At 40.6% G+C, this 72,089-nt stretch overlaps 1 long non-coding RNA gene across 2 annotated transcripts; it reads right to left on the reverse strand.

Annotated features, from left to right (window-relative positions):
* Window positions 1–19,918: 19,918 nt before the first annotated feature.
* Window positions 19,919–41,204, reverse strand: LOC148000259 (uncharacterized). 2 transcript variants are annotated; one of them, XR_015641326.1, is made up of 4 exons: window positions 41,075–41,204; window positions 35,020–35,070; window positions 21,897–21,981; window positions 19,919–21,355 (listed from the first exon to the last, which is right to left on the reverse strand). It is a non-coding gene; the product is annotated as an uncharacterized LOC148000259 (long non-coding RNA). The 2 variants fall into 2 exon arrangements; XR_015641327.1 differs by lacking the exons at window positions 35,020–35,070; window positions 41,075–41,204 and adding an exon at window positions 26,768–26,899 and having other exon boundaries at window positions 20,179–21,355.
* Window positions 41,205–72,089: the final 30,885 nt, after the last annotated feature.

Consider the following 72,089-nt stretch of genomic DNA (forward strand, 5'->3'; position numbering starts at 1 on the left):
TTAGGGCGCCCTGGACCATGACAGGGAAAAAGGAACCACCTTTCTATCCTTGTTTTCTCCAGAAAACAAAAACCATTACTGCCATTGTCACCGTGAACTGTTTTCTTTAAGTTATTGCTTGGATTCTATGGTTCATAATGAGATGGTAAAATGCTTTTTCCTTATTATCATAATTGGAATGAGACAAAATGATCTGCCTAATAAAAATAATAGCACTGTGGCCAAACTATATTTTTCTTATAAATTATAGACCCAAAAGAGGTAAATGGGCTCACAAGTTCCTTGTTAACAAGGTCACCAATATAATTTGAATATTTTCCGCCGCTCTTGCTCTCACACCTACAGAGGGAAAGGGCTCCTGCTATGTAGGACAAGCAAACAGGAATGCTAATGAGTCTAACAGATTGGTTCAAAATAGAAGCACAAGCCTCCAGTTCATGAGGACAGGACGGTTATGAAAGCAAAGCCCAAGAGATGGGCCGTGTTCAGGAATTCAGCACTGTGACATTGTTTGAATGTTTGACATAGTTCTTGACCTAAGCTGGGCAAAATTTGTAGACTATAAATAGAATCACCAGGGAAAAGGTTACAAGAAACCATATAACTCTCTAAGCAGGAAATTTGCTTCTGAGAGGATCCATAAAGAATACATTGAAAGCATGCTTCATATCCTGTGTTTCATAGAAAGATGATATTTTGCAGCAATATACTATTTTATGTGGGTTCTATATGCATAGAAAGGTAAAATATTGAATCTACAGTAATAACATGGCATTACCCAATTAAGGCAACAACATTTACTCTGAAGAGAAGAATTAATTGTGACTCGCCATTTTGTTTGATGAAGTGAAGATGAGGGAAACATCAATAAATGGTCTACCTTAAATCATTCCGTTGCTCCTTTTCAGTCCACAAGTTCTGGGGAAATTCCTAATAGGAACTGCCTGTAGGGGCCAAGGGTAAAAAATGACGTGTTTCTGAGGAATGGAGAGATGGGTTTGTCACAAGGAAGGTTTCCAAGTGTAGATCATGGCATGGTGTGAAAGATCACAGAAGTGTCAGTGCCAATTGCTGACTGGCACAAGAAGGCGGGATGGGATGGAGGAACTGCCATGCTCTCTCCCTCACATATCACATGGATGGCTCTGCTCATCCACCTCATGCCATGGGACCCAGTGAGGAGACATCCAGCAGATAGGAGCTTCTTGACTGTGGGTTTCCCAGCCTCCCAGTCTGTAAGATGTAAATATCTGATCACCATCAAAGAAACAAACAAGTACCTTGGCCAAGCTCAAAGCTGCGTAAGTCGATCTGCCTAAAGTAGACAGGGCAAGGGCTGCCCGAGTTCTTGAAATCTGTAAAAGTTCAGCTCGAGGGAAGATCCCCTTGGGAAATGAACTGAGAGACTAATTCTCAAACCAGCTCTCTGGCCATCCAGGGAGAAGCCATTTAAATGAATCACAGAAGAATCTAAACATTGCATGTAGCGATCAGAGAAGTTATATTTTCTTGAAGTCAAACTCGGTAGTCCTCTGAGTGGTTCAGTATTACTTGGTACTTGACTCATCTATAAGTTTCTACTAATTGTTTTAAGCTCACTGGGAAAAGAAAGTCATATTGAAACATCTTGGTTTAATAATACTAATACTCTTGGTGTGGGGCTCTCAATTGTACGGAGACCGGGAAGGTTCGTGGTCAGTCTGTGCTACACAGTGAAACTCTATCTTAAAAGAAAAGAAGGGAAGGAAGGAAGGAAGGAAGGAAGGAAGGAAGGAAGGGAGGGAGGGAGGGAGGGAGGGAGGGAGGGAGGGAGGGAGGGAGGGAGGGAGAGAGACTGGGACACTGGATCTAGAAGGACTATTCAGAGGTTTCAGTTAAGAATGAATACTGTTCTTGAAAAGGCTCTTAGTTTTTTTTCTCAGCACCCCTGTCAGGTGGCTTCCGATCTACCTTTCTGTAAGCCTAGCTCCAGAGCAATCTGATGCCTTCATCTGTGTCCCTTGGTCACAGCATTTGCATGTGCCTACCACCCCACTTACACATATAATTTAAAAATATATAATGAAAGGCTAGATTATAAAATAGGCTTGTGAAAAGAGTATTATGGGAACAAATGGAGATCCTCACTTAGGGTAGAATAAAGAGCTAAATTAATAAAAAAAATGTTGGCTTATCTCATTTGACTTTGGCAGCTTGAAATGTATAGTTAAGGAAGGTAACAGAAATCTGTGCTTGTGAAATGCTAGATTCATGAAGTGTAACTGTAAAAAAAAAAAAACATCCAGTTACATTAGGTAATTTCTGCTGAGCAATCTGAATTTGTCAGTATTTCGGGACTTTTCCAATTTTCTTAGCACTGAAATTTATCCTTTATTTCCCAGAAAAGCTACTCTGACTTTTACACCATGCACCTTGCTCACAGAGGCTTTTAAAATAATAATGATGCCAAGGCTCCAGTGTCCCCCGATTTTAGTGGCATGGGCGAAGAGGCTCAATGAACGTAGAGAAATTTGCTAACAATTTATTTTTATTTAACATTCAACAGGGGAGAGATTTGTTTCCTCTGCAGATTTTAAGAGATTTAAATAGGGCCGTTTATGTTCAGCTCAATTAAGCTACTGATCATTCTATTTTCTTAGCAGTAAAGTTTCTGCAGCCCATTATTTCTTGAGAACAATGAAACAGCCCAGGAGGTCCAAGCCATCGGCCTCAGCGTGTAAAACCCATGTGCAGATTAACATGGATGCCCAGTTCCGCCTCCAGCTGACCTTTGAAAGCAGGCCTGGGGGTCCGGCTTGCTACCTGTTAGAACAAAGGAGGGAGTTTCGCAGGCTGTCAATGAGAGTATTTATTTCAAATAAAACACACCCCGGAACTGAACAAATGCAACATCTATGACATTTAGGAGCAAACATGCTGACACTCTGAAAGGCCTCCCCAGAGAATTTTCCTGAAGCAGAAGATAGTAACGTATATTCCTTACTCCTGGAGAAGACTGAATTGTGTTAGATCGGAGCTGGCCGCACAGCTGCGGGCAACCGGGGATGGGTGCTCATGTTGCCATAAAGAGGAACCCTCGATTAATTTCCCCTGCAGTAAGAGTTTGAATGAGCTGTGAAGTCACGTCCGGAGAGAAAAGAGAACATGCTGTATCTTCTGAAGACCTGTTGCCAGTTTTATTTATTTATTTATTTATTTATTCATTTATTTATTTATTTATTTATTTATTTTTAATTTTTGGTTTTGTTTTGTTTTCTTTTGGGGGAAGGCTGTAAGGGCCAGGGCAGATATGCGGGAACTGGGAGATGAGTGGGATTGGCGTGCCTGATATGAAATTCCCAAAAAAAAATCAATAAAAAATTAACAAAAGATTCTGTCACGTAGTAAGAATACAGTCAGAGCAAAACCCCAACTGCCTTTTAACTCAAAACAGTGTGAAATGGCATGCATTGAATACAAGATGTATATCTGTGTAATATTAAGAACAGGATACACATACACGCCCATGCAGGTAGGAATCTATGTAGCCTATTTGAAAACACAGAAGAAACTAAGGTAGCATGCGGAGTCATCTGGATTTCACAAGTATAAATACAAAACACTGCATTTGTGACTTCTGCATCACTGAGAAAAAAAGCTTAAGATAGGATTGGGGATCATTGTGTTGCTGGGGGTGGGTAGTGGTCTGTAGTTGGTGACTCCATGTGTTTGGCCTAAAGCCATGACACTAAAACACATACGATGCCCCCCCACCCCCATTCATGCGTGCACACATAGTTCTCTATTTATCTAACATTTCTGTGTGCCTAGGAGTCACCAATTTGCTGTTACCTTATGGCAAACTACAGAACCTGAGGAAATTCTGACAGATGGAATGTCTATTCCCTTCAGGACCCTTGATAGGTTGAAAAAAGATTAGGTCACCAACTAAGAGGCTGAGATTGAAAAACATTCGTGAAATTTCAGGGGCAAAACTCAAATGCTAGCACCCATCCCGGAAGAAGGGTTGTAATCATAGCCCCCTTAGTGAAAGTGTGGGAATGAGGGTTGGGATGAGCTGTGTGACATTCCTAGAAGACAGGACATGCTGCCTGTGTTTGCTTCAGTCTTCCTATGTCATGGTCTTCTTGTCATCAATAATTTTTTTTTATCAGACTGATGTTTTCAAATTCAAGCCCACATCTGTTCACACTAGTCATGAGCTGAAAGCACTCTGTGGTCTCTCTACTCTATCTAAATGCTCAGACTCTTTAGAACAGTCCAGATCCCCTTCAGCTCATTTCCATTCCTCTCCACCACACCTCAACTCATTCTGCACTCTGCTCTCTGCTTCTGCTTCTGCCTATCAGCCAGGCTCGAGGGCTTTCTTTGCTTGCCAGCTTGCCATTGCTTTGTTTCTTAGAGATTTGTCTCACTTACTCTGCAAGGAGTTCAGGCATCTTCCTCCTCTCTTTGCCCTCCCACCTAAAAAGATCATCTCTCAGTCTGAAGCTCTGGGTAAGAAGACATCACGCTCCATCAAAGCCTTAAGTATCCCAGTCCTCAGGAAACAACGCCTCCTTGTGAATTCTTCATATTTGGATCAAACCTAGAATCTGGACCTGGAGATACCACCGTCATAGGAATCTTCTGATAATCTATACTAGAATTTCTTTAAATACACACAGTAGCTAATTTTCCATTCTGTGGATGGAACCACAAGCAACCGACATAATCAGATTTTGCCTGAACATTTTAGAGCCAGTTTCAGATAAAAGAACTCATGGGTGCTGTGTTTTGTTTGTTTGTTGCTCAGTGATGAAATGTTTGCTTTCTCTCAACACCTTTTTAATTTAACAGTGAGCAATCATAATAATAGACCTGGAATGTCTATACGGAATGAGCTTAATCTTCCTTTTGCTTTGTGGTATTTGAACTAGAAGCCATTTCCCTGAATGTCCTAGGCAAGCACTCCGCCACTTAGCTACCACCCTAGCTTTCTCCTTTAGTAACTTACTTAGAGACACCCTCCCTAAGTTGCTCAGACTGGACTTGGGACTCACTCTGCAACCCAAGTAACCTTGAACTTGCAGTCTGCCAGACTCAGACTCCCAATGGCTGGGATGACAGGACCAAACCACCAGGAACAACTCAATGTTATTTACTCCACAATACTTTCATAAATTATTTAACCACTGACATATATATATGTATATATACATGAGTGTACATGTATGTGTATATGTATATGATGCATATGTGTATGTGTATATGATGTATTATGTACATGTGTATGTGTATGTGCATGTATATGATGTATGTGTATGTGTATATGTATGTGTATATGTATATGACGTATGTGTGTATGGTATGTACATGTGTATGAGTATATGTGTATGTGCATGTATGTGATGTATGTGTATGTGTATATGTATGTGTATATGTATATGATGTATGTGTGTATGTACATCTGTATGTGTGTATGTGTTTGTGCATATATATGATGTATATGTATATGATATATGTGTGTATGTGTATGTGTGTATGTACATGTGTATGTGTGTTTGTGTATGTGCATGCATATGATATATGTATGTGTATGTGTTTATGTATATGATGTATGCATGTGTGTATATGTGTATGAGTATGATGTATGTGTATGTGTATATATATATATATACGTATGTATATTAGTTATTCTTAGCCTTTTCTGTCACCAATAGTCACTATATTATAAATGCTTATGGAGCTCTTCATAGGTATGTGTATACACCTAGTAGAGAAATATTAAAAGGGGGAATGCAGGATAAGACATTTGTAATATTTATACCATTACTAAATTACATCTGCTATGCCGTATCTATGCATACTTAATCCCTGATGGAGGAGAGTTACTATCTCTGCCGAAAGAATGTTTATGAAACTCTGTTTTTAGCAGTGTTGCTCTCACACATGAGGATTTAATGTGCATTCTATTTTTATAGGAGATCTTGGGTATGTTTTCAGTCGTTTAAGACCTATTTGTATTCCATCACTAAATTATTGGATCTTAAATTTTGCCCTTTGTTTATTGAGTGGTTGGCATTTTATAATTGATTTGTAGGAAGGCTTTATATATATTAATGAGAAGAACTCCATGGAAAAGAAGTCTTTATTGCTTATTTCTCCTAGATTTTCTTTTTTTGTTTTGACTATTGTAGATATGATTAATTGCTTTCATTTTATTTAGCACAAATCAATAATTGTTTCTTAGTGCAGCTTTAGGTGTTAGACTGTATTAGATGATTCTTCCTCATTCAAAATTATTTTTAAAGTGTTGTGACCGGAGAGTAAACTCTAGAGCAAGAGACATCAAGATTAATAGATGAAAGAAGTTGAAAGGGCCAGCAAGATGGCCCTGTAGATAAGGGCTCTTGTTGCTAAGTATGAGGACTTGAGCTCAGTCTCCCAGACCAACAACTTAAAAGGACAAAAGAAACTTCTTCAGGTTGTCCTCTGACCAACACACATATGTCATACACACACACACACACACACACACACACACACACACACAAATATCATTTTTTTAAAGAAAGAACTAGATGGCAGAGAAAAACAACAACCATTTTGGTCCTGAAATACATGTTATAAAACATAGACTGTGTAAGGAAAGCCCAGGAAGGACTAGGGAAGCAGATCAGTGGTTAAAAGCAAATACTGCTCTTGCAGAGAAACAGAGTTTGAGTCCCAGCACCCACGTCAGCTAATTTATAACCACCTATAACTGCAGCTCCAGGACATACAAAAATCCCGTGTGCCTCTAACATATGAATACATATTAATGAATCATGAGATTCATTTTCCTTCTTTCTTGCCAAACACTATATGATTTTCAAATACAAATATACTTGGTTGCATTTGGAGCTGTATAGTCTTGTATGTTAGTTGTTTTACCTCATTTGAAGAGTGTGGTTTACTTTTAAACTCAATGCTCTGTCCATTCACAGAAACATACACTAAAATTATATTTATTTGCTTGTTTGGGGGGCGGAGTGTAATTGCGAATGCCTGCATGACATGCACATGTGAATGCCGTCCATGTATTAGTCTGAAAACATCCTTAGAGGAGTGTTAATTTTTTCCTTTATCCACTGAGGCATCTCACCAGCCACATCCAAGCATTTCTTAAAGCTGCCTGATATTTGAATTTCACAGGAGAGCACTTTATTGTGAAATTAAATGTTATCAGTCCCCCCAAAGTTTCTCCAACCACCTCATCATATTTGAATATGATTTTGGGGTGATGTAAAGACACGTCTTCTTTAATCATTCTTCCATGTGCCTGAAGAAGTTCACATGTGGAGGTACCACAGGAGACCTTAAGATACCCTGGAACTGAAGGCACATGTTTGTGACCATTCTGGTGAGTTTACTAAGAACCAAATCTAGGTCCTGTGCAAAAGTGGTCCGCACTCTTAATTGAGGAGCCATCTCTCTGGCTCTCACTTTTTGGTGATCTAAAACGTAGCTATTATTTTTACTTCGTGCTGCATTCGTCCTGAGAAAGGAAAAGGCATTTGAAGCAGAGAATTAACCCAGAGGCATCATCGAACCTTCAAAAAGGAACTTAATTATACTCCATTCGAAAGTTCAGGGCTCTCTTGTGATTTGAACATGTTAGCACAATTCAAATTTCAGCTAAGGGTTCTTTTTTACTTTAAAGAAAATTAAATTCAAAAACTTGAATGAAGCTCATGGGTCAGTCCCTTCCCATAAATGCTCACTTCCAACAAACGACCATTTTTTACTGCTTTGACCTATGGGCTAGCTTACACTCGTTTTTATGCAAATCGCCAGCCATATCGCTTTTTTATTAATTCATCCTGCGTTATAGCTTTGTTAATTTTTATATGATTCTACTTTAATTTGATATATCTTTTCATCAATTCTCCTTTGTTTTATAATTTATTTTTCTCCTGGAAAAACGTAGGAGTGCTGGGCTGAAACTTGATAAAAGAGAGGGACATATATTTTTTTAATTTAAGATTTATTTTCATTTTACTTATGTGTGTTTGTGTGTCATTGTACATTTCTAATCCAGATGTCTACACTATCAGAAGTGTCGGATTGGCTGGAGCTGGAGTTGTGTGGATTTGTGAACCACGTATTATGGATGCTAGGACCCGAACTCTACAAATCAACTCTGCTCGCCTCTTCAAGAGCATTAAGCTCTCTTAACCACTGAGCTATACGTGCAGAATGGAGGCGTTTGTTTGTTTGTTTGTTTGTTTGTTTGTTTAGATATCAGAAATGGGCAAGTACGTGGAACTATCTTTTGGGGGAATATCGGTATGAAGAAGCTTGTTCTAACGTTATTTTGAGATTTCACATAGGAAACTGGGGGACACCGGGCTGAAGAAACAGCAGTCAGTAACATGCTCGTCATGTACACAATCCAATGGTGCTGCCTAACTTTTCTCAGCTTGCTAAAATCTAGAGTCATATGAGACAACCTACAACACACACACATACATTACCGCTGCTGCCGCTGCTGCCGCCGCTGCCACCGTCACCGCCACCAACACCACCACCAACTCCACCATCATCGCCAGCACCACCAGCATCACCAGCAGCAGCAGCACCACCACTCACAAAAGAGAATTAGTGGCCATTTGAGATAGAGATAGGGACATAGGGACCCTCTGAATAAAGAGGAGACAGAGACACGGAAACAGATGAAACTACACAAACAAAAGTCTGGTAGTAGTACTGAGAAGTGGGTCCAGCTCTCCATTAGATGTGGGGAGCCCTGGCCGGAAAGATGTGGAGGTCAGACCCTGCTGTATTGAAGACAGAGGGAGCAGATCCAGAAGGTGGAAGGGATGAGCGTGTGGTTGGTTGTTGTGGAGTGCGCATGCGCAGCTCGTGAGCAACGCGCCTCCAGCCTAGGTCTCAATGCAGAGGCAGAGCATAACGCGCTGAAATGGGCACAAACCAGTAATAAAAAACCAAGGATGGCGACATTAGACAATCCCCTCTGAAACAACCTAGTGGCTGGTTGTTCTGGAAAAGCTGTGTTTGTCCTTCATTCTTACATCTCAAACAGCACACACTTGTGATGTCGAGAGGTGTGAGACTCTGTAAGCAAGCCATTGAGGGCATCTCCTGGACCATCCCAAGTGACACGGACTGCCTGGGATTGCCTTACGTTTCACGAGTTGAAGTTAGTGTTCCCGTGCATGGCAGACACAAGCTCCATACTTGGTTTCTTTTGTTCTAACTGACCACTATAAATTGGAGTATCCTAAACCTCATACCTTGCTCATGATGTTCATAGAATTCAGGGGCATACCAACCTATAAATGTTAATTATTATAAAAGGGATGATCAAGGATTAAGTTACAGGTACTGAGGATGGGGTGTATCAGAAGAGGCCAGACACTTCCACGTCCAGCTGTCTCTGACCCCTTCCAGGACCCTCTCAGACGTTCACTGTGCCTGATGTCTTGAAACACTGGTGTGCTTCAGAGGATCTCTCTGCTTTATCTACGATAAAGGACTAAGTGGAAAATTCCAGGAAGTTTGTTCAAGTTCCGTGCTTCCCTGAGGAATATTTTTTTGTGCCAGGTTGCAAGGAAGAACTCATCTGAAATGAGGGTCATGCCATTTACTACTGACAATGGATAGACAGATAGGAGGATTTCTTTATGGTCAGCTCCAAGACAGAAATTAATGGGTACCTGAGAGATTCTCTGTCTGCCTTCAGTGGCAAGAAATAAGTGGCAAGAAAAGGAGTATGAACCATAGGCAGAAACTAATATGTATATATGCATATATATACATATTACATATCATATATTATATGCATAATATACGATTCATATATCAAAAGAGGAATCGAAGTGGAGAAGATGAAGAAAGCCAAGGGAGGATCCCTCTATTTATAAGATCACATAGACAATAAACAAAACAATAGGGAAGTCAACCAGGGTTTCCAAGTAACAAAACAGGTTCGGCAGTAGTGTGTCCTTTCAAAATTTGCCTTATATAGCAATATCTTTCAAATTGAAACATTCCATTCTAAAGGGAGGCTGCTAAGCCTCACGAAGTAAACAACTATAATATTCAGAAAATCCCCAAAACTTATAAGACTCACTGGTTCTTCCCCAAGACTCTACTATAAGCAATAAGCATTCTTGGGTGCAGAGATCCTCAAAATATCAAGGTAAATTGTGCTGGTAAATTGTGCAGAGACCTTCATGGCTGCAGGTTTCATGAATCAAGACCCATGCCAGGGAGGGCAATTTGGTGATACAGCTGCAGGTATCCACATTCCTCTAGGCAAGCCCTCACCCTTACTCTTGTAAGTAGCACCAATCAATTAATTGTTTTGCCAAGTTGAACTTTGGTAGAATCATTTTTTTTGGTCTGTCATGGGTGCCCAATCTAGAGTCCATAGATAGTTTTTGAAATTTCACAAGGAAAAGTCACATAGCATGAAAGCCTTGGTAGTTAATGACAGGAGACACAGTTTTCCTATGCCAGCAGCAGAAAGTTTGGACAGGAAGAGCTAGCCTTCAACAAAGATGATGCAGAAATGCTGGAATTGCTATTATGTACCTAAAAGAAGCAGTTGAGGGAGAAAGGAATACATGGTATTCACAGAATCATACTTGGCTCTTTGCTGGAAAGAGAGGCAAGTCCAAGTGAAGCTATGCAGATGTGTGGTTCACTAGTTAGCTCCTCATCCTTTTCAACGTCACTGGACACTCAGTTTCACCCTTTCCCTGGCATGCCGGTCCTTCAAATGCAAATCATCTAAATGGATCCTTCATATCGAGATAAGATGGAGTGGCAAATTCTAGAACCCATTGACAGTAAATATGTCAACGCACAGCTTGCTCAACAGTACTCTAAGTAAATTCTAATTTCAGAAATAGAATAAGATCACCTTACATAAATTTCCCATTCATCCAGGGAAGATTCTCATCTCTGAACCGTGATATATGATTAAAGTAAGTAAGGCCTGGGTGGATGTCAGTGGGAGTACCTTTTCAGATTTTGATATATAAAGTACCTGATACCCTTGATAACCTGTGCACTTTATAAATGGGCTGCTGAGTTCTCTGCCAAATTTTAGTCTTAAATCATGATTCAGGGACTTCAGTTGTGCATTTGTAAAAGTGGAAGAAGACAGCATGATATGCTAGAGCTAAGAGCTCTCTTATTGAAGTGGGCACAAGAGAAGAGAAAAGTGTAGCTGAATTAGGAAACTTTCAAGCTAACAACATGCATTTCAACATACATGCTATAAAGAAAATGGGGTAAAGCTGTAAAAGAAAGTGAAAAATATATCTGGTCATAATTCTTATAATCACAATTTCTTTAGCCAATTAGTCTTCTATCTACTGTTGCTAAAGGTCTTTTTATGACTTGATTTGGACTACATCATCAAAATAGTGCGGGGGGGGCATTTTCAAATGTCTTGTTGAGTTTTTTTTCCCAAATTCTCATCCAACAAGTGATGTCAAGTCTCTGAGTCTTCCCGGATGCTTTGGAAAGATGGAATTCTGGTTCCTGTCCTTGAGATTCTCTAGTGTTATTGGTTAGAAACAAATTTGCATAACAAAGCATGATGCATAGCTAGAAGGAGAGCTGCAGTCACACACACACACACACACACACACACACACACACACACACACCTAATACGAAAGTAGATATTTCAACTTCTTTTAGGCTCATGATCTTCACAGATATCGGCATCAAGAGCTATTATCTGATTCATCACCATGTTCTCTAACTCCCAATTCACGATAGACCATGGTTTTCAAACTCCATAGTCTCTCAATGTGACCATTTTTACTATATTATGGAACTCAAAGACATCCCACCCTGTTTGACTTTTCAGAGAGTAGCCATGACACTTGGCTTCTTGAACTACATAAAACTTCATTTTTTATTATTGCAACCTTCATGGTAGTTGTTAAGGGACTTTAAGAAACAATTGACATCGCGGATCCCGGCCCGCAGCAGCTCTCTGCTCCCAGACCCGGTGAGAGAGAGACCCAACCGCCTGGTCAGGTGGGCACTCCTGAGGCTGCAGAGCAGAAGAGACCACCAACACTGCTCACCCCTGCCCACATCCCTGGCCCAAGAGGAAACTGTATAAGGCCTCTGGGCTCCCGTGGGGGAGGGCCCAGGAGCAGCAGGACACCTGCCAGAGACACCGCCGGACCCTGAAGGAAACAGACCGGATAAACAGTTCTCTGCACCCAAATCCCGTGGGAAGGAGAGCTAAACCTTCAGAGAGGCAGACAAGCCTGGGAAACCAGAAGAGACTGCTCCCTGCACACACATCTCGGACGCCAGAGGAAAAAGCCAAAGACCATCTGGAACCCTGGTGCACTGAAGCTCCCGGAAGGGGTGGCACAGGTCTTCCTGGTTGCTGCCGCTGCAGAGAGCCCCTGGGCAGCACCCCACGAGCGAACCTGAGCCTCGGGACCACAGGTAAGACCAAATTTTCTGCTGCAAGAAAGCTGCCTGGTGAACTCAAGACACAGGCCCACAGGAACAGCTGAAGACCTGTAGAGAGGAAAAACTACACGCCCGAAAGCAGAACACTCTGTCCCCAGAACTGACTGAAAGAGAGGAAAACAGGTCTACAGCACTCCTGACACACAGGCTTATAGGACAGTCTAGCCACTGTCAGAAATAGCAGAACAAAGTAACACTAGAGATAATCTGATGGCGAGAGGCAAGCGCAGGAACCCAAGCAACAGAAACCAAGACTACATGCCATCATCGGAGCCCAATTCTCCCACCAAAACAAACATGGAATATCCAAACACACCAGAAAAGCAAGATCTAGTTTCAAAATCATATTTGATCATGATGCTGGAGGACTTCAAGAAAGACATGAACACACTTAGGGAAACACAGGAAAACATTAATAAACAAGTAGAAGCCTACAGAGAGGAATCGCAAAAATCCCTGAAAGAATTCCAGGAAAACACAATCAAACAGTTGAAGGAATTAAAAATGGAAATAGAAGCAATCAAGAAAGAACACATGGAAACAACCCTGGATATAGAAAACCAAAAGAAGAGACAAGGAGCTGTAGATACAAGCTTCACCAACAGAATACAAGAAATGGAAGAGAGAATCTCAGGAGCAGAAGATTCCATAGAAATCATTGACTCAACTGTCAAAGATAATGTAAAGCGGAAAAAGCTACTGGTCCAAAACATACAGGAAATCCAGGACTCAATGAGAAGATCAAACCTAAGGATAATAGGTATAGAAGAGAGTGAAGACTCCCAGCTCAAAGGACCAGTAAATATCTTCAACAAAATCATAGAAGAAAACTTCCCTAACCTAAAAAAAGAGATACCCATAGACATACAAGAAGCCTACAGAACTCCAAATAGATTGGACCAGAAAAGAAACACCTCCCGTCACATAATTGTCAAAACACCAAACACACAAAATAAAGAAAGAATATTAAAAGCAGTAAGGGAAAAAGGTCAAGTAACATATAAAGGGAGACCTATCAGAATCACACCAGACTTCTCGCCAGAAACTATGAAGGCCAGAAGATCCTGGACTGATGTCATACAGACCCTAAGAGAACACAAATGCCAGCCCAGGTTACTGTATCCAGCAAAACTCTCAATTAACATTGATGGAGAAACCAAGATATTCCATGACAAAACCAAATTTACACAATATCTTTCTACAAATCCAGCACTACAAAGGATAATAAATGGTAAAGCCCAACATAAGGAGGCAAGCTATACCCTAGAAGAAGTAAGAAACTAATCGTCTTGGCAACAAAACAAAGAGAATGAAAGCACACAAACATAACCTCACATCCAAATATGAATATAACGGGAAGCAATAATCACTATTCCTTAATATCTCTCAATATCAATGGCCTCAACTCCCCAATAAAAAGACATAGATTAACAAACTGGATACGCAACGAGGACCCTGCATTCTGCTGCCTACAGGAAACACACCTCAGACACAAAGACAGACACTACCTCAGAGTGAAAGGCTGGAAAACAACTTTCCAAGCAAATGGTCAGAAGAAGCAAGCTGGAGTAGTCATTCTAATATCAAATAAAATCAATTTCCAACTAAAAGTCATCAAAAAAGATAAGGAAGGACACTTCATATTCATCAAAGGAAAAATCCACCAAGATGAACTCTCAATCCTAAATATCTATGCCCCAAATACAAGGGCACCTACATACGTAAAAGAAACCTTACTAAAGCTCAAAGCACACATTGCACCTCACACAATAATAGTGGGAGATTTCAACACCCCACTGTCATCAATGGACAGATCATGGAAACAGAAATTAAACAGTGATGTCGACAGACTAAGAGAAGTCATGAGCCAAATGGACTTAACGGATATTTATAGAACATTCTATCCTAAAGCAAAAGGATATACCTTCTTCTCAGCTCCTCATGGTACTTTCTCCAAAATTGACCATATAATTGGTCAAAAAACGGGCCTCAACAGGTACAGAAAGATAGAAATAATCCCATGCGTGCTATCGGACCACCACGGCCTAAAACTGGTCTTCAATAACAATAAGGGAAGAATGCCCACATATACGTGGAAATTGAACAATGCTCTACTCAATGATAACCTGGTCAAGGAAGAAATAAAGAAAGAAATTAAAAACTTTTTAGAATTTAATGAAAATGAAGATACAACATACTCAAACTTATGGGACACAATGAAAGCTGTGCTAAGAGGAAAACTCATAGCGCTGAGTGCCTGCAGAAAGAAACAGGAAAGAGCATATGTCAGCAGCTTGACAGCACACCTAAAAGCTCTAGAACAAAAAGAAGCAAATACACCCAGGAGGAGTAGAAGGCAGGAAATAATCAAACTCAGAGCTGAAATCAACCAAGTAGAAACAAAAAGGACCATAGAAAGAATCAACAGAACCAAAAGTTGGTTCTTTGAGAAAATCAACAAGATAGATAAACCCTTAGCCAGACTAACGAGAGGACACAGAGAGTGCGTCCAAATTAACAAAATCAGAAATGAAAAGGGAGACATAACTACAGATTCAGAGGAAATTCAAAAAATCATCAGATCTTACTATAAAAACCTATATTCAACAAAATTTGAAAATCTTCAGGAAATGGACAATTTCCTAGACAGATACCAGGTATCGAAGTTAAATCAGGAACAGATAAACCAGTTAAACAACCCCATAACTCCTAAGGAAATAGAAGCAGTCATTAAAGGTCTCCCAACCAAAAAGAGCCCAGGTCCAGACGGGTTTAGTGCAGAATTCTATCAAACCTTCATAGAAGACCTCATACCAATATTATCCAAACTATTCCACAAAATTGAAACAGATGGAGCACTACAGAATTCCTTCTACGAAGCCACAATTACTCTTATACCTAAACCACACAAAGACACAACAAAGAAAGAGAACTTCAGACCAATTTCCCTTATGAATATCGACGCAAAAATACTCAATAAAATTCTGGCAAACCGAATTCAAGAGCACATCAAAACAATCATCCACCATGATCAAGTAGGCTTCATCCCAGGCATGCAGGGATGGTTTAATATACGGAAAACCATCAACGTGATCCATTATATAAACAAACTGAAAGAACAGAACCACATGATCATTTCATTAGATGCTGAGAAAGCATTTGACAAAATTCAACACCCCTTCATGATAAAAGTCCTGGAAAGAATAGGAATTCAAGGCCCATACCTAAACATAGTAAAAGCCATATACAGCAAACCAGTTGCTAACATTAAACTAAATGGAGAGAAACTTGAAGCAATCCCACTAAAATCAGGGACTAGACAAGGCTGCCCACTCTCTCCCTACTTATTCAATATAGTTCTTGAAGTTCTAGCCAGAGCAATCAGACAACAAAAGGAGATCAAAGGGATACAGATCGGAAAAGAAGAGGTCAAAATATCACTATTTGCAGATGACATGATAGTATATTTAAGTGATCCCAAAAGTTCCACCAGAGAACTACTAAAGCTGATAAACAACTTCAGCAAAGTGGCTGGGTATAAAATTAACTCAAATAAATCAGTTGCCTTCCTCTATACAAAAGAGAAACAAGCCGAGAAAGAAATTAGGGAAACGACACCCTTCATAATAGACCCAAATAACATAAAGTACCTCGGTGTGACTTTAACCAAGCAAGTAAAAGATCTGTACAATAAGAACTTCAAGACACTGAGGAAAGAAATTGAAGAAGACCTCAGAAGATGGAAAGATCTCCCATGCTCATGGATTGGCAGGATTAATATAGTAAAAATGGCCATTTTACCAAAAGCAATCTACAGATTCAATGCAATCCCCATCAAAATACCAATCCAATTCTTCAAAGAGTTAGACAGAACAATTTGCAAATTCATCTGGAATAACAAAAAACCCAGGATAGCTAAAGCTATCCTCAACAATAAAAGGACTTCAGGGGGAATCACTATCCCTGAACTCAAGCAGTATTACAGAGCAATAGTGATAAAAACTGCATGGTATTGGTACAGAGACAGACAGATAGACCAATGGAATAGAATTGAAGACCCAGAAATGAACCCACACACCTATGGTCACTTGATTTTTGACAAAGGAGCCAAAACCATCCAATGGAAAAAAGATAGCATTTTCAGCAAATGGTGCTGGTTCAACTGGAGGGCAACATGTAGAAGAATGCAGATCGATCCATGCTTATCACCCTGTACAAAGCTTAAGTCCAAGTGGATCAAGGACCTCCACATCAAACCAGACACACTCAAACTAATAGAAGAAAAACTAGGGAAGCATCTGGAACACATGGGCACTGGAAAAAATTTCCTGAACAAAACACCAATGGCTTATGCTCTAAGATCAAGAATCGACAAATGGGATCTCATAAAACTGCAAAGCTTCTGTAAGGCAAAGGACACTGTGGTTAGGACAAAACGGCAACCAACAGATTGGGAAAAGATCTTTACCAATCCTACAACAGATAGAGGCCTTATATCCAAAATATACAAAGAACTCAAGAAGTTAGACCGCAGGGAAACAAATAACCCTATTAAAAAATGGGGTTCAGAGCTAAACAAAGAATTCACAGCTGAGGAATGCCGAATGGCTGAGAAACACCTAAAGAAATGTTCAACATCTTTAGTCATAAGGGAAATGCAAATCAAAACAACCCTGAGATTTCACCTCACACCAGTGCGATTGGCTAAGATCAAAAACTCAGGTGACAGCAGATGCTGGCGAGGATGTGGAGAAAGAGGAACACTCCTCCATTGTTGGTGGGATTGCAGACTGGTAAAACCATTCTGGAAATCAGTCTGGAGGTTCCTCAGAAAATTGGACATTGAACTGCCTGAGGATCCAGCTATACCTCTCTTGGGCATATACCCAAAAGATGCCTCAACATATAAAAGAGACACGTGCTCCACTATGTTCATCGCAGCCTTATTTATAATAGCCAGAAAATGGAAAGAACCCAGATGCCCTTCAACAGAGGAATGGATACAGAAAATGTGGTACATCTACACAATGGAATATTGCTCAGCTATCAAAAACAACGAGTTTATGAAATTCGTAGGCAAATGGTTGGAACTGGAAAATATCATCCTGAGTGAGCTAACCCAATCACAGAAAGACATACATGGTATGCATTCATTGATAAGTGGCTATTAGCCCAAATGCTTGAATTACCCTAGATCCCTAGAACAAACGAAACTCAAGACGGATGATCAAAATGTGAATGCTTCACTCCTTCTTTAAATGAGGAAAAAGAATACCCTTGGCAGGGAAGGGAGAGGCAAAGATTAAAACAGAGACTGAAGGAACACCCATTCAGAGCCTGCCCTACATGTGGCCCATACATATACAGCCACCCAATTAGACAAGATGGATGAAGCAAAGAAGTGCAGACCGACAGGAGCCGGATGTAGATCGCTCCTGAGAGACACAGCCAGAATACAGCAAATACAGAGGCGAATGCCAGCAGCAAACCACTGAACTGAGAACAGGTCCCCTATTGAAGGAATCAGAGAAAGAACTGGAAGAGCTTGAAGGGGCTCGAGACCCCATATGTACAACAATGCCAAGCAACCAGAGCTTCCAGGGACTAAGCCACTACCTAAAGACTATACATGGACTGACCCTGGACTCTGACCCCATAGGTAGCAATGAATATCCTAGTAAGAGCACCAGTGGAAGGGGAAGCCCTGGGTCCTGCTAAGACTGAACCCCCAGTGAACTAATCTATGGGGCGAGGGCGGCAATGGGGGGAGGGTTGGGAGGGGAACACCCATAAGGAAGGGGAGGGGGGAGGGGGATGTTTGCCCGGAAACCGGGAAAGGGAATAACACTCGAAATGTTTATAAGAAATACTCAAGTTAATAAAAAAAAATAAAATTAAATTAAAAAAAAAAAGAAACAATTGACAATTGCAGGACAGGTTGATATCAGCATATTTGTAAACAATGGTGCTATTAATAACTTATAATTAATAAAGTATATTATAAAATAATACATTGAATTAACGACCAATGTTATGAAACAGGTACTTTAAAAACATAATTTAATAATTAAATTCATATTAACTTCTGAGTACTAACGAAGTACCATCAGAGATTGGTGAAGCCAAAACTATTCGTGAAGGACTGCAGTATATCATGAATAAATTATCTAAAATCGGTGTTTGTCCTTTCCGGTGAGAACTTAGAGACTGCTTTACAATAAGGATTATTGTATGTTCGAGCTAGTCAACTGTCTAAGTTAACAGACATCTATACTCTATTTATTTTGTGATCCTTGAAGGCCACATTGCAGGTGTAACCAGAAGCTCTGCGTTATTTGTCTTTCTGCTTTGCAGTAACAGAGCCTCTGGTTTGTAAGAGGCACGGTAGCCACCCCGAATAAAGAGCACATTCACCGGTTTCCTATAGCCAGGTTTACACAGATGACTAAGTTCCGCCTACCGGGTGGGTAGGAGTAAAATTACAGCTTCCAAAAAACTTCCTTAAATGGAGTAGACACCCTCTCCTTGCCCTCCCTACTCCCAAATGGGGGAATATGAGTGATGACAGAGGCTCATGGAATCTCCCCGACCTTATGGAAACCACTTGTCAGGAAGCCACAAAACTGCAGGACCATAGCAGACACTCATACCAATCTTGCAGTGATCAACTAGACCTCACTTTTTGGTTACCCTGAGATTTTCTTACTTAGCATCAACTCAAATATGTGCATGCAAGCATGCTTGCGTGCGTGCTGCGTGCGTGTGTGCGTGTGTGTGTGTGTGTGGTGTGTGTGTGTCATCTTCTACACTGCCGTTCCGGGTAGTTGGAACGTTAATCTGATAACATGGCCTATGATTGTCTAGGGAGAAGGAAGAGAGGAGGGAAGAGAGAAGTAAGGGGGAATGGAAAAGAAGAGGAAGGGCAAAGGAGGAAAGGGTGGAAAGAAGAAAGAGGAGGAAGAAGAGAGATGAAGAGCATCAGAGTAAGGCGGAAGGAGGAAGGAGAGGAAGAGAAGTGGAAGGAACTGAATAGGAGATTTAAAAACGTTAAACACAAAGCAGCAACCATTTCTCCCTTTATCCCTTAATGGCCAAGACTAAAGTAGAGTTGGCGGGGTGCGAGCCAGATGTTGAGCCCGATGATTGGCAGAAAGGGGCCGCCTGTGTCACAACCTCCATCTGCACACGATTAACAGCTGGCTGGAACAGGTAACCAAAGGCAGCTGCTTTGGAAAAGGCAGAGGTGAAATGCTTCCATGGTGCATGTCATAGACTCTCCGTCCGCTGAAGAGCAACACCGAGTATGGAAACTCTGGCAGACTAGACGGACGGTACCTCATGGATACAAAATGTTATTGTACATTATTACTCATTGGAATAGTTTGTGGCAAAGACAAATTCTTAGAAACAACTGGCCATATAGTCTTGTAGTTTAATAACATATGTGTCAGCCAACAGACATATGCCTTAACAGCTTTTAATTATTTCTACTGTTTGCTTACTTCTTTGCATTAAACATGACTTCAGTCTTTTGCATATTCATCTGAAATCTCCATTCTCTTACCTTGGTTATCACTTCTCTATTAATTGCTGCCAAGTCTGTGGGGATTTTTTTTTTATGCAAAAACAATCAGCCTTTCTTCAGGCCAAACAGCTCCATTTACCTTGAACTTTTTTTTTCCTTCTTCTATTCATAGTTTCTGCAGATCTCTTTCCTGGCAAGAGGGAAGTTTCGACTGCTTCTGCACCAACTTGTCAGTTAACTCTTCAGCTCAAGTATAACCCTGTTTTACAACCATCATCCTGGCAGCTTGGCAGTTTCGCTCACAGGTGTGTCTCAGGGGCAAAGCCATCCCTGGTGTTCTAGGTTTAACCCCGTTAATCCCATAGGAGATTATGCAAAGGGGTTGTGCCTGATGTGCTACTGCTCTGGTTTGGATTTAATAGAAATAGTTTGCCATTGAAGAGGAACAAAGGGGTTTTTGATATGCCTCACCATTGACTCTCATTGGGTTAAGGCAAGGCACAGATTCTGAAGCTACTCTAAGTACAAAGATTTTCTCCCTCCTCTCCCCCAACCCCTCTCTTCTCTCTTTCTCTCCCCACTTTCCCTCCGTGTGTGTGTGTGTGTGTGTGTGTGTGTGTGTGTGTGTGTGTGTGTGTGTATAAGTGTGGAGACAAAGCTTGGCAGGAGATATTGCCCGAGTGTTCTTCACCTTGAGGTCTCTTACTGACCCTGGATCTCACTGACTCAGCTGGATTGGCTGGCCAGCTAATCCCAACAATTATCCTGTATCTGCTTCACTCCAACTCCAGCACTATGATTACGGAAACATGACACCATCCACGACCTTTCGTAGGGCTGCGGGGGACTCTGTATGCATGTCCTCGTGTTCATGTGATGTGACAGGCACATTTCCAGCTGAGGCATTTCCCCATCTACAGTCTCCACTGGCTACTTCCCATGAAGCAAACAGACAAACAGGGAAGGAAAACAATTTTAGACAATAATTTGACTGAAACTCTCAGGCGTACCTTACAACGTGTTCTATGTATGTCCTCCACAATCATGGGTGGGTCATTACCCTTGGAAATTAATAGCATGGGTTCTGCTCACTCTTAGACTAATCCTGTGACAAAACTGCTATGATTTATTAAAAAAATTAAAACCCCATGCACAACTCAAAACACCCATAAATAATCCAGAATAATCATGTGATAGACAATGCAGACACATGGAGAGTCATGTACTTTTTATAACATAGGCTCAAGGATGCACGAAAAGCCAAGATGATGGACGATTCAGGCTCTTTTGAGAGCTCTGTGCTTCGTGACTCCAGCAAAAACCGCAGGCAAGCTGCCAACCAGACAAGGAATTAGCAATCAGTCGTATATTCTTTGAAGTGTGTCAAGTGCTGCTTCCCACCCAGGCACATCTTTTTCCACCTGGCGAGTGGATGTCTTATTTCCATCTCCTTTCTGCAAACAACTCAGCAATTCTGAGAGCCCCCAAAACAGGATGCTTGGCCACATTCATCCACATCCATCCACACCTGCTTTCCCTCCCTCAGCTCTGCCTGGTTTCCATCTTTCTCATGGCTCCCTGTGTTTTCTTATCCAAGAGAGCACAATGACCAAGAACTGGGCTCTGAGTCAGAGGATTCCCATCCAATGGAGGGCTGCCAGACTAAAGTTCAAGTGCCCCGTGTTTGATTTCAGCTGGATATTTTTGTTTTAGGATTATCAGGTGCTGGTTATTAACTAGTTCTCTCATACCCACAGTTTCAATTAAATATTATGTATTTGCTAGTTGCACTTGGCAGCCTCAGCCCAGCAACTCTGATCTCTGTCTCTGATGTTTCAGTGACAAGCCATTTAATGTGGGAGGTTCTCAGTACCTTCTTTTGCCAAGAAGTGGTGTGGTAACTGGAACAAATGAAACAGATCAGCTCAGATCTAGCGTCTGTCTTCCACTCCTGGGTCCTGTGAGAACACAGTGAGGGTGTGCTGTTAGCTTAGTGGAGTTGACTGAAACTCTCAGGTATACTTTACAATGTGCTCCATGTATGTCCTCATCAATCATGGGTGGAGCATTACCCTTGGGAAATAATAGCATGGGTTTCATTTACCCTTACAGTAATCCTATGACAAACTGTTATGATTCATTAAAAAATTAAAACAGAGAATCTGGCACAGAACTAGTCTGTGAAATCATAAAGAATTTATAATAATAGATAGAGAAGGAATCAAACACCCATGTTATTCAGAATCCAATCACCTTCTCATAGAATACTCTTTTCACTATTTAATTGAAAATTAATCTCTTTCATACTATCCATCTGTTTAAATGACAAGGCAGAACTGATTGAGTTTGAGCTTTGAAAATGCAACTGAAGAGAATGCATTTGCAATTTGGTAATAAAAGAGTCAAAACAAGTACAGGGAAGCAGCGACGATGGAGAATAGTGTATTACCTGTAGCAGGTGAGGAGAGAGCAGGAGTGATTTGAATTACTTTCAAGCACTGCCCTCCTCAAACAGAAAGCATGGGGAATCTTATTGGGGAATTTATAGGTATTCAAGCAGGAAAGAACTTCAGCAGAAGACACATTACCAACCCTGCTCATTTTAAGGCTACAGTTCAAAGGATAAATACAACAGTCATGTCCTTTGGGGGCATCCTTAGGTCAAGGGCATGAAGCACGTGTTGGAAAGGTCAAAATAATGGACTGGAACACTTTGGGACATGCCCAGCTATTATCACGAAAATAGTGGACAGGACCATTTCTACGCATGCACATCTTTCTCAGCCTGTTCTGGAACACAAAAAGGAACAGGAAACTTTGAAAGTGCACAGATACAGTTGCTCACATTTAATGACATTTGCTTCACTCGGTGACTAATAAAAATAGTATAAATGTGCCACTGATAGTCTTTTCTTCTTTGCTTCTGCATACATCACATCAAGATATGCATGTGCCCAGAACAGCCGAGTGCAGTTGCACCACAGTAAGTTTGACTTAGAATTTATGTTGTGATAATTTTAATGATTCTATGACATAAGCTGTGTCATTAATGAGACAGCCGGACTCCTTTATTCTTTCTCGGACCTTTCTCCTGCTAGCTTCCTTCCACGGGACTCAGGAAGATTTAAGATGGGCTCATGGATTGGGGAGAAGAAAGAATGTATGTTGAGTATATTATTTGGAACAAAAATAGCTGAAGGCTTAATGATATCTTTTTAGGTCATGTCAAAATGTGCCCAGGGTGAAATCAGTGCTAGCAAAAGAGTCACTTGAGATCATGCAAGCTTGGCTGAAGGCATGACTGGGATCTGCCTGACCACAGCATATTCTGCTTTTGGATGCAAGATTCCCACTTGTTTTTATGGATTAATCTTTGACCACGGCTTTATTGCCTCTGTGGATACTTTGATGACAAGAAAAGATGCAGAATTCCTTAGATGAAAGTACAAAAACCCTACAAAGTATTCAAGAGGTACACTGCAGAAAATAATGAGCCTGAAACCCCCTCTCTCATTCTCATTCTGCTGCTCTCTTGTGTGTGTGTGTGTGTGTGTGTGTGTGTGGTGTGCATCTACCTTTCTTATATGTGTAAGAGACACATTTTCTCACTGGCTTGGAGACTTTATTAGGTACAATAAGTTGATTGAAAAATGATCCCCACAAATCTGCCAGTCTCTTCCTATGTAGCACTAGGGTTACAAGAAAGCAACATCCTCAAGATTTGGTTTTTTTTTTTTTTTTATTTCATCTGTTTGTTTTCCCCCACAGGTCTGGGAATCAAACTTACATCTTGATGTTGGCAAGGCAAGCATTTTACTGACTGAGCCATCTCCCTGTCCCAAACTCATGCTGTTTTATGACTTCCTTCTTTTCTGGAAGATACAGTGTTGCATACTTAACTATATAATATCCTACATTACTGCCCTCCATACTTATGTAATTACTGTAACATCCCTCAGCTCTCATGAGTTTTCTCTCACAGTTCATACTCTAAGAGCATAAAAACATCATCAATATGAAATATTCTCTTTGTAATGAGGAGCCTGATTCTTCTTTCAAGAAATGGACATGAATTGGGACAATATAGGCAAATGTGGACCTGGATGAATACATGGGTGGATACATGTTTTGCTCTTTCCTTTTTTTCATCCCTAGAGTGCACAGACTCTGCATGGATCAGCTGAGTCCAGAGTACTGCAGTGAGAATATCTCACAAACCCAGCTTGAAGGAGACCCAAGCTAATCTCTGATGTGCGGCTTTCATAACACCTGCACCCCTGACTCAAAACAGCCATATTTTGTCTCCTTCGTGCTTTTCAAACCTTCCTCTAGCATCCCGCTTTTCCTTCAGAGTCTGTTGACCCATCCACTACAGAAGTCCAATTCAGTCTAGCCTCTTCACTGACATCTTTCCATCCCACCATCTGATGTTATTTACTTTGATTGCACTAAGTGAAAGCTCACTTCCTTATTACACAAAGCAGCAGTTAGAGTCTTTAAAACTAATTTTGTGTTTAGCGTGCATGCAGGCATGTGAGGGTCAGATAAAACTTGAAGAAGTTGAATCTCTTCTTCTACCTGTAGATCCTGGTGATTGAAGACAATGTTATCCGATTTGGTAGCCATCATCTCTATGTGCTGAGCCCATTAGGCAACCCTATGTATTCCATCAGTAAGGTTTTCTACGATGAGAGATATCTTGATGTGGCTTATCAGAAGAATATTTTCAGGACAGCCACTGTTGGAGATGATGCCAGATAAATAAATCTCACCTCTAATAAGGGTTACTTTAAAAATGGGCAACTATTCTGAGCTCTTATGTATCCAACGTATGAAGAAATTAATTTGATTCCATTTAATGGTGCCATTTTAAGGTACGCATTGTGGCACGGTTTTGATAAAAGGAAACCAGACAAGAGGTGTTCAGTGACATCTCTGTGCTACTCATCACTGAAAAATACCTGAGAGAAACAAAGTTCCCACCATCACCACCGGGTTCCATTGCTTTTCGACCTGTAGCATCATGTAGAAACATCATTGGGGAGAGAAAAAGTGGCAGAGGTTTGCAGCAGAGGAAGAGTGTTCAGCAATGTCAGCTAGCAAGCAGAATGTCAGACCAGAATGGCAGAGAATATTATACCACATGTACATATCTTCCGAGTGATAGTCCCAGTGACTCATCCCCTGCAATGAATTTCCTACATCCTAGTTTCTACCACTTCCCCATAAGGCTATCAAATTATGTGTCCATAATGAGTTATACTGATGAAGGCCAGAGACTGTGTGATAATCCCACCTCAATGACTGAATAGCCCGGCAAGAGTAAAAGGTTCCAGCACATGTGGTCTTTTGGGGTTCACTCCATATCCAAACCACAACACTGTTTCAGATCACATAGTATGTGAGTGACTTGGGGGGCTCTAAACATATTTGATTCTAAAGTTCCCAAGAAGTATAATGACAATGATTCAGTCAATGACACAGGCCCTCAGTTACGCCGAGGGACAGAGTCTGTGGTCATTACGACTAAAAATTCTTCTACTGCAAAACTTTCTATTTCCATGGAGTAGAGCAAATACCTCCCCCACCAGGAGTTGTCTCCACAGTCTTCTAAGATGAAAAGAAAAAGGATCAAACTGATAGAGAAAAATAGACTCACATTTACAAAAGTCCAAGACTTTTGGGAAAAACAGACAAAACTATACAAACATAAAAAACATTAAGGTGTTAGTTATATGAGGACATTCTCTTTCAAAGAACCTTACATCGTATTGTATGTTCACACTCATATTGTGTGTAAAAATCACATGATTCCGAATGAAGTCTGATTCCCCAACATCATGCAGAATCACCATCTCTTGATGGCCCACGACTGCCACCCTGTTCACCCTCACACATGTTCCCTGCTCCCTTGAGGTATGTCAACTAGATTTTCTTTAGTTTTACTTGTTGTATAGTTAGGGTGTTTTCAATACCATGTGCACTGGGTATATTCACTGACTTTCCAAATGCTAAGGTGACTCTGATTGGAAATCTCTTTTTATACCTACAGAGAAGACAGGATTTCCATTCTAGAATCCACATGAGTCCAGCTACCTCCCAGCAGCGTTCCTCATTCTCTTTGTGTCCTTAGCAGCGTGAGCTGACCTTTTGTGTGCCTTGCAGTATGCTGAACATCCTTCCATCCATGCTTAGAGTTACCCATCACCATATTTACTAAGCACTGTTTGTATCATTCATTACACTCTTTGATGTATTTAATTTACTTTTATGTAGTTGTAGCTTAGATTCCTGCTAATATCCGTATCCTACTACATATCTGAAATTGTATTTTGAGAAGGGAAATATTTTTTCATAGTTACGTTTTTTTTTAAATAGATCCAAGCTTAGGTAGCCCTGAAGTTGGATTCTGAAACTCACAAAATGTAATAATTGACATTTTTACATAAGCTCTTATTACACATAAACAGACTTGAAAGTTATAGTTTTCTATACTTCCTATAATTTAAAGTCCTTTCTTGATTGCCAGATTCTGAGGATTCGTTTGTAGCTTCTGTCACGCCTTACCATATATACTCCTTAGTCCATGTGTAAATGCACACGCATGTGTGCACATATACACACCACCCTCATGGCAGTGAGTTTCAAAGGCAGACAAGTTGGGAAGCAATTCTAATTTGAAGCCCGAAGTCCATGAACAGACAGGGAGAAACTGGGGGAAGGAAGCAGATGCTGTTTACGCACCTTTTCTTGAATGAGAGCCGCAGATATCATTTGGAAACTACCTCCTACTGCTCTTTCCCTCAGAGCAGGATGTACTTGCCTTAGTTCCATCTTACTTCAAAGTCAAGATCAACTTTTCAGACTTTTGTATACACCGTCACCATCTGGGCAAGCCAATTAAAACACAGATTTCTGATAAAGAATGCCTGGAAGTGGGCCCAGGCATTTGTCTTTCCAAAGAGGCCCTGTTAAGAGTTCAGGTGTGGAAACCCTGAGTGTGTGCACTAACTGCAGCTACGGTCGTGACTATCTCCATGCCAGCTCCACACCCCCTCTCTCGTGTGTGAGTGTGAGTGTGTGGGTGTGTGTGTGTGTGTGTGTGAGAGAGAGAGAAACAGAGAAAGAGAAAGACAGAGAGAGACAGAGAGAGACAGAGACAGAGACAGTGAATATCTGTGAGTGTTCATATTAGTGAATATAGGGGTGTGTGGGGGTGTGTATGTGTGTCTGTATGTGTGTAGCACACGTGTTGTCACATAACAGCTTAGGACATCATCAGTTCTCGCCTTCTCCCTTTACGCTTAGAGAGTCTCTTTGCTGTTAATGCTCTGTGTACCAGGCCAGCTGGCCTACAAGCCGGGGATTCTCCTATCTCTGCCTCCCATAGCCCTTTGCAGGAGCACTACCTAGACTACAGATGCACACTGCAGCGCCTGGCACTCCTGATGACTCTGGGGGGTATGAATCCTGCTTGTCACGCTTTCCCAGCAAGTGTTTTACCCACCGAGATCTCTTCCAATCCCGAGAGTGTTTTCAGGGACATTTTTTCTGGTCACTGTCCATACCCCAGTGAAATGCTTCAGGTGAACCTTAAACAACATGATTTCCACGGCCCACTCTCCTTGCTTCATGCTTCCTATTTTCCCAACATCTTCCAATTGTTAATTTTTTTCAAAAAAAATAATAATCGCATGTGCATAAGCTGCTGAATTACTATCCAGCCAGACTTCTCCCTTTGTTGGATTTGTTCATGTGCCTGGAAGCTCTGGCGGAGGATAATAAGATAGCCTCGGGAAGCTCAGGTTCGTTTGGCTCTGCTTTAGGCCTCAGCAGCTGCTCGTTGTAAGGATGGGATGGATGACAAAGAAGCCCCTCCTGGCTCTTTTTGGAAACTTTATTCTACAACACTGGTAAACCATTCATGAGGAGTAGCAAGTACCTTTTAGAACTGAAACCTCCATATCTGCTCTGACTTCATTAATATCAGTTTCTCTCGGTTTATTTTAATAACCGTGAAGCCTTAGCTGGAGTTTCTCCTCTGTTCAATATTAAGCAGTGCTTGTTAAAACATACTTGCTGGGGCTTGCTTCATGGTTGACCTAGTTGATCTGCATTTCCTTGATGCAACTGTTAGCATTTTTTTTTTCAAATCAAGGTTTGTATACAGAGAAGAGCCTTTTAAAATGCAGAGAATGCAGATAGAGCAGCCAAAGATTGCTGTTTCTACTTTTTTTCCTCTGGGGCATTTATCTAACGCAACATGCAGAAAAGGAAAACCATTTCGCTTGATACTGACTACAGACTCCTCTGCTTGGGTATCTTTTGTTTCCTGAGGGCCCTGAGTGTTTCCCACAGAGCAGAAACCCATTCCTACATATCTATGTTTACCTGATGAGGAAGTCTTTACATTTAATAGAAAGCAATTTAATAAGAAGCAATAAATAAGAAAAAATTTCAAAATTCTCATCTAAAATAATGAAAACTAGAAGCTGATAGAAAAGTACATTGAAAATTATAAAGGAAAATGAAATCTCTCAGATGGAATTCTATGTCCAGTTCAACTACCAAAATGAGTTGAAAGTAAACATATACTCAGACATGAAAGCTTTCAGTATTTTATCAAGAATCTATTCATGAGAAGTCCTAATTTATGGGGGAGAGAAAGATGCATTGATCAAAAGTCAAGAATTCAGTAGCACAGAATGTCGGAGTTTCCTGGAATTAGTCATGGGAGAGGTGGCTGTAGCCAGGTGCGGCACTGGTTCACCAGGGCAAGCGGCAGGTCTCATAGGTTTCTGCCAAATGACACACCTGACAAGAGGCTTGGTACCCACTGAAGCAGGAGATACTGAGACAACTATGAACTGGGTTATCATGGTGAGAATTATCCTCCATTCCAAAGAAGGAGGCATAAAAGAGCAGGGCTAATAAAACGGGTGGTAAAAGAAAAGTCACAGTTTAGACCAACGTCCTGACCTGTCAACAGTGCTGCTGTCACCAAAGCAAGAAGTACAGATACAATGAAACCTAACTGTGCTGGAAGACAAAGAAGGTTATTGGCACATATCTGGCTACAGGAAAGCAAATTGTCAGAATTTTGTGATTGTCTGGTCTATAGGGTGTTTTCTTTTAGTTTGATTTGTTCTATATCTGAAAATTGTGTTAGAAAAATGCAAAATAACAATTTTTTATTTAGAAAAGTAGAAGATAAACAAAACCAGGGTTTATAAACAAACAAATGTAATCCGAAATTGCTTGTTTTGTAATATAAAGGCAACATTGGATAATTGCTGTTTTCCTAAAAAGCCTTTGAAATATACAGTTTTAACAACTCCCTCCCTCGCTTGCGCTCTCTCTCTCTCTCTCTCTCTCTCTCTCTCTCTGTGTGTGTGTGTGTGTGTGTGTATACACATTTAAGATTACATACGATCATATCATTTATTGATACTCTTGCAAGAATGGTGCTAGTGTCTAAAATGCTGAATACTTTTCTACTTTCTCTTCAGAAGGATGGACTTGAACAGAAATAGTTCCCTCCCTCATCACTAAACAGGAAAATTTCAGAATTTATTTTTGTAGAATGAAACTTTCCTCAAATGTTAATGATTGAGTAGGACAGTGAAAGGTTCCTAAGTATATGTACTTTTTGTAAACAGCTATGTCAGCAGAATTTTTACAAGAAAATTTACATTACTTTGGTATGAACTACTTATATTTCCAGAGAAGAAAGTATTAATTGAGACACGGGACACTCTATACTAAGGATGAGGATCCTAATTCATCCAGGAGGAGGGGGAGGAGGATGAGGAGGAAGAGGAGGAGGAGGGTGAGCAGGAGGAGGAGGAGCAGGAGGAGGAGGAGCAGGAGTAGGAAGAGGAGGAAGAGGAAGAGGAGGAGGAGGAAGAGGAGGAGGAGGAGGAACAGGAGGAGAAGGAGAGGAGGAGGAGGAGGAAGAGGAGGAAGAGAAGGAAGAGAAGGAAGAGGAAGAAGAGGAGGAAGAAGAGAAGGAGGAGAATTGTTATCTGTGGATGGCTCACGGAAGAAATAACTGTAGGTCTAAGGAAGGATGGTAGCAGACACACTAAATTCCAGCACTAAAGAGGGAGAGGCAGTAGGTGGATGTCTGTAGGTTCAAAGCCAGCCTGGTTTACATTGTAAATTCCAGATCAGCCAGGACTACACAGAGGTGCTGTTTCAGAACAATTACAAACTGTGGTTCTACTGAAAGTAGAAAGACATTCAGAATGCAAAGCAATAGTTTCTATAGCTATGAGTATCCTTGTGTGGTAATCCAAATTCTTCTATATTTATGGAATTATTTGTATGAATACACACAACCATTCTGTTACCGGTTTCTTCTATAATTGGAAGAAGTTGGCCTTTGGGATCAAAACCTGACTTTGCCCTTATCTCACTTCTATGCAGACATGACACTCACTGACATTTGTATATGCATACACACCGTGTGTGTGCATACATAACAATGAACACATATACATAAAACACACACTATACACAGACATAGAACATACACATACTCATTCATATGTGTCTCATCCTATGCCTACTTCTACTATGTGCCAACTTGTAAACTTGCACACATCAAGCATTCCCTGAGGAAATAGGTTTAATGCCCCAGTCTAGAAAGAGTGCTACTGCCAACCACCAGGATTGGAATTGTGATCCACTGCATACATGAATCCAGAACAAACTAGGTCAGCTGCATTGGCTACAGGATTAACACTGAATGCCCATGAAAATGTCTAGAATGAGATGATCTCCATCTTCAATCACACATCTGTCCCTTAGGCGGACTTGTCAATTTGTATGGTAATGTTTGTGTTTTAACATACCAATTATTATGTTTTACAAATGTAAAGTTTTATTTGATACCACATATTCTTGTAATGATGAGTTCCAAGACCATTGCCTCTAACATCTCAGGTTAAACTTTTAGAAGGCAGTTTGTGGAAGAATAAGATTCTTTCCATAGTAAAATAGCCTTTCTGAACTTTGTATTTTATGTAAATATTTCATGTTTTAATGATGCCGACACACACACACACACACACACACACACACACACACACACGAGAGAGAGAAAGAGAGAGAGAGAGAGAGAGAGAGAGAGAGAGAGAGAGAGAGAGAGACTGAGATAACAGTAGAGAAAGAGAAAGATAGCTTATTCGTGTCCAAATTAAGGACTATGGCCAGATCACATCTTCTGCCATACTTTTCCATCCTTTACCTTGAAGTGTAAGAGATCAAATCAGGGCTTTGTGCATGAGAGGCAATTGCTCTACCCCTGACCTACATTCCCAGCCCAGACTCCCATCTTACTCAGTCATTATATTACTGACAAAGCTCTGCTAATCTTATTTCTTTTTTTAGAAAGTAACTTCTAAATCATATTGGTTTTGCATAATGTTAATGTATTCAAATATGACATCCAAGATTTTCTTCATCCAATTACCAATTATCTACTTCCTTAACCTATGTTTCTGGCCTATTTATATATCTACAGATGAAATTTACTAGCCATTCCTCATCTAGGCATGTTACAATTCTTTCCTTAGCATGTTTCAAAGGACTAAAGCTAGGACTAGAGTTAAGATCTCTGAAATTTACAATTTGAGGTTGTGGCTGTAGCTAGTGTCAGAGTGTTTATCTATTAGCATTGTACGTGAGGTCATGGTTTAAATCTCTAAACTTCAAAGGAAATGACAGCTCATCTGTAAAGTTAGTCAGATTATAATTGTCTACACCACTTTCTTTCTTTTCATAATTTATAATAAACCAAAAAGAAAACCTCATGAAACATATAGGACCTTCCTATGTGTTGCATACATATGGGTTACTATATGCTATTGTTGTAATTCAAGAAAGTATAAATGTCTCGGGAAAATGTTGTCGTAAAAGGTTGAAGAGGTATTGAATTTTTTTCTGGACAGGTGTTGGGAAGTTTTTTTCTCTTACAGCTTATAGTTTTATCGCCCAGGGAAGTCAGGGCAGGAACTCAAGGAAAGAACCCAAAGTAGGAACGGAAGCACAGACCTTAGTGGAATGCTGTTTGCTGGCTTGTTCCCTGTGGTTTTCTCAGCTAGCTTTCTAGCTACCAGCCCAGGAGTGGAACTACCCACAGTGAGGTAGGCCCTGCCCTATTAATCATCAGTCAAGAAAATGCCCACGGGCTTGCCCATAGGCCAATCTTGTGTGAGAAAGATTTCTCAGTTGAGATTCCCCCTTCTCCAATTAATTGTACTTCGTTCAAGTTGATATAAAGACTGGCAGAAGTGATCCCTTGTCAACTTGACACACAAACACATCATTATTCAACTTTAACCTTTCCTTTCCTCTTTATTCCCCCAAGATCTCATATTAGTATCAGTGTCTCCGTTTAAAACACATTCCAACCTTTAAAACTCCCACAGATTTTCCATTTTCAACCACTTAAAAATTTAGCATCTTTAAAACACCCAGTCTTTTTCAAAGTTGCTTTTCTAAAATGTCTAATCTCTCTAAAATTTTTAGTCTTTTGGAAATATTCAAGTCCCTAAAATTCCATAATCTCTGCAGAATCTAAATTTCAAAAGTTTCTCTAAAATACTCCGAATCTTGCAACTATGGGTTCCTTTAAAATAAAAAGTCAAGTTAAATTTTTTTATTCCACGAATGAAGAACCAGGTCAAAGACACAAAATGAGCAACAACAACAGCAACAATAACAACAACAACAACAACAACAACAACACAGAATAATTCAGTGTCCAATGTCAGGGATTCACTCATGGTCTTCTGGAATCCAAGATCTTGGCCAGTTGCATGTCTTTGGCTCTGCCACCTGTAGCCCACTCAGCTTAAGTAGGCACCAGTTGTCTGTACTCCACACATGTTGCTGTTCTTGGTGGTCATCTTATGGTACCATCATCTCCAAGATGCTGGGGTCTTAGCAACTGAGCTGCACCTTCCCTAATATCATCTCACTGGATCTCTTCAGGATCCTTGACCCTGTCACATGGTGACAAAACTTCACTTTTCTCTATGACCCCTCAACACTTGGGTTTCCATGGCAACTGAAGCCACACCTTTACTAATGGCCTCTCCTGAAGTCAGGCTACTCTACATGACCCCTTCATGGCTTCAAAACAAGGATGACATAGAGAGACTCTTAAAGATTACCAAGCTCTGCTGCCAGCACAAAGCGCAGCTTTGTCTTCTCAGTTTTACAGTTCTGTGTACTGACCCTAAAGAAATACTTTCCCTAAACATTTTGCCTCAGTGATATGGGCCTCTTGTTCCTCACAGATGATGCATTGGTTATGACTGACCAGGACAATAGTTTCTTAGTTCAAAATATTAAACAGCTGGAGATTATTTAGGACTTTCCATTCCCCCAGCCCCCGAAATGTCACAAGCCAGGCCTCCATCATCTGCCCTGCTCTGAGCGTTAAACTGCAACAGCTCATTAAACTCTGAACACTCAGTGGCTCCTCTAGCCCAGTGCTTGATGCCCCCCAAATGTGGAGGTCTTCATGCTCTTCTTAGCCTCCTCTTCCTCTTCTCCTCCTCTTCCCCATCTTACTTGCCCTCCTCCTCCTCCTTCCTCTTCTTCTTTTTCTTTTTCTTTTTCTATTCTTTCCTCTTGTACAGAATAGGTCACTGGAATAGACTGAGAATTAACCCCACCATATGACCTTATTGAGATCTTTTGTGTGCACTTTATGATTATGGAAGGAGAAAGTGCTATTATCAATAGCATATTTATAATTAACCTGACTCTCCTTTGAATGTATTGTGTTTCTTTGTGGAAAAGAATGAAAATTGAGAGTAGGGACCCCGTAGTTACCTATATCAAAATATTTAACCATCCTTAATATTTAATTTTATTAATTATGGGCATGCACATCCACACAATAGTCGAGAGTTCTGAATGATAACATTTGAAGACATTCTTGTAGGTGAAGTTAGGCCTCAAAATCATTTGTATGTTAACATATAAATTGGGGTGGGGAGGCAGAAAACATAAAGTTCCTTCACTGGAATGTTAGAGCAGATATTTAAGTTTTATCTGAAATGTGAGTGAGCCATCTTCCCACTTGCCATGGGAGAAGGACCCGATCACAGAGGATGAAACATTATCTTCTCAACTGCTGATGCCTGCTTTAGGGAAAGGAGGTGTCACTCTTATTATCTTAGTATAATGATGGCAAAGAGAGATTAACAGGAGAAGAGACTACAAAATAATTTAATATATGTTATGTGACATGGTAACCTTGGTAAGGAAATAAAGACCTGAAGGAGCAGGTAGAAGTATATATCCATGGATATATGTGTGTTTGCATATAAGCACATATATGTGCAGATATGGATGTACATGTGAATGTGGCCATGCAGAGGCCACACGATGACCTTAGGGTTCATCCTTATTCATTATCCACTTTAATGAATCAAGGCTTCCTGTAGAGCTTGGGCCTTATCCATCTGCCTTATCAAGCTGGCCAACTTGGCCTGGAAATATGGTGTCTCCTCTGCATGGTGGAATTACAGAAGGGCCACCATGTTCACCTGGCTTTTATTTGTAGGGATTACAACTGTGATCCTCACACTTGTATAGAAAGCTTTTTGTCTCTTAAGCCATCTCTCCAGTCATATATATATATATATATATATATATGACTGGAGCCAATACACACACACACACACACACACACACACACACACACACACATATATATCTCCACACATATATACATACATATATATACACATATATACATATACATACACACACACATATATATATCCACACATATATACATACATATATACACATATATACATATACATACACACACACATATATATGTACATATATATATATATATGCATGTTGTTGATGATGTTTTCCTCGGCTCACCCAAGTGGCTCCTCATATGAATGGATAGATATGAATGATCTGACCATAGCTGGAGGGAAGCAGCAATATTTACTTACTCATACTCTTCTTTGTGTCTTCATATCTGTAGAAGTAAGCAAGTTCCCATGCTGTGTGGATAAAAAGGAAACTCAATGAATTATGGCTTCATGATTGGCTATATGGAAAAAAGATAAGAGGTGGCAAGAGAGTGACCTTCCTGTCTATACTACTCTTCAAATTGTAAGACGCCATGTTACAGAATGATGTGCTCTGAGTCCATTGGCACTCTGAGTTCTCTGATCTTCTGTAGAGGAATGAAAAACATAACTTATATAATGCACAAAATCACCTAGTCTTGCTAAGATTTCACTAATGAACTCCTGACCAATAGGGGCATCATGAACTCCTAGACACATCTGTGGAAGCCATTCTTAAACAAGCTTGGCTAAGGAGTGAATGATCCTACCCAAAGAACAAAGACTTCATCAAAGCGATCAAGAATCCTTCGTTTAAAACTGAAGTGCAAGACACATAGAAGAAATGTGACTACAACTGATACAAAATCATCAGAGTCGGGGACATGATACACGAGGCAGGGGAACAACACAGACCCCTGATTTGGGGATCTTTTACACAGTTTCAAGAAAAATGTAATAAAGGTGAGTTGTGCATGCCCACTGCCCAGTTGTGTGCATTTCTGACATTTTCATTCTTGAGCCTGCAGGTGTGCCTTCAGCCCAGGATACATTGTGAGCCTCCAGGTATGCTAACATTATATATTTTCCACCCTGGCAAATATATGGAGATACAAGGACAAGTCAAGCAGGTAGTTGTCATGTGGATCTTCTTAGTTAAGGTTTTCCTTAGCCTGCTGTTTTTCTGGAGTTTACCTTTCCTCAAAGTAAGAAAAATATATAATTAAAACCAATGGTTTAAAGCATCCCCTCCATTTTATATCCAATTCTAGAGGCTGTATATAAATAAAATTAAACAGTGTAAATGCCCTAAAAAGGAATACATTCAAAATAAAAGAACAAATACTACCAAGAGGAAGGCAAACACAAAAGTTGCTGTGATAAATGGCACTCCAGTTATTGTTGGGCACTAAGATGATTCAGCTCCCCAGCCCTCCTAGTCTCTGTCTGCAGGAGCAGGGTGGCCGGCTGAGGAAGCTACATTTTCCTCCTGAGTACAGTGGTGTTTTCAGGAAAGATTTGTAAAACCGTACTTACCTTTCATTTCCACCCAAAATCTATGTCCAGCTCTAAGTTGGGTGCTTTCAAAAGAGGTTTTACTAAGTAGAATATCTTGCAAAACATGAGACCCTTGAATTGTAACTGACATTTGAGGATGTGAAATATAATTGTCCTTTCACCTATTGCATCTGTTATTAATTTTTATTTATCTTGTGCTTCCCTGTTGTCGAAGAAAAAGCATTTCCATTGTGCATGTGGTTCTTCTGTGTGCATTCCTGAATGCAATAAAATGCTGTTGCTTTTTCTTTATTTGCTGTGTGTGTGTGTGTGTGTGTGTGTGTGTGTGTGTGTGTGTGTGTGTGTGTTATTGGGAGGGGTCAGATGTCAACATTGGGTAGCTGACTCAGCTGTTCTCTGTCTTATTTTTTGAGACAGGGTCTATCACTGAACCTGAAACTGAGCAATTCAGCATAGACTGACTGACCAGAAAAACCCAAGGACTTTCCTGTCACTTATCCTATGCTAGAGTGCTGATTACAGACATATGCTGCTGTGTTCATATATTTACATATTGCTATAGATCTGAACTCAGGTCCTCATACTTGCATAGCAAACGTTTTAACACATGAGGCATCTTCCCAACCCCAAAATTGTAGATGCTTTTGCTACTCATTATCATTTTTAATTTTTTTCCTGATAACATTATTACATTGAAATACTCCATTTTAAAGATTTTTTTCCATAGTTTTCTAGAGTGCAAATGTTAGGAGTATTTTCCTTCACTGTGAAAGGTGCCAACTCTTCAGTGATTGTCTACATGTTTTGGCAACCTGAGTGGACCTTGTGACTGTCCTTGTTTTTGCTCTGACAAGCCTGAGTCATAGGATGGGAGTTCTGATTATACATTCTTATACCAAGAACTAAGGTTCCTTTGGAAAACTTTTGACGATACTAATCCAAGAATGTTTCTTCGTTATTTATCACTATTGGTCATTTTATTTTCTGGTGAGAATTCTTTGTCCTTCAGAGATTCCAGGTGCAGAGCACGACTGTGAAATCTCAGGGATTCTGTAAATCTTTCCAATAGAAATAAGAGATGAAATGAGCCAGGAACTAAGTGCCAAACTTCACTGTTTGCTCTTGGAAAAAGCAAATGTTCTCTGTCTTTTTGTTTGTTTCCCTCCTAACCCCTCTTCTTCTCTCTAATCTGATGATATTTAATAGACTCTAATAATTCCTCTTCCATAAATCCATATATGATTAAAACTATGCATCTGAACATGTGTGCAATAGCCACACATGTGTGAATATGCATATGTGCACACCTATTTATAAACACATGTGTTGATACCTTCATGCCTCTCTCCATTAGATAAAATTGTATACACAGAGATTGTTATCTTTGTATATCTGTCTCTTTACATATACTTATTTATATCAGGAGATATTCACTTCTCCATATACATCTATTTATTTTCTATCTATCTCTATCTTGCTGACTGATTAACTCTCTAGGAAGCAGGATGGCAGTGGAAATGCGTGTTTCCCAGACCATAGCAAAACTGTGTTAAGACTTCTTTTCCTTTGTTTATTCCAGTCTGGATTCTGCTTGCAACAAAGCACCTGTTATTTATCCACCCATCCTGCCAATCTATCAACCCTCGGTGCTTGACATGTTCTGTTCGATATGACAGCTCTGCACTGATGAACAAGAAGTCTCTGATCTGTCGGAGCTTGGATTAGAGGAGGAAAAGGCAGAAGCAAAGGAAACCTCTAGTGGGCAAGGATAGAACTAGAGAAAATAGGCTGTAGCCACACTTCTGAAGGCCGCATTCAATTACACCAGCAAATACCTTTGAGAAGATGGTATGTAAGTTGAGACTTGGAAGGACAAGTTAGTGCTGACTCTGTACATATGTGCAGTGAAGACCTTTAAGGAAGTGACAACGCATCATACAAGTGTCCAAAAGTAAAAAAATAAACCAAAAATAAAAAACAATAAGAAGGGGTTATTTGAGAAAAATGGAACAAGAATAAAATAAACAAAATACCAAGAATATATAGTGAATTATTGTGATAGATCAATGATGATAGATAGTGTGGAAGTACAAAAGACGGAAAAAGACTTGAGAAGGGTCTTGAAAGCCTATTGCTTTCAACTTAGAATCTTTCCCTTGGTTAACTTTAGAAACAGTGGCCACTTTCTGTGAGTGGGAAAACTGAAAGTAGAAATAGCCTTCTCTTTGGATTTTGATACATAGATTTAAAATTCTCATAGACACTTAAACAGAGTCAGGTCTCGGAGAAGGAAGGACAGAGACTGGGAAAGATGTGAAATCAGAGACTTGTTATAAAAGACAACACATTTGGGTACAGAAAGAGCATAATTAATTAGAATAAAAGCCATCAATAATAGCTCAAACATACTACCATGCTCAATGGTGAAGGTTTATAATCTATAGCTCTAAAATTTGGAATACAACAAAGATGACCTCTCTGGCTATTTCTACTCTGTATAGCACTGGATTTCCATACCGCAGAGATAAGATGAGAACGGTCAATAAGAGGCATATGAATGAAAAGGGAGGAAGTGACGTTGTCAATGTTTGCTAATGGCATAGTCTCCTTAGAAAATCCTAGCAAATGTTTCAGAATATTCCTATTTGTAATGCATAAAATAAGTTCCCATACATAAAGTTTTTCATAACGCCCTGAGATCAACACCATTTTTCTACACTAATAATGTGCTTACTTTCTAAAGAAGTACAAAAAAAGTAATCCTTGTGGGTGGAGAGGTGGCTCAATGGTTAATAGTGCTTACTGCTTTTCCAGAGGACCTGAGCTCAGTACCAGAACCCAATTCAGGAAACTCACAGCCACCTGTGTGTCCAGCTCAATGGGAAATGGGGGATGGATTTTTGTGTGCACACACACATACACACACACACACACAGAGAGAGAAAGAGAGAGAGAGAGAGACAGAGAGACAGAGAGACAGAGAGAGAGACAGAGAGACAGAGAAAGAGAGGGAGAGAGAGATGGAGAGAGAGAGAAAGAAATACTATCTAGTCTTGGAACCTTGCAAATTGTGACAACTGTAATGGAATTTACAAAGAAAATAAGTCAACCAGATAAGAGATAAATGCTCCCATATTGTCCCTTATACATGAACTCTGAATTATATTATAAAAGTGAATGACAGAACAATGCAATGGTAAGATGACCATCTAGGGATGAAAATATTAGAGCTTGTGAGATCTGCTGCACGATGTGTGATAAATGTACCAAGTATTTCATACTTTATGCTTCAATGTTGTATTTCTTACATGTTGTCATCATGAGAGATGTCAAATGTTTAAGGTGATGAATGTTCTGGTAGCCTGGGCTTGGTCATTACACCTGTACCATAATATCATTTGATGTCCCATAAGTCTATACCTCTAACTTAATCAATAAAAGTAAAGACAGAATGCTTTATGAAACACGATATATTTTTTTTCTGGCATTAGGTTTTTCTGACCAATGCTCTCATAAAATACCCATTAGAAGATTGTGGAAAATTTGAGCCCCCACTGGAAAACACATTCAGTTGTAAAAACAACTTAGTTTTTTTACATTAGTTGGTTTTATTTGTGTGTGAACAGGTGCCACAGCCTGCCTATTAAGGTCAACTTGAAAAAATTCATTCTTCCTTTTATCACGTGGGTCCAGAAACTGAAGTCTTAGCAAGGGCTATGACATCAACTCAGAGTCTTAGTTTTGTTTTGTTTGTTTGTTTGTGTAAAGGAAATTTAATGTAGAGGTAGTCGATAGCTCCTAGAATTTCTATTTGTAGTAGTTCTGTTCAGAGGGGAAGGTGCTTCTGGGTCCTCTCTCTGCCAAACAAAAATACCACCTAAGTTCACACTTCCACTCTTAAGAAAATAATTGTGACTGCATCTTACAAGTGGAAAAGTTGGCCAGTACAGAGTCCTTAAACGGTTTTTCCACAGCCTGTGCCCATGGGATGGAAATATGGAGAAGGCCAGCTAAGTACAAACAGAAACCTTTCAAAAACTCACAGATGGTGACTCTCCTCCCAGCACTTGTGAGATCCCTAATGCTGAATATAGGAGAGCTTTCCCATATCTGACTTCTCCCATCCCCCCTCTCTCTCATGTTTAATTAATCCCCTTTGTCTTACCCTAAATGAAGGAATTATCTTGCCACTTTTACATGTAATTAAAGATACTGGAGAAAACCTTATTACCTCGGATCCAACTAATTCACAAATAATTGTGATTTCAACAAGGCCAGGGAAAGCACGAATAAGAGATAGGCAAATGGATCGAGTCAAGAGTATGGCAGGTGTATAACTCAGCCCGCTGCAGTCCATTGATCCAAGTTTCTTGGAAGCTTCATTTGTACAACTGCACTAAGGAACTGCACTAAGTTCTCTGACTGGGCCAATTCCTTCCACGGTTCTCTGCCACCATAGAGGGAGCTTGTTTGGAAGGCTTTGGAGACCAGGACTCAGAACACCTCCCTTTGCAGGATTGCTTCACTTGCTCTATGACCCATTAGCATGGCCTCTTATACACCCAACTCTCCTCTCCAGGTTTTCTTCTCCCTAGAGCAAGTGTAGAATATTTCAGGGTGTCATTTTTGTAAATTAAGACATTTCTTAGGAATTGTCAGTGAAACAACCCCAGAGGGTGTATAGTGTGAACACTCAGTTCTCGGATGATAGTGCTCTATTAGAAGGGGCTAGAAATATTAGGACATAGGCCTTAGCTGGGGGGGGACAGAACCCACTGTGGATGGAAAACCTTGGTTTCAGCCAGATTCTGCTTCTGGTCCAGGATCTGCTTTCTGACTACCCCGTGTAAGAAACCACAGCTATCCATTTCTGCTACCAAGGACCAATTAATTCATTCTCAATTGCAGGCCTACTCACCTTAGTGGTGTGAAGCCTCTGAAATTATAGGCCAAAGAAGCTCCTCCTCTGTTGGGTTTCTTCTGCCCAGTACTCTGTCACAGCAACTGTAACAAATACGAGTTCCTTCTATGGTGCGAGCAGGGGCCCTGGCATCTCTTTCGGGATGTGGCCTGACGGGTGGGGACTCAGATCTGTTTCATTAGTCAGGTTGCCGTGACTCACGCAATGATTTTTTTTCTCCTTGTTACAGCTAATCTGCATCGTGTCAGTTTCCTCCCTCCATTGAGTCTTGTTCATTGATTGCCACTTTAGGCTAGGACCTGAGGACACACTACATAGATTGGTAATGTGTAGTTCTTTTAATTTGATTTTTAAACAATTTCCAAAGTGCTTATCACTTGTAGACACATTACAAAGTGTGACTCATTTAATTACACTCCCCGTTGAACTCCCATGGCGATAGAGCACACAGCTTATAAAAGCGGAGAGCCAGAAAAACATCCTTAGTAAAGCTGGATTCTGGTTTGAAAAACTGGCTGAGATCACACCTGAGTGGGTCTTGAACGATAAGGGGGCATGTGCTGAAGGAAGAACTGGGGTGATCCCAAAGTGAGATGTTGGGGGGTTGTGCATCTACTGACCGTGTTGATGGGCTCATGAAGAATGCAGAAATCTCAACCTCCTAGAACAATTGTTCATTCTGGTGGCTAGAAGAAAACTCTGTGGAATGGGGAGAAGACCACTGTCAGCAAGTATCCGGCTAATGCTACCATAAAAGAAAAATAATAAACTAAACTAAGTGCGTAGCAGAGAGCTAAACAAATTATATCTGAGGCAAAGCTGGCAACAGAGGCTTGAGATTTCAGCCATTCTGGAGTCTGTCTTGCAAGGAGTGACACAGGAAAGTTCAAGTCTAGCTTAGGCGATTTAGCAGGACCCTGTTTCCAAATATTTGTTTTAAATGAAACGAAATGATGTAATTATATTATAATCTCAAAAAAATGAAAGAAAACACTGAGATTCCCCCTTGCACATTAGCTTGTCTTTTGCCATGGTTATCATTCAGGACTTGCTTACGGAGTTGTAGTGTTCATGTACCATGGCAGTAACTTCCCTTTTCTTTCTAGGAAACTCAATCTCACAGCTGACTTCCAGGCTCTTTGGCCGTTCGTCTTTCTATTTTCTCTTCTGAGATGTACCATGGGCCTTAAGTGTTCTAGCCAAAGAACTACAGGCAGCTGATGACTGCTGGGTGAGTGAGGATTAATTTCTCCCAGTAAGGAGCACCCTAATTGGTTTTCCAATATAAAGTGGTCAACCCTAAAGTCATTCATACAAGCAACACCAAGTGGACTCAGTGGATTGCATTTATAACATGCTGTATATATATGCAACAATAATAATCAAGAAAAAGAGGCTATCAATTTGAGAGGGAGTAGTATATATGAGGAGTTGAAGGGAGAGGACATAGAAAGGTTTGGAGGAAGGAAAGGGAAGGGGAAAATAATATTATAAGAACGTAATTAAAATTTATTTCAAAAGAAAGTTTGTATTAAATGAGGGTAGTGTCAGAATGTATGAGGCTGTAGGTTCAACCCTACACACTACGGAAATAAATTTTAAATATTCCAGTGATATATGATAAGTGTAATGATCAACTACATTTCTAGTTAAAGAAACTTTCACTGTGAGAAAATTTGTCTAATATTATATACATTGTGAGACAATTTACCATTTCAAAAGTCTATTTAAGTGTTATATAATATACTTTTTCTGGGGAGACGCCACGTACACATCTACTTGCCTCTGATAGGTAGCCTAAAAAAGATCAAATTATGGGTACCACTCAAATCAAACTTGGTGAGTATATGAGTTTTATTACAGTTACTTACAGAAATATGGGTGAAGGGTTACTTAAAGTAACAAACTCAAAACAGCTGCATCATCAGAGCCCATCACATGCTGAATGACAGCTGACAAAATCTGGAACATACTGCACAGCCTGCAGGCAGCTCAAAAGGTTGGAGAGTGTCCATTCCAAGTAATTCAGTTGATGCAACCCTCTTCCAGGTAGCTCTGCTGGTTTCTGCTTCTTCAAAAAAGCAGTTCTAGTCTTAGATGATTTTTTTCCAACTTGTATTGTCTGATACCAACTCTCAGAAGTTTTTGTTGTTTACTCTTGGGAAGGAATAGACTACTGAATCTGATCAGTTTCATGAACTTCCTGAAGCACTTTTGAGTTGTTTACATTCTGGATTAAGGAGCTTTTCTGCAGGATGGAATGTTTTAAGAAGAAGACACTACAAATTGATTGCATGGCTGTCAATGCAAGATATTATTTTCACAAAAAAATGACCTATAATTCACACAAGTTATGCAGTTTATATAGCTTAATGAATAAATAGTCGCTTGGTACCTACTTGATGCTAGGCTCTGCTAGGACTTTGAACACAGTGTTCTGTTGTACTGTCTGTATCTTGAGGACAAGAAGATAGAGAGGAGTCAAAACATCATTTGCATTGGAAATTGATGTAACTGTTGGGAAACAGAAGAGAAAATGGATAGGGTACTACATCATAAATAGAATACTCAGGCAAGTTCACATACAGCTGGAAGCCTCAGAGTCAAGAGCTGGAATAAATGGGTAGAAGGCTCCATGCAGAGGGAACATGTATACAAAACTTTGACAAGAGAAAGAGCCACTGAAATGATAAGAGAAGGGAATTAATGAGTGCTGGAGAGGGAAGTGGAGCTAAAGGTGCTTGGGGATCAATATCTCAGAGGTCTGTAGGGACTCTGAATGGAAGTCACAGGAGGGTTTACACAGCATGGGGCATTTTGTGATCAACTTGATTTTTATGTGTTGTGTGTGTAGTATATTTATACAGGTATCTAAAGTCATGGACATCCTGAAGGCAGAACATGACTCTACCACTCTATGCCTCATTCCCTTGAAAAAGAATATATCACTGGATTTAATCTAGTACCCAGAGAACCTCCTGTTTGCTTCTTATGACATGGAAGTTACAAGTACAATTTAGCTTTCATATGCTTTTTAAGGTTTGGAATTCAGGTCTTCTTGCTGCATAGCAAATTCTCTTACCCACTGAGACATCTCATGGGGCTTTTATTTTTTAAGATAGGCTCTTATTCTGTCATCTAGAATGGCTTAGAACTTAGTATGTACCCCCCCCTCTAGCAATGAACTCATGGCAATCTTCCTGGCCCAGACTCCCAGATGCCAGGAGCACAGATGTGAGCCATCATTCCTGACTTGCCATAGTTGGCTTATGATTTATATATGATTATTATGCCTGCTGTTTTGATGGTATACCAAAGGGTAAGGACAGAGTTGGAAGGCGGTAAGGTGGAGAGTCCAGATAGATGCTAAGTGGTGGAGTTTGGGTGGTGAATCAAGGTGAGTGGCCAGAGGTTAGACACCTTCAAAGGTATTTGGCTAAATTTGTTAAGAACCTTGATTTGAATATAAATGAGAATATTTTGGGATTTTGTTCTGAGTAGCTGGGGAAGATTGATTTCTACTCCATTAGTCAGAGTGTAAAGGAAAGGACATATTTGCTAGGGCAGCCCATGGATGCTCAGTCCTTGTATAATTTTGTTTGCTCCTCCCAAGTACCTATAGGTAAGACCTGAAAAGACTTTATAACCCTCAGTATATGGAGAAAAGCTAAGAAGGAATAGACGCTTCCAGGTATAGAATTGTACTTTTAAAGACTGGAGCTTATCCTGTTAGAAAACTCTTTCTCCTGTTGGCTTTGATGAAGGAACCTGCTATGCTTTGCCTGCCACATGGCAAGCGCTTGAAAACAGCTACTACCTATCAGCTACCAAGAAAGTAGCCATCTGGAAGTCACTGGATGTTGCCAAGCACCAGCAGAGCTTGGCAAGGTGCCTTTCCCTAGTCACATCATAGGTAAAAACCATAAACCCAGCCAACCTGAGTAGTAGCTTGATGCTGGAAACCCTGAAAATCCTACACAAACTGATAAACTATGGAAAATTTGACGTAGTAAGCGTAGACGACTTTGGAAATGGAATTTGGAAGATCTGGTCCAGAAATAATATTGGATGGAGGTACCTGCAAGAACTGTGGAGTGACCATGTGATCCTGCAACCCCATGACTGAATATTTATCCAAATGAGATGAGATCAAAATGTCAAGAGAGAGCTTAACATCCATTTTGATTACAGCACAAGTCATAATAGCTGATTTATAAAATCAAAGTGTTTATCAAGAGATGCATGATAAATAAATCATGATACACACACACACACACAAAGGAAATATTATTAGGAGAAATTTTAAAAGGTACAGGAAGATACTATATGTTTTCTTTTACATATATATGATAGTAGAATGATATGGATGGAATTAGAGTGTACAGAGATCTCAGTGGATACAGCCCTTGCCATACAAGTATGAGGACTAGAGTTCGAACCTCCAAAACGCACATAAAATTTATGTAGGTATCCTGTAATCCCAGTAATAGGAATGCAGAGACAAGGGGTTCCCAAGGTCAAAGCTCTGCTTCAGTAGAAAGATCCTGAATCAGTGAAGTCCAGATTGATCAAGGAAGGTACTTAACATTGACATTGAGTTTACACACGTACATAAAAATTGAGAGCACAGATAGGCATGTGCAACTGCACACATATGTGCTCATGCACATCATACACATACACAAAAAGAATGTCACAGTAAACAATACAATTTTACTCATCTATTTATTTCATGTGACTGCTGTCTCATTAGATTGTAAGATTTGTGGTTGGGGAAAGAATGGCATTTTCTTGCTCATTCCAGTGACATGTATACAATGTGACATATTGCAGATATTCAATAAATGCTTGCTGATTGAATAAGTGAGTGAGTAAAATGTCACAGTCAGGAAGACCTTTAAGTGGAGATCCATCTCCTCAAAGGGTCATGGACATGCTACCTTTTGTGAGTGCTTTTAAGCTTAATCCTGAGGGTTTGCAAATCTCTTGGTGGCTGCATCCAGGACCATCACGAAAAAAAAAAATCATGGAGCATTTAGAAAAATCGTTCCGTTGAGCACAGGAGCTGTTAACAAGATTGGCAGGTCTTGCTCTTTGGAAATGGAGATATCACAACATCTTCCCACCCATGTACATTTCTTGCAAATCCCTGCTATCAGGATAGAGCAGGTCTAAAACGAAACTAAAACCTTTGTTGTAGGCAGGTGTGACGATATCCTTTTGCTAGGATCAGAGAGTAAGATTAAGTTACCGAGTATTATTCATGTAAACTAAAGCTAGAAAGAAAAAGCACTGTGCTTTGCTCAGTGTGTGATATTATGATACAAATGGCAAATGCCAGTCAGAGTTTTCTGACTGTAGCTACAATAACCTCCTGCCTCCCACATGTGCACACCCTTCTGAAATTTCCTCGAGTTTTGATCAAAGAATGGCTTCTAGTCTTCCTCTTTCTTATAGAAGAGCTCACTCAACCACAACTGGTCCTTAAGGATATTACTTTAAGGCTTGAAAAGAAGGCTAGCTGAGCATTCTAATTTGAACACCACACATAGCAGAGAGCCCTGACCCACCTCCAGAGTTCAGGGCCACTGTGAGAGAAGACTAAGGCCTTAATGGAGTTCTTCTGTAGGTCTCCAAAATGAAATACCATAGGTGGGGCATACTAAACAACAGAAACACATTGTGTTAGCACTGTGAAGACCGGTATCCCAAGATTAAGAGATCTGAAGTGCCTCTCCTTGGGATGTAGATTGCTGCTTTTTTTCTCTGTCTTCCTGGGCGATCCCTCTGTGCATACCCAGGCCTTTTGCTTAACACGAAAATTCGTGACTACTCTAAGCACACCATCATTATTACATTACAGACCCATCACTTCTTGAAGATCTTGTCTGTAATATGGTTATATCGTCAGTTACTGGAAAGCAGGACTTCAAATGCAGATTTGAGATGACTCAGTTTAGCCTATGAAAGTCTGCCTGAGGTCACAGTCAATAACCAGCACACTCTGGAGCCCGTGAACCAATAGGCCAGATGCCTTCAAATGGCCATGGGCCATGGGACCACCTCATCCAGATCTAGACACCACGGACAGAGACAAACTGTCACTCTCTGCCTGTGTGAGCTGCTGACCTGCAAGATCCATGGAGGGTGCTCCTAACACTGAGCTCCAGTTGACAGAATGGCTTGTTCTTTGGTAATACCCATTGCAATGATCATTTCTGATGGAGACAGGAGTGAGGAGTCCTCATGTTTTCTCACTCAATTCTTCCCTGTATAATGTGTGCACCTCAACGTGAAGAAATTGAGGCATGCAGCTTTAAGGAAACTACCCAAGGACACCTAGTAGCTAAGTGGTGATGCAGATTTGAACCTAGCACATAACTTCAAAGTCTTTCCTAAAGCAAAGTCAACCTAGCTGACACTTAGAAGAAAGTCTGTACCACAATCGCTCCTGCCCACGTTAAGACTGCTGTCATTGGCCCAGGGTCCCTGGCCTGCATGTCTACACAACTCAGATGGCACCTAGAGTATTTCCAAGGAGGCGTGGCACACGGCAGTACTTACTCAGCCTCAGGCACGGCCACAGGAGTAAGGCCTGGCTGCCAAAATGGCTTCAGATGGCTTCACCCTTGGAGCTTTTCACAGCTGTGTATCTGGTGCAGCCTTCAAGCCCTGAGGTGCAGACTTCTCAGAAACACGGTGTGAATAGGTACAGGAGGGACTCATTCCGTAAAGTTGCAGAGACCCTCCCTGAGGTCCCATAAGCTGATTTCCCTCCAGGTGGCTTATCAACAAGGGCTATCATTCAGAGGCGGATGACACCAGGCCCATAGGACTTCATTCCGGGTTTGCATTCTACCAGAGAATAGGCAGAAATACCATGCTCAGAGTTATTTTAACTGAGTTTTCCTGCTAGTTCTTTTCTGGGGGGAGGAGAGAGAGAGAGAGAGAGAGAGAGAGAGAGAGAGAGAGAGAGAGAGAGAGAGGTATTAAAGCCTGAATCCCCTTTCTCATTTTAAAGAATATCTGGAGGACAGGAAGACACACTACTTTCGTTCTTGTCCTCCCTCTTGGGCAAAGAAACACATCTTATTTTTCATCAACTGCCATAACAAAAGTGGAGCAGGGGCAGAAGCATTAGAGTTTGCTGTGCTTTCCCCTCAAGTCCTTCAGTAGTAAGAGAGGCAATAGTCATGTGGCAGCTGTCATGGCTTTAATGGCTCCTTAGAGGATTTCCTTTTTCTCTCTAGTTGCAATTGTAACTCTCCTTTCCCTGAGTGGACTGCCTTTCCCCAGTCTCTGCCTCCCAGTACTTCCTACCTGGAATCCACATAGCACAGACACTGAAGACCTCCCCATCCATCCTGAACTTCTGGTTATCAGAGCATCAAATCTAAGTTTGACCTACATTACGGGGCAAGTCAGTCACAAGCACACACTGGACCAGAACAAATTGATTTTTCTGGTGTTATTGATGTCAAGGGAGACACATCTTGATGATTAATAATTTATCCCACAGATAAAAGCTTTTGTTGTCTTTGCCACACTTGGGAACTCAAGGTTTTATTGCCTCGGGTTCTAGCAGTAATAGGGGAGCCGCTCACACTTAGGACTTGGACAAAACCCAACAACAGAAGATTTCTGTTAGCCTTGCCCTCTCCTGAACCCCTCAAAGGAGCAGTTGAGGCAGTGGCTGTGTGATGAATCATGATGGAAGGAAACTTGACTTTTCTTTGCCTCAGAATTTTCCCACTTTGTCCATACTAAGGACTCATTTTTGGCTTGCATACCATGGGGGATTAAAGGATGTCTTTTGGGTCTCATTGCAAAAGAATGGCTAAAAGATTCAAACAGGAAATGAGATCTACCCTAAGTCACCATGGAAACCCAACCACTAGTATATCTCATGGTGCGTGGCAAATATTCTGTAGAAGTTCCTGTGTAAAAAGGGAAAAGAGTCAATGGTGGGCACATGAGTAAATAGTATCATTTGTATCTGACAATTGCAGACTGTGAAACGGTTGAACATCAGAGAGATTAATTCTGAACAATGGGAAGAAAATGGAAGCTTTCATATAAGACTTTCCCTTTGTAACTCTGTGTGTGTGTGTGTGTGCGTGTGTGCACACATGTGTATGAGAATTGTGTGTATATGTGTGTGAGTGTGTGTGTATATGTGTGTACAAGTGTGAGTGTGTGTATATGTGTGTGTATGTGTGTATGCATGTGTGAGTGTGTGTGTGTATGCATGTGTGTGAGTGTGTGTGTGTGTGTGTGTGTGTGTGTGTGAGTGTATGTGTGTATGAACTCGGGGAGGGGTATTCAGAGCAGGTTCTTGCCATGTAATCCAGGCTAGCCTTGGAGACTAGATTTTTCTTTCTTAATCTCCTAATGCTGTGATTATAGGTGTGTCTTAGCACATCTTTTTTTGTTTTTGCCTTATCAAATTATATATCAGTTTTGTTTCCACTGCCAACTCCCTTATAGGAGTTTCTACCGAATGATCAAGTAAATGAGATCTTGAGTTGCTTTTTTTGGAATATGTGTAAGTAGATGATCGGGCACGCGCAGGCGTATCTCAGTCATCACCAGCTTGGGGCAGAGGCTGGCACTGAGAGGATACGGTGCAATCTAGTCCTCATTCCTGAGCAGGCTTTGTCTCAGAAAGACAAACGACACTGTTGTAGAAGAGTGCCCCTTGCATGTCCTCTAGGAGAAACTCTAGAATAGATGCAGAACAGGGATAGTGTTACATTAGGAAATTCTTATTTATATAGATGGGGGCTGGGGCACGGGCGTCAGGTCTGCCTGTAAATCACACAGCTCACAGTAAAATAAACTATTTTGCATTTAGATAACACAGGACAGAGGGCAGGGGACTCTGCAAACCCGCACCTCTGAGCACATCTTATAATCGGAAAATGGGGCCAATACTGACACCGTGGAAGGCAGAGCAACCAGGGCCTAAGACGTGTTATACAATTGCAGGTACCATGCCGGAGGCCGCACAGCAGTGGTGGCAAGCCAGGATTGATTTTAAGTAATCTGATTCTCGGGCCACAGGTCATTGTCAAACTGAAGCCTTGAAAAATAGTATATTGATTTTCTGAGTCAAAAAAAAAAGAGTTATGTCACTGTAGAATTAAATAGATAGTCACACAGTTATAATAACCCCAAAGATGGAAATACCACACATCAAATGTACCTGGAGTCTTCCCTGCCCCCCACTTCCGGCCATTACTGCTGTCAGAAGAAACGCCATTGCTCTATTACAATGTTTTTGCAAAGAAGATATTTGTGAAGAGCACCATTTCATACCTGAATTCTTTTGAGGTCGTTACTAGTCGTCACCATAAAGTTGCCAGTCAGTACTCTAGGCAGCTTTCGTATCATTTAATGAGCTGACCTTGGACAAATTATTTAAACCTCTCTGCTTAGTTTTTCAGCTTCCGTCTCTTAAGTTGAAATGATAAGACGCATTTCAGAAACTCAAAGCGAGGATCAAAACTTGTGAGGCTAACAGTCACACACCTGACAGGCAGGTGTGCTGTGCCACCTGTTGCAGGTGTGCTGTGCACCTGCTGCTGCTATCGTCATTATTTAAGAAATGAGAACAGTAAGAATAGTTACCAGCCAGGACTGGTGATGCTAGCCTGTCATCTCAGCCCCTGGGCAGCAGAGACAGGGGGTTGCCAATTTTGTGGAAAAAGAGAGTTCAAGGCCAGTCTGGGCAACATAATGAGATCTTTCCCCAAATCTTTTCCCCAAAGTAGGAAGAAAAGAGAAAGCTGGAGATGCTGCTCAGTGGTAGGCCACTTGCCTAGTTTGCACAAGGCCTTAGGTGCCATCCTGATACCACAGGAGTTTATTTTAAATCTTAAGTTTACCACCCTTGTATGGAGGGTATGTGATCAGGCATGTTCTTATTATCTTCAATCTCTCCATTGTGGACGTTCAGTTCATCTTCAGATTCAATTTGGTCTATATTTTGCAGAGGCCCAGTGTCCTATGTTGCCAACCTGAAATGAAGTGACATGATGACCTTTGCCTGGTCTTTGTAATCTTTCTCAGAACAGCCATAGTGAGGGAGAAAAGCAGGTTGAGATGCCGGACACCTACCCCACAGCCCCACGGACTCCTCAGTTCACTCAGTCCAAGACTGGTCTCCAGACTCCGTATGGGCTATATCATTTTGACTTTGCAAGGTTTCCTCCTACTGATACCATTTTCTCCTCAGTTGTCACAATGCTGCATGTTGTGATAGCTTTGTTTGCCTGGAAAGTACTTTCCGTGTGTTTACACAGGTAACATCATCAACTGTACCTCTCTCACACATTTTTTGTCTTTAATCTGATTTTTACATTGTTCCATAGTATCAGCTAACTCTGGTTCCTGTGTGTGTGTGTGTGTGTGTGTGTGTGTGTGTGTGTGTGTATGTGTGTGTGTGTCCAAACCTACCTAGGTGTGACTTCATGGTCTATGTAGTTTGAGTATGTTCCCTTCCTGCTCTATTCCTTTCTGTCCTGCACCATAAAGTAGTGACTACGGTGACTAATAATCAGGATGGCAGAGAGAACTATTGTAAATAATGAACATTATATAAGTCTCCAATGCGTGACAAGTGGTATATAAATATTAGCTGTTTCTCTCACTCTTTAATTAGTGGAGTCACAGGAAGACAGTGTGGCCAAGCTACTGAAGTGCTACCTTGTGATTCTCCTCATGATTTTTCTACATGCCTACATCTTTTCTCAAGGCTGCCATAATTCATCCAATGTTCATATGTCATGGTTGGTATGTGTGGCAACAGGATACAGGTGATATGGAGTGGGAAACAGAAAAATTGGAAGTACCTTCTACTGAGAACGATGAAGGCAGGTAATTACAGAAGAAAGAACGAGGGACAAATCACACCAAGGTTGCTCAAGAAGGGCTCAAAGAATCCTATTACTTTAAATGAACTGAAAATATTAAATACATTCAAAATAAATTAAAGCCACTTGGATTGAAAGCCCCCACTCTTAGGCTCAAGAAGCTTCCTTTTGAACGGTTAGACAGCACACTTCAGGTGACTCCCAGAATAATTTAAATTATCAGTGGAGTCCGTGAGTGCCTAAGATTTTTGAGAAATGAAAATTTCAAATCTCATTTAACTGGCAATTTCCTTTAAAACATTAATGGAGATCTTTCTTCTCCTTCTCTATTGATCAAGAAGTTACTGATCTGTTACTAACTAAAATAATATAGTTGCTTAACATATGACATTGGGAAAACACAGAGGAAAAAGATAATGCCATTTAACTTGATGAATTAGGTGAATACGCACACACACACACACACACACACATTCAGGTATTTAATGATTCAAGTTATTTAAAAGCATAAGAAATAGGAGAGCTTTCTTTATGAAAGATGACTCTAATTTAAACACTATTTCATGGGGCCATGTTGATTTCTTATAGGCCTTGCTGCCACTGTGAGCCAAACTGGCCTGAGTAGGCTGCATGGCCACCTGAGGCTGTGGTGATATTTTGCCCATGCTGCTGCTGAGAGGATCTGTAAGTCCATGATCTGTGCTACAGCTGAGGCCATGTTTATGTCCAAGGACCACACTGCTGCCGGGGTTGTTTAATATGAGTGGCCTGCAGTACCAGCTGAGACCAGGTTGATATCTGTGGTCAGACAGTCTCTGAGAGCCTTGTCTTGGTCTGTGGTCCTATGTTCAACTGGGACACATGTTCACAGTCTGTGCTGTCACCAGAAACCAAGTGGAGGCCCATGACCCCTGCTCCTGCTGACTATAAATAGCAAGAAAGTTTCTTTGGTAGTGATATTGATGACTGCAGATTCGCCATTGAGGAAAACAGACACAGAAGGCTTCTCCAACAACCTGTACCCACCCCCAACATTCCCTAAAAGTCATAACCTAAACAGAAGCCATCAAAGAGAATGCTTTTTATTTTATCTTATTTTATTTACTTATTCGCTTTACATTCTACTCATTGCCCCACTCCTGGTCACGCCCTCCTACAATCCTTAATCCCTCCCCCACCTCTTCTACTATGAGCAGATACCCCCCACCCCCACCCCCACCCCTGCTACCCCCTCTTGTAATTCCCTCACCCTGACACTTCAAGTCTCTTGAGACTATGTGCTTCTTCTCCCATTGATGCCTTAGAAAACTGTGATAAGGATACTGAAGTGTAGCTCTCCACAACTGATGGCTTCCTATGTGGAATTCAAGATGGAAAGGATTCAGTTCTATTAAAGGAGTAGCAACTGAGCATGCTAGGATGAGTGTGTGTGTGTGTGTGTGTGTGTGTGTGTGTGTGTGTGTATTTATATATGTGCACATACGCATATGAATACATACATACACATATAAATACACACACACACATATATACATACATAGAACAGAAACTGGACTTGGTTTTGTTGTTATTGTTTTGGTTTCAATTCATTTTTGATTTTGTTGTTGCTCTTGTTGGTTTTGTGGGAGGGTCACAGGACTGGCATAGGGCAGACGAAGACTTGTATGTGAATGTGATGGGCATACATAATGAAATTCACAAAGACTCAATGATAATATTGTGTCGGATTAAAAAAAAAAACTTATAGTGAAGAGTCTAAGACCAGATGAATTTCTTGGTGAGAAATAATAAAAAAGATACAGTATCAATTTACAATTTAGAAATTATTTCCAAAAAATTAGTAAATTCTTCTAACAATACCATGCCAACCCACTTAAATGAGTCTAGAAGTCTCTTAATATAGTGAACAGATAAACACAGAAGAAAGAGGGGAAAAAAGGCAGGGAAACCAGAGACCAACATTCTGCTTAACATAACTGAAAATCTCTTCATCAAAATTGGTGAAACAAATGCACCAATCTATTCAAAGGACAATATGAATCAATATGTCCAAAGGACAATACAATCTTGTCTATAATCAAAACATCAATCAATGTGATTCTCACTATTGACAGAATGAAAGTCAAACATCTCATGATTAGCTTAATAGATGAAAAAAAGGATCTGACAGCATTTAATATTTATGATTAACATAAGAAACAGGCTAAGTATAGAATGTCTTCGATATGACAAAGCATATCCAAGTAAAGCTACAGTTAATCTTTTATTTTCTAGTGTTAGATTGCTTCCTCATATGATCCAGCCCACATCAAAGGAAAACTCTTTTCCATCCTAAAACTAAGTGTTCAATGGAGATCTTAGCCTGTGTGAAGAGAGACGCTAAAAAGCAGTAAATGGTGGCCGTGCATGAAAGGACTTGTGGCTGCATTTAGTCAGATAATAGAGCAGACAGTTCTGCAATTCTAACTCTTAAAAGTGTCCTTGAACAATATTACAAGGTCACTGGACAAATTAATACTTGACAACTAAAAGAACTTTTATATACCAGTAACAAATAATTGAATTAAATTTCTCTTAATGCTATGAACAATAAAATCCAGAAGAATTGAAATTTCAAATATGCATTCCACAAAAACCTACGAGACTCACAGACTGATAAGTGCAACATATTAGTCGAGGAGACTGGAGATTATTTAACTGAATGAAAGATTGTACAAGGTTTGTAGATTGCAAAACTCAGGGCTCTATGAATCTCATCCTACCCAGCAGATCATCCCTGGCACAAAACCAAATATCAGCGATGCCTCTTTGTAGAAATGTATAAGCATAACTTGAAATTCACAAGGGAACAAAAGGCTTGTTATTCTTTAAAAACAAAATACAAACTGTAGGTGAGAGTTTCTTCATCCTGCCAAACTATTAGTCTTATTATGAAACTACAATTGAGACCGAGGCCCACTAAATGTAAAGACAGATTTCGTTACTAAACCAGTATAGAATAATTACAAGTAGACATACCTTTGTATTTGAATTGATTTTTGAAGGGAAGACTAAATTCATTTAATGAGGAAAAACTTATCTTTCTAACAATGCTTGTGTTCAAACAACTGGAGAATCAAATCTAACAAAAAAAAGGCTCCATGCCTTTCTCCTTGTGTTTTATACAAATGATCCATAGACCCTAGTAATCAATATAAAATCTGTAAATGTTAATACCACAGCTAGGAGGGAATCTGTGACGGATCTGTCTAACTGAATCATAAGGAAAGATTTTGTGGGTAGGATATAAGCAAAGAAGCCATAAAATGAAAACACTGGTAAATTGAACGTTTTCAAAATATAATGCTTTTAGGTTATATAATCCCCAGAGAAGTAGGAGGGGGATAGGCAAAGGATTGTGGGAGGGAATGACCCGGTAGGACATTGAGTAGGATGTAGAGTGAAGAATTAAAACAATTTTAATTAATTAATTGAGAAAGAAACCAAAAGAAAATGAAAGCACAAGATTGGGAGAGTATCTCTAATACATTCATGTGATTTTTAGAAGAAAACAGGAAACTATGCCTAAAATACCTAAGGATAGGCAATATGTTCTGCACTGTTAGTCATGAGGCAGATGCAAATCAAAACCACAGTGGGACGCCATCGCTCATTTATTAGCCCAGCCATAAAAGAACACAAGAAAGACAGGAGAGAAAGGGAAGGATGAGAAGGGACGGAGGGAAAGAGAGGAAGAAAGGAGAAAGGAAAAGAGGAGAGAGGGAAAGGAAGGATGATCATATGGTTCAAGTGCCAGTGAGGATACAGAGCATCATACAGACCCACTTTGTGAAGTTTGGCAGATTCTAAAACGCTAAACACTGTATTAACCATCTGCTTCCCAAAACGCAAAATCCTCACACTGCAACCAGCCCACACAGCCATTAGCTCATGGATGTGTGATCAACTTCTGACACCTGTATGTTGGAATGGTACTTATTAAAATAAAATGAGAAAAGCCACAGACCACTAATGATAGATAGTAACAAGAGAGAGTCCAAAGCATGTTGCTTAGTGAAGGAAGTGAGATACAAAGGACCTTACAGGAGGAACGATTTATTTACAACAACTCAAGTCGCACTCACTTAAACTGGAGAAAACAGAGGGGTGGCTGTGTGGCACTAGCAAGGCACAGGATGCACACTAGAGAGCCGCAGGGTGGTTGAACAAATGATGGGAGTTCTATACAGTGATTGAAGCATATACCTAACACTAACGGATTTCACTATTCCTGGATTCTGTCTCATATCAGGTACTCTGGTAATTTTAATGTATGTTAAACTACTGATTCTCACAATATAACCAGAGGGAGGTAACATTGTCTTCATACTCCAGAGAAGTGAATTGTGGCTCAGTGAGGCCATAGTCTGTTCCAGGTCACTGAGTCAGGACAAAACAGAATGGATAATTAATAATTTGCTCGACTCCTCAGAATTTCCTCAATATCAGAATGCTTCAGAACAGGGTAGGGATGAAGTCTGAGGAATCATGGATGGATAACCTAGTAAGAGATTAACCTACCAAGCATTAGATGCCACCCACAGATTTCTGTACGAGCAATTTTACATACATGTGTATATGCATGTGCACATGTTTACAAAAGTGTGCATTCTATGTATTCATTCATTTGAGACAGGGTATCATTTAACCCAGGATAGCCTTGGCCTCTGTTCCTCTTCCCTCTGCTTGCAATTTTTTTTCTTGACCTACCTAGATACTCTTTGAGTCCTGCTTTTGCTTGATTATAGTGAAGTAGCAAAGATGAATGTTTGGGTGAATGTGGAAGAAAATTCTGGAAAGAGGATCACTTTATTGAAATTGTACCAGTAAGGAGCATAACTACAAGAACATGTGTAGAACTCCAAGTATAAGATTCGAGAGACTGACAATTCTTATTATAGCTCTTGTTTAAGTTTTAATAAAATTTTCCTAAAATCCACAAACATACACGATAAAGGTTCATGAGTCTATTGTACAGATTCAATATATCTCAAAACTCTGCCTCAGAGCTGAGGAGGAGGCTAGCAGTTAAAAGCACTCACTACTCTTACAGAGGACACAGGTTCCGTCCCCAGGCCCTTCATGCTGGCTCACAGCCACCTATCACTCCAGTTCCAGGGGATCCAACTTCTTTTGACCTTCATGGGCAGCAAGCACATATGTGATGCACACACACACACTCAGGCGAACTGACATACACATAAAACAAGATAAAGCTTTATCTTTAAAGAAAATTTCTGCCTCTTTGTGTAATCTATCTTCCCAATGTCCTTTCTTTTTTTCTTTGATGATATACTTCAAAGGTGATCACAAGTGTGATGACTTTTTCCCCTAGATGTTTTAGAAAGCATCTCTTGAACCATGCTGTTTTGAGACCCAACGAATTTAGCACTTCTTTAGTAAAATTCTTATATTGAATCCCTATTTGATTTCAATGATAACTTCAAAGATATTTCTCATATTTTCTTATCCTTATTTCAAACATTATATATACAACAATTAGTTAATTTTGCTTTTAGTTTCTTTTAATTCAAATTACTTCCACTTCCTTATTTGCCTCTTCCTTTTTCGTACTACTGATGTGTTGATACCAGTGAATTCTCCTGGAAAAAGTCCCATTTACATTGTTTATTTTACTTCCTGGTGGTGAAAGACCCTAGGGCTTTTGCCAGCCTTATACCCACCTGCCTCAGGTCAAGGCTAGACCAAGTTTCAATCTCAACCCACAGAAACATTCTTGACTAGAAAATTCTCACAATGTACTGACGCTTGCTAGCCAATAGATATGAAGGTCAATATGCTTAGTCAATAAGTTTGAACTGTCACCTTGCTGAGGTAACCTGTGTCCCTAAAAATATAAGAACTGCTTGTAATAGTCATTCAGGGTCACCTTCTAGAATCTCACCTCAAGGGACTGATTGAGGGTCGACCCCAGCACACTGGAAAATAAGCCTCTTGCTTTTGTATCGATCTGTATCTAGGTATCTCACTTGGGGGCATCTTGAAGTAAGTCAGGGTCTGGCAGTGGTGCACTGAAATTGCCTATACCTCAAAAGTCTTGCAGGCTGGTAGTCAATGCTGCGGATTTGAATAGACTCACATTCAGTGTGTTGCCAAGAACAGTTGACTGTGGCCAAGAGCTCTTTGTATTAACCATGTCCTGTGTAGTTCAGACTGACTGACCCCAAACTTCATTTAAATATCAAATGAAACATTGAAATGTTAGTAGAACTATTTAATGTTTCAGTCTAAACTCAAGCTTTCTGGTTTCTTAAACAGGCAAGGTATAATTCTGAGAACTAGAAGTTCCCCACTTGGGCTGGGAGATGGCTCAGCGGTTAAGAGCACTGACTGCTCTTCCAGAAGTCCTGAGCTCAATTCCCAGCAACCACACGGTGGCTCACAACCATCTGTAATGGGATCTGATGTCCTCTTCTGGTGTGTCTGACGAAAGCAACAGTATGCCCATATACATTAAATAAATAAATAAATAAATAAATAAATAAATAAATAAATAAATCTTTTTTTAAAAAACCATTCCCAATGCAAGGTCTTGTTTTTTGTAATATGCTTTTTCCATGTTCCTTTGCACCTTTTACATTGAGTGTCTAGTTATCCTAGTGAGCAGAGGTGAGACAGGCTGATAACAGTCAATTCTAACTGGATGCAGATGCAATGCTGTAACAGGGCTGATGGCAGTTGTCTACAGGATTGTCTAGCTTATTCCCTGACAGGAACAGAGAATTGAATGTCTGGGAAGGACAGAAGATCAAAACAGCAAGAAATGGAAAGTAAGATCTTTTCACATTGATGGAATAAGACTAAAAATAGAGGTCCCCTAAACAGAAGCTGGCATGGGTATTTTATTGGGACCCTGGGTCTTCCCCCTTCCTCCTATTGATCCTGTTTAGTCACCTGCAACCAGTTCTTCTCAGTGTTTTCTGAAAGCAAGACGCAGACATCACAGGAAGCTCTAATTCACTATCCTAGTCTACCTAAGTCCCTCTGCCTCTCTCCTTCAATGGCTTGATTCTTGATCTCTGACTATATAGCTGTGAATGTTCTGCATGGAGCTCTTATTCAGCTGCCATGCTATATGTCTGTTCTGATGGAACTTCAGGCCAGTGTAATCCTAGTTCTACACCATTGGTGGTTCCTCCAAGAAGTCAACTGGGCAGGCTCCTAAGTATAAGGGTAAAGAGCAGTTTACATCCTTTGTTGCTAGACTTTCTCTGTCAAGGCCCCCTAGCCATGCAGAAAGTTTGCAAGGGAGGACTATGTCTGGTCCCTATGGTCTGTGAAATTGATCTCTGCTGCTAGACCTCACACCACTTCTGCCCTACTCATTCGAAGCATTAATAGCCATTCAGTGTTAAAGGAAAGCATATGCTCATCACCAGAACTTCTTTATGATAGAAATATAAGATGCCAAAAGAATGTTAAGAAACAGTGTTTGTATCTTGGTGCTCTCTGAGAAATGCATTACCAGATAGAGGCTTCGCGGGGGAGGACTTCCTTTCCAATCTAGTAATCATTTCCCCTCATACATGCTTTTCTTGGGACGTCAACTTACTGATCCACCTATGTCACTTTCCCCCTGGCCGATGGGACGCTTGTAGGGATGGTTATGCTGGTAACATATTCAACCTACTGCACTGCCATGAGAATCAGCTGCAGCCTCTTTCAAAAGTATTTAGTTTAGACAGATGAGGAAGACGGCCATGTTAGATCACATGACCAAATGATGCAATGGGAAGTCATTTGAATAACATCTTTCCAAAGCTCAACTGGAGAATACATGTTTCACACACCCCTATTCAGTTTTATTTCATTCTGCATGAGTACAAAAGGAAGATTTGGACTTCAAAAGTTCTTTCTTTTTTTTCACAGATAACAAAGTAATTTAAAGATTCTTAACTCCTCATATTGAAATGATGGTGGGGAGCAGACTGGGCACATTCCTTAGGTGCCATTGGCCTTATTTTTCTTTGAGACAAAGTCTCATTCACCAAGAAATAACAAATATTATCCTAAATAAGATAGATGAGCTTGTGAGAAAGCTCCAGAGATCCTTCTGCCCTGGCTTTCTAGTAGTGAGATTACAAGTACATGCTTCCGTGCCTGCGTTTTTGAAATGTCAGTTCTAAGGCACCAAACTCAGGTCTTGTGTGTGCAAGCCAAGAACATTACTGACTGAACTATCTCCCAAACCATCCTGGTGGCTTTCTAATGCAGTCACTCGCTCAGAAGCATGATATGCCTTACTGTGTGTCTGCTGAAGGTGAGCTACGGGATGGATCCTGTGAGACTTGATGTCTAGAATGGAGAGATGTCAGATGTAGCATGCAGTTCTCACAGAGTGTCACTAGCTCACATGGATGGTGTGATGTGACAGCCAGTCAGACACTCCTATGCCAGGCCTTCCTTCAAGCCCCACTTCTGAGACAGGTATATTCAGATCCACCACGATGAAGTCCAGACTCTGTACAATACCTCAGTACCAAACTCAAAGACAACAAGGTATGTCTGAGGTTTCAGTATAGCAAGCCCTTCCCATTCCTTTCTACTTTCTCTACACCTCTACTTTTTCTTGACCATGTGAGTTCTGTCTTCCTCCTTTTAAACTTCTTACATTTTTAATTTCGTTCATTGCTTTCATGGCTCTGCTTCTAGGATCTAATCCAGGACCCCCTCACCTGTGAAGTATGAGTTCTCTCAACCCATCTTCCTTCCAGAAACTAGCAATACCTGAGAGATATCATCAGCTTTACACACATATCTTCATTACCTCCCATTACAGCAGATCAAAGCCCCAAGACAATTAACTACCTCTAAAGTGAGCAGCTACTGTGTGAATATCTTTTTGTCTCCTATTGTCCCCATTTCTCTGCTTGAACATCCACTGTATCATCCGTGGTAAAACCATATATCCCACACATACTTTCTCCCCAATAGTTTCTTTCTTTTTTTCTCCTTGTAACTTTTAGAAATACCACATAGACCAGTGCAAACCTGACAGATTGCCACAGATATTTCCCCCCACTCCTGACTATTGATGGCCTGAAAGCCCAACAGATGTGCACACAGCACGACTTAGAGGTACAAAATGGGACAAGTGCTGCTGAAGGAAGAGGTAAGCTAAAAGGGAGTGCTGAGCCTGGTGTGGCCCTAGTGGGAACAGAGACATAGTTTCTATCCCTGCCACAGGGCCCAGGTGTGAGCATCCAGTTTTGATGACTGCTGTGGGCATAAACTTTTCTGAGTAATAATGTACATATTTTCACATTTTCTCTGCTAATGTTAATGACTCCAAGAATATCTGAGACAGCATGAGCCCAGGAGCTGAAGGGGTGGCTATGCCTCAGCAAAATGGTAAACCCTGGAATCTTCAGGACTTAAGGACTTTAAGGCTGTGGGAAAGAGCTCTAAGGACACAGGTTTGAAAATAATTTCTCAACTGTACAAAAAATAAGGATGCAATATGAATTATATAAGGGGCTTCTGGACCAGCTTGCTCAGAAAGACACAAAGGCGAGCAGGTTCCTGAGTTCAAGGTCAGCCTGAGACACATCAAGGTTAGTCCCAGAAATGGTAGAAATGGTAATTTCAGGGCAGGGTCACACCCAACTCTCTTATCCTCCGTGCTTAACAAAGGCAGATAAATCTCCCAATTCTTTTGCAATCTTTTTTTTTTTAATTAACTTGAGTATTTTTTATTTACATTTCAAATGTTTTTCCCTTTCCTGGTTTCCGGGCAAACATCCCCCCCAATCCCTCCCCCTCCCCTTCTTTATGGGTGTTTCCCTCCCCATCCTCCCCCCATTGCCGCCCTCCCCCCAACAATCACATTCACTGGGGGTTCAGTCTTAGCATTAAGGAAAAAAAATGTATGCTTGCTGTCTCTTAAGATCAAAGGGCTGGGATCGCAGGATGATGATTAATAAGGTTCCAGCTCAAGGATAGGCTACAAGACCTAACTCCATTACTGAGGCTGTGGGGAGTTCACAAAAAGGGACCTAGCATGACTCTCCTCCAAAAGACCCAACAAGCAGCTGAAAGAGTCGGATGCAGACATTTACACCCAACCAATGGACAGAAGCTGCTGACCCCTATGGTTGAATTAGGGAAAAGCTGGAGGAAGCTAAGAAGGAGGGCAACCCTGTAGGAGGACCAGCAGTCTCAATTAACCTAGACCCCTGAGATCTCTTAGGCACTGGATCACCAAACAGGCAGTATATACCAGCTGAGATGAGGCCTCCAACACATATACAGCAGAGGACTCTCAGGTCTGGGTTCAGTCAGAGAAGATGCACCTAACCCTCAAGAGACTGGAGGCCCCAGGAAGTGGGAAGGTCTGGTGGGGTGGGTGGGGTGGGCACATCCTTGTGGAGACAGCAGGGGGGTGCGGGGAGGGGTATGGGAGGTGGAACCCTAAGGGGCTGGACCAGGAGAGGAATAAAATATGGAGTGTAAAAGCAATAAATAAATAAATAAATAAATAAATAAATAAATAAATAAATAAATACAAGATAACCTAAAGGAAATAAGGAGTAAATGTCTGGATTCATATGTAAATAAAAGGCTGGACCTCCATTTTGCTGAAAATGAGCGATCCAAGTTTTTTGTTTTTTTGTTTTTGTTTTGTTTTGTTTTGTTGTTTAAAAAGAGAACTGCTTGGAGGAGAGAGAGAGAGGGGGGGGGGAGAAGCAAGCAGGACATGGACGGACAGAGAGATCTCTTAGAATAGCGAGCAAGCATAATATAGATAGAGAAGTCTCTAGAGAAAAAGCAGAACAAAGAGAGAAGCGGACTGGAAAAGTTGGATCAAGCAGAACACAGGTCGTCAGCTTGGATCCATGGTTTGACTCCAGTTGTTGTTTTTGAAGCTCCCAGAAATCCTCTCCGCGCCAAGGCTGGTGCCTGGCAGGGGAGATCGTGTCTAGGGTCTGAGGTCAAGCTGACAATGAGGCTAGTTTTCTCTGAAACACACAATCAGCTCAACTGACAGTGTGGTAGGTATCAGGCTAGAGTATGATTGCTAGTGTGGTTTTCAGTTAAGATCTGGAGCTCTGATTTGGGGTCCTTGAGCCTCTTGCTACAGTGCTCGGAAGACACTTTGCTTGATGTTTTAGAGATTATTCCCGGAAGCTCAGCACACAAGCTCCTCCTTCTTGCCTCCAGCAATCCTATAGGTCAAAGCTGACAGCTCTGCTTAGTAGCTGAAGCCTGTCCTGCTCTTCATTAAAGGGGAGAGTGTGGTTTGCACACAGGCAGAACTAAATGTTTTCTTTCGTGCTAATGGGCTGCAGCACATGACTTCTCTTCAGCTTCTGTTTCCTCTTAAGTAGACTGAGAATAAAAGTTGAACCCTGAAAACCATTGTTGGGTTTCACGATGTCATGCATTTTCAATGGCAAAATGCAGGCCTCAGCTGAAGGTGGGCAGCAGTCTCCCAGGCTCCCTCTCCTTCCCTCAGAGCACCTTCCTTCACTTCCGGCACCATTGCCTCAAACAGCTTGTTTTTCTTTTCTATTTCTTTCTCTTTTTTTGTATGTGTTCATGTTTGTGCAGAAATACACACAGAGGAAGGTATGTCTGAGCATGCGCGCGCGTGTGTAGGTGCATGCGTAGGTGCGTGCGTGTGTGCGTGAGTGCGTGAGTGAGTGCGCACGTGGGTGTGTGTAGGCCAGACCAGAGTCAGCCTCAAGTCTAATCTTAAAGGGTTTATCCACCTGGATTTGTTAATATATTTGATTTTATTTCCTTCTATGTTTGTGCTTTTTATTTGTTTGAGACACAATTTCTCACTGGCCTGGAGCACGCCAATGGTGTTAGGCTATTTAGCAAGCTCCAAGGATCTGCCTGTCCTAGCCTCCTTTCTACTAGGATTACAAGCATGTGCTAACGCACCTTTAAAAAAACAAACGAACATACATGGGTTCTGAAGATCAAAGTCAGGTATTCCTGCCTGTGTGACTTTAACACCAAACCTGTCTCCCTGATCCTCATTTTATTTTATTGTCCAACTTTTGAAATGTTTACATTGACAGAACAATTAACTAAAGGATTGGTGCAATGAAAACCTGTTCATTTAAATTCATCATTACATGTCTTTTCCTACTTCGTTTTTTTCCCTGTGTACAGAAAACACCGATTTTTACTCCATTTTCTGTTAAGGTTATTGATACTGAGATGCATCTCCTAAGAAGAGCGTTCCTCTCGCCCACATCTACACCCGTGCCACAGGCACATAATTCTGGCTCACGTTCACGCTCCCAGCTTGCTCCAACAGTGGCCGTCACAGCTTCTGATCAAAGACAGCACACCACATTGGATTCGGAACTTTAGACTCCTTACTCATTTCTCTTTCCGGTCCTACATAATAACATTATTTTTGAGCAACACAATCCTGCTGTTTTATAGAATGTCTCAAAGTCAGACTACTAGTCCTCCCACGATTATATAGGTTACCATCGCTAGTTATATTTTCATTTCAACTCTCCTGCCCTGAAGGTGGATACCAGGGTGTGCCCTAGTGGCAATATTAAGTTTTGGATAGCTAATGGGTAAGGTGGTGGCTCCCTGTTCCTCCACTTCTCTGTTTGCTCTGTCATTAACAAGAAGGGTGTTGGTAGTCGGCATCTGTCACATAAGTTTTTTTACAGTTAGCCTTTCACCCATAGTTTTAATGTCAGTGACCACTTTGGCAGGAATTACATTCACAGTACAAAATACTTCCTTGAGCTTCTTGATCCTTATTTCACAAATTGCTCCTGAGACCCTGTCTCTCATGCTTAAGTGTTCCTTTTCCTGTGAGTTCATCTCTGATAGGCTCAGCTCCCTCATAGCCACTTCTGTCCGCAACGAATGTCCAGACTCACACGCAATGTCTTTCTGCTCTTACAATGGCTGGCCTTTGTTTTCCTAAACCTCTTTCTGCCTCCATTCAGGCCTCTCTCATTCTGCTTCATCTTGCATACTGTTTTCAGCCCACACCAAAGATTTATAGGAATGGAACAAAACTTGTTTTCCATCTCCTCTTATTTTCAGTTTAAGTTTTCTATAATACAAACCTGCTGGCGTTTGTATTAGCTAAATTCAACACACACACACACACACACACACACACACACACACACACACACACACACACACACACAGAGGGAGGGGCTCTTCCCTACTGTATTAAAAAACAGTTGGCTTATTTTCTCTTTAAACTTCCGCCTTTTGAAGCCTCTTCAGCCTTTATTATTTTTTTTCAACTTTTCCTCTTGCAAACCTTCTTATCTTGGGAAATATAAAGTTGCTACACACAAATGTCCCTCTCTCTGCCTTATTGGGCACATCTTCTTAAGAGCAGAAAAATGTCCTTCTACCTCCTTGAGAACTTATCTGTTTGTTCACTGGGGAGCACATGCTTTCTTTAACCATGGCCTCCAGGAAGACCCTGTTCAGTTTTCTAACCACAAGTTGCAAAGGTTGGACAAAGACCACTCGGATGATAGAGTTTCTCTGCTCAGTAGAGTGTTCTCCTTTTGTTGTGTTGTTTGCTTTTCAACTTTAGTTCGTGGGGTTTTTTTAAGTGTATTATTTCAAGTCAGTCATATTTCTTGTTAGTCATTCTTGGCTTTTATTGACAGTTTATAGGGCTAAGTTGCTAGCCTAGCCTACTGGGTGGGAGAAAACTGTATTATGGACTGTGTGTATCTAAAGGGTGTTTCTAAGAATATGAGCCTACAGAGAAGTCTTCTGGGTTTTTGAAGCATCTGGAAAGGAAATGATGCTTCACTGAGTTCTTTGGTGCAAAGAATAGCCATCCAGGCAAAAGGATGGGAACTGGAATCACAGCAGAGAGCAGCTGGTGTCTCGGTACAGATGTTGAGCTTCCGCACCAGAGTTACATGTTAGTTGTCAGCATTGCTCAGCACAGTACGTGGATCGGGGAGTAGTGAGGTGAACAGAGGTGAGTGGTGAGGACTTCTGATGACACTGGAGGAGGAACCACACAGGGAGATTTGGCAGGGAGTTACAACTTGGTAACCAGCTGTATGAGTAATCTCTGTGACCATCTCATATGAATTTAGCATCACCAAGGAGACACAGTTCTGGGCATGTCTATGAGAGGTTTTGGAGATTAGATGATATAACTGCATAGAGGAGATCCACTTTGAATGGCCTTTTCCTACAGGCTGGACTCCTGGACTGAATAGAAAGAAGAAAGTGAGTGGAACTCCAGCATTCACGACTCTCTGCTTCCTGACTGGCGATACAATGCAACAAGCAGTCTCATACCCCGAAACCATGCTTTCCCTGCCAAGATGGACTGTATAAGCCCGAACACACCCTCCCTTTCTTGAGTTGCTTTGGCCTGTTATTTTATTACAACAATAACTGAGGTAACATATCAATAGAATATGGTCTGGATGAGAGTGAGAATGGAGGCAGAAAAAAATGCGCATCTGCGATAATATTCCCGGGAGAAATAACCAATGGTATTTTCCACTCTAGTGACGGTGAGATATAGAGATGCTAATATCATTTGGATATGCAGCCACTACATAGAAGTAAAGAGACATGTATTAGTTACACTTCTATTGCTGTAGTAAAATGCTATAACCAATAACTAAGAAGAAAGGGTTACTTGATGCAGTAGCTTGAGTTTGTAATCCTCCAAAGCTCCTACTGTGAGATTCTAGCCCAACACAGGAGAATGCCTAGTTCATGGGCCAGGGAGCCCATTGCATGTGGGAGCAAACAACAAGAAACTGTCTCAAACAAAGCAGAAGACAAGCAGCAACACCCAAGGTGATCCTCTGACTCAACATATGTGTCATGCATGCAATCACCTACACAGACACACAGACAAACACATGCAGGGAACTGGGAAGAGACTGGCAAGGGGAGAAAATCGTAGAGAGTGTAAAATAAACTGTGTTTATCTCACTTCTCAACTATTTAGTTTGCATACTAAAACTTGATTGTCTTTATCTCTTATTATTCATCTACATGTATGTGTTGGTTGCTAACCATAATATTCCATCCCTTTTCTTCAGAATATCTACCAGAGTACTTTATGATTTTATATCCTGTGATCTTCCTCCACATCCTAATTGCCATCACTCTCATGAACTTCTTACACTAACACCTTAAGCACATCTCCCAGCTGTCAAAAATCCTCCAGAATTCTCCATAGCATAAAAGAAGCGCTAAGATTTTACTGTGTATGAAAGCCCCTAAGCTTCATAATAGTCTCTCCAGGCTGTTAAAACAAAATACCTTAGGCTGCAGGACTTATGAACAAAATAAATTTATTTTCCCCAGTTCTGGAAAGCAACATGGGATATCTGCTGAGGTCACTCATGGTTTGTCGATGACAATTGTCTTCTTGAAGCATCATATGGCAGGACAAATATACACACTCAGTGCTCCCTTATAAAGACATTATTTCCACTTATGAGACTCTGTTCTTATGTATCAACCACCTTCCAGTGGCCCAGTGCAGATCATAATCCTGAAAGATACAACGCTCAATCACCTTCTGTATTCGATTTTTAAAAGAAAACTCCTAGAAGTTTAAATACCTCTCAACTCTAACATTCTGAAAGTCAGAATCTCTTCTCAAAATTCCCCAAAGATCAAACACCCAAACATTGAACTTTCAAAAGCCCAAATCTTCAGAACCATAATTCCCACTGAGTGGGGAGAAAAAGCTACAGATGAGTAAAAAGCTGAGTTCTAAGAAACGGATAACAGTGGTGTTCCAGAACAAATTGATCCCAGTGTGTGGGGACCTGCTCCGAGGTGCACATTCAGGATTGCAAGAACTGGAATTTATCAGGGATTTGTTATCTGAAGTGCAGCCCTAGAATGCACCAGGACCAATTGATCCCTGATGCTTGGACCAGAAGAAGAGACTTATACAGTGATCAGGAGGAAAGTAACAATATAAATCAGGATGCTTCTAGATAATATCAAGATTATCAAAGATTTCAGCCACATTTCTGGTGCAAGTAGTAGCAGGATTCAGTTATAAATCTCTGCATGTCACTCCCATTGTTTATTTGTAGCATTTGTGGAAACTACATTAGGAAAACTGACCTGTGGATCTCAAGAGCACTCATAGCAGTTACAAAATTCAAGATGACTTCAGTCATGTCAAGCTGAATTCAAACATGTGTTTCTGGATGTCTCTAAGATGGCCGCATTAGGCTCATTGGTATGAGTACCTAGAAGCCCACCAAGACATTTATCATTAATTAAAAGTTTAGTTTCTTACAGAAGAAAATAGATCTTGATTGAATTCTTGGATCATAATAACAACTGTGGACTTTAGGTATGATCCAAGCCTTTAGATGTGAACATTAAGAAATTACCATATTATTTTTCCATTCATCCCTTTGCATTTAATAAAAATTAGGATGTTCACAAGGGCCTACTCAATAGGGAAAGAGTGGGAGCTTCAGCTTTTAAATTTATGGTGTTTTTTTTCTAACTGATGAAATTTCAGAAGATTTTATTGACACAAAACATATTTTACTTCAATAACCCAATGGAATTACTGAGTGATTTCAAAACCATTATGTGTGTGGTGAGATAAGCCTTTAATACAATAGTTTGTTGTTTAGTTAATTTATCATTTCTACCAAATTTGTATTCTGTCATTATTGTATGTGGGGATGGCTTTTTACACACCAAAGCAACACAGAAGTATGGTACAAAATGTGGAAAAAAACATAATAGCAAACATCTCTGTCAGAATATACCAAATCATGGGGAATTCTAAAAACTGAGTGTCACATGATTATGAATACAGTAGACCATTCCCTAAAATAATCAACTATTTGTAAAGATTCAGGGCTGTAAAATACAATTGGTATTTATACCAATCAAATAGCTATTATCTGGGCACTTAACCATAACTTATCCAATATAAACATTATCTCATATAACAAAGTTTTAAAAAACCTTTATTCTCTCTTCAAAACAATGACATTGATTTTTTTGAGGGTGGATTGGGGTGACAATGGGTGTACATGTGCCATAACACCTGTGGACAGGTCAGAGGACACGTTTCAGATTTCTTCTTCCACTGTGCCGGTCCCAGGTATTAAACCCAGGTTGTCAGTCTTGATAGCAAATACCTTAACTAACCAGGTCACCCTATAGGCCCTACAGCCTCTTTTATAGGTTTTTGTTCTACTGTTAAAAGCTGTTGGCATTAATTTTTGTACTTTTCTATGCTATATAGTTTCCTTTGCTTCCTTCTCAGTATCAAAGGTTTAAGTTCTACAAATGCTATTAGACCAGTCTGATTTATGTATTCCTGCTTTGCAGATTTAATGCCACAAAAGTACATTAGCACAGTGTTGACATGGGTGTAATCTGCAGGTAACTTCCTTACAAGTGGAGAGATTATATCTCTGTGCACAAAATAGCAGGTGTACAAAAAAGTACAATTTCTCAAGTCCTTCCCTCTAGTGACAATGCTGTATGTAGAATAGGCCTAATATGCTTTGTGATGGATTTCACCAGGACCTTTCCTGTCACAGATTTCAAATCATTAAGATGGATACTCAGGCAGGCACATGATGCATGAATTGGATCTCACACATACTATATAACCTGTATGTGAGTTCAAATACTTTATTTCAAAAACTAAGCTTCGCAGAACCAGGGCAATAGACTGGCCCTACATCAAATTCTGGTTTTTTAGTGAATTTATAAATAAGTGTTGTGGTAATTATTTTAAAAAAATGTAATCCCTTTATCCCATGCTAGTGCCAGCACCATAGGGCCATATGGCATTAGCAGGGTAATTCATAAAAACAATTTAATCACACTTCTATTAATACCAATATCAATAAGAAGTAAGCAACTTGTCAAATCAGGATTTTAGACCAATATACATACATCTATCTGTTAAGGTCTCTACCTGGAGCATCAGACTTTTGTTTATTAATAACTTCTTTATATTTATTAATATGTCTGTATTCACTCTGCCTGGTGTACAGACTTCTAGAGGCAACATGGAGGCAGACGTAGATGATCCTCACCACACATCTCTGCATAGATACAGGTTGTTATAAATATTTTATAAGGGATGGACTCATACACAATGATTTGACTTGTCTGGGTGGACAAATTACATCATACCATTTGGCTCTGAGTTTATGGTGTGGATGTTTTGTGAGGTGTAAAATTTGCTAAGTCAATCTGAGATAAAGCCATTGTTAAATTACAAGTTTCTGGAGTTTTGTCGGGCTTGTTGGAATGTGGGCACAGTTCGTGGCTAGCAGAGAGGCAGCCAGAAGAGATACTAACCAGAGATAAATTAAGGTTAGTTCCATGTGACCCCGACAGGTGCTGGAACTAGCTCTAGGAACCAGTGTTGCAAAGTGCCATGCTGGAACGGCTCACGGTGCGACCGAGAGTACTCGGGGGCAGCGCGGAGCCACCGAGATAAATTATTGTTAGTTCTCTACGGCCTACAGTGGCAGAACTAATGCCAGGGAGTGACCATCAGTGTCAGAGAGGACCAGGGGCCCAGCGTGGAGCAGTAGAATTTGGAACCAGCCACCGCTGAGATGAAGCTACCCCACAGATGTCATGTGGCCTTATGGTGCGGGCACTAGCTCGGGATAAACGATATCGATTTTTTTTTTTTAAAATAATTACATCAGCAAATAAGTGGAGTATTGGGTAAAGCTATGTCTGGGAGACATATATAAAAATCTGCTCACCCCAAATGGAGAAACCAACAAAACGTGATGAACCAAAGAGTTTTACTAAGGTTATAACAGAGAATGTGGGTAAAGAGTTCCTTGCAGGAGCAGAAATTACTCAAGGGCAACTGTGTCAGCAAAAGCTTACCCCAGTATGATGACAACACAGGAAATGTGAAAAGCACAGACTTACTGTAGCACTTGAAGAAGTTACAGTCAGTGTCTTTGCCAAGTTGGTCTGAGCCTCTTGAATGGAGCTCGGCTTAACTGGGTCTCTCAGTAGTCCTTATTGCTTAGACAGGACTGGAGAGGCAGGTCCCTAGTGTATGTGATTGGTTTCTAAGGCTTCCTGGGTTTAACGAGCTTCCTGTTGGATGGGAAGTTTCACTTCTCTTTAGAACATACTGAGACATAAGTAACTGCCTGGTATGGTGGAATGGACAAACTCTGAGGCAATAGCTACACACCAGTAATCATCTATGATTAGCATTCTGTCCTGGGAGAAAGCATCAGCGAGATTAACATATGAAAGAAGCCATTCAGCAGAGGACTGGAAACTGCTCCCCACCTGGCTACAAGCAACCAGAGGATGTGGGAGAAAAGGCCATATATGGAAATGTCAAAGAAGGTTAGTGTTCTGTAAATGACTATATGGGGCCCCCAGACTCCGGGCCCAGTACTTTTGAGCATGTGCTTTTCTTCAGCTCACTAGTCCACTCCCAGCCTCAGAGCATCTTCTGCTTCTTCATAAGCTGTCTTTGTTTCTATTTCTGTCTACACATGTCCCTGATGCACTTTCTCATCATGAGATAAAGGCCCTGGAAATATCAGTGGGTGTCCCACTGACTCAAAACCATGCCCATAACATTCATATACATTCATCTTAATTACAGTGGGAACAATGGGAAAGTGTAAAAGATTTTTTAATTGCAACCCCATCTGTGTAATTAGGACAAATTAAAGAAATACTGAAACTATTTTTTTTCTAGGTCATCTGACTTCTATGACTAAGTGACATCTTCAATTTTCTTCTTCAGTTCCATCCCCCACCCCACCCCCGCTAGAGTAGTGATTTGAGATTGGCAGGAAGCGTTAGTAGTACAACCACTCAATTCTGGAAACCTTAGCAATAGAGTTTAGAAACCATTCAGCAGCTCCTTTGAAGGAATCACACCTCCTAGGTGATGACCGCAGCTTTCAATTTGCTAGTTCCAGAATTGTCAGTTAATTCTGAAGTCTATCCCACTACCATCATCAATTATACTTTTGTTATACCATGATACAGCCTGTATTAACATGTTAAAGCCATGATAAAGGTCAAGTATACAACTGCCTTGCAACCTGCCTGCTTCCTGGCTTGAAACCTGAATTAAAGTT

This window comes from Rattus norvegicus, chromosome 17 (genome assembly GCF_021556685.1).
Source record: "Rattus norvegicus strain SHRSP/BbbUtx chromosome 17, alternate assembly SHRSP_T2T, whole genome shotgun sequence".
Lineage (NCBI taxonomy): Eukaryota > Metazoa > Chordata > Mammalia > Rodentia > Muridae > Rattus > Rattus norvegicus.